The sequence below is a fragment of the Abrus precatorius genome, unplaced genomic scaffold, assembly GCF_003935025.1.
Source record: "Abrus precatorius isolate BTA unplaced genomic scaffold, Abrus_2018 Scaffold3, whole genome shotgun sequence".
Classification (NCBI taxonomy): Eukaryota; Viridiplantae; Streptophyta; class Magnoliopsida; order Fabales; family Fabaceae; genus Abrus; species Abrus precatorius.
The window spans coordinates 13901719-13972948 of record NW_020874373.1 but is presented as its reverse complement, the minus strand read 5'-3'; the positions used below and the strand labels follow the sequence as shown (position 1 = coordinate 13972948).

The window sequence follows — 71230 nt, the reverse complement described above, 5'->3', positions numbered from 1 at the left end:
GCTCCACCTACAGGAGGGAATTACCATTCATGGTCAAGAGCTATGATAATGTCTTTGAAATCAAAGAACAAATATCAATTTGTCGATGAAACTCTACCGAAACCTCATTCTAGTGATCCCATATATGGAGCGTGGGATAGATGTAACACAACGGCACTATCTTGGATAAATCAATCTCTTGATCCTTCCATTATTCAGAGTGTTCTTTGGAGGGAAACTGCACTGGATGTTTGGAGTGATCTAAAAGAAAGGTATTATGAAGGAGATATTTTTTGAAGCTTTAAGTTACAAGAATAAATATATTCATATAAGCAAGGCAATCTCTCAATTACTGCGTATTTCACTCACTTGAAAATTTCAGGCCCATACCAATTTGTAAGTGTCAGACACCTTGCACGTGCAGTCTTCTAGAAACTAAAAAGGGATATAGAGAAAATGATTATGTCATTAGATTCTTGAAGAGACTAAACAAATGTTACTTTGATGTAAGATCTCAAATCATGCTCATGCAACCTCTTCCCACCATAAACAAAGTATTTTCATTGTTAGTTCAGAAGAAAGACAATTAGGGATACATATGGAAGAGCCAAAGATTCTGTACAACGCCTTTTCTAGATAGTTATACTAAGTTTTCTTGTATTTTTTATCTACAACACATGGATATAATGGGGTCATTTAGTTTACCATCGATACAAGGCCATCAAAAGTTTTTTACGGTAGTTGATGATAAGTCTAAACACATGGTTATTTCTTATGAAACAGAAATCAGAAATTAGAAATTTAGTGCAGTCCTTTATTGCTATGGTTGGAACTCAATTTGATGTAAAAATAAAGTGCATTAGAATTGATAACGATCCAAAGTTTAATCAAGAAGAATTGTATTGTAAAAAAATAATCATTCACCAAATGACATGTGTAGAAACACTCCCACAGAACAGGATTGTACAGAGAAAACATCAATACATGTTATTAGTTACCAGGGCACTTATTTTCCAATCTAATCTACCTAAAACATTTTGAAATTTTGTTGTAAGGCATGCATTTTATTTGATGAATAGATTGCCTACTCATTTCCTTAATAACAAAATACCTTGTAAAATTTTATTTGGTGATCTACTGAATTAAAAAAAATCTAAGTGCTAAGTTGTTTATGTTAAATTATTTTAATAATACATTTACTGGTTTATGTAACTTATAGTCCAACTCTAATTAAATACAATGAATGCTAATTATAAAATATAGAATTGGTGGGAGTATAATTGTAAATACAATTACAAGAAAACTCTCCCTTCTCTTTGGCATAATTAAAAGAGTAGTCACCAAAATAAGGATTGTAGTCACTCTCTCAATTTTAATATCTTATGGTAGTTAAAAAAGACTAAAGAGAAATTTTCTCTCAACTATTAGAAGGAAACTAAAAAAGGAAAGAAGAGTTGGAAAAGATCTTAAGAGATCAAGAACAACAAAAGGGAGATCATACTAATAGATCCAGGTTAGTACTCTCTAATGTTTTTATTGCATGAGAACTGTAATAGATGTGAAAACCGTGGAATTCAAGTCAGAATGGTGAATAACAAGTAATAGAAATTACATCAAAGAAATCTTAACAGTTTAACCTTTGCATCCACTTTGAGCAATCATAGAAAGAAGCTTATGTAAGAGCTCAAAAAAGAGTTTTACTTGGAGTACAAGGTTGGTGTTAAGGGTTATATATCGTTATCAACTTACAAACAAGAAATATGTATATTTCAAGGAATGTGTCATTTTATGAACACATATTTCCTTTTTTTGAAACTTCCAAGGATGCAGAAACAAAATCTAACATATGTAGAATTTTGCCTACAACTTTTGATGATCTTTATGAAGAACCTCTTTAAGGAGAAGTTGAAGTAAAAATTCAAAATATTGATGATGCAGTTTCTATTCAACCCACATCAACAAAGATCACCATAATCAAAATGTTTCTCAAGTCAAGAGATCCAGTAGACTAAGGAATCCTCAATCCTATTTAAAGGATTATCACTGCTTGTTATCTATGGCAAATGACAATGAACTTTCAAAGAAAGTCAAGCATCCTTTATCACCTAATTTGACATATAAAGTTTTCAAACTCTCACAAAACTTATTCTATAGCCTTGTCAACAATTATAGAACCAAAATCTTATAAGGAAGGCATGACAAATGAATGCCCAGAAAGCTATACAAGCTGAGTTGGAAGCACTTCAAAAAAACCAGAACATAGATATTAACATCTTTATAGCAAGTTGGTGTTCAAAATCAAACACAAACCTGTAGCAAAAAGTTTTGCTCAAACTGAAGAAATTGGTTACATGGAAACCTTCAGCCAGTTGTTAAAATGATGACAATAAGAATTCTTTTATCTCTTGTAGCAAAAGAATGATATTTACATCACTTAGACGTGAACACAACCTTTCTACACAATGATCTACATGAAAAAGTATACTTGGATCCTCCACCCTAACCTACACTTTTTGACAAAATTTTGGTATGCAAATTATTATATGGATTAAAGCAGGCCAACAGATAATGGAATGAAAAGCTCACTAGCACCCTAATTTCGTATGATTACCTACAATCTTAAGTAGACTATTCTTTGTTCACAAAGTCAACTATAATTGGTTTTACTACGATTCTAATCTACGTAGATGATCTTGTGTTAGCAAGAAATGACTTAAATGAAATAAGCTTTGTCAAACAATGCTGAGAATATGCATCAGCATCTACCATAAAAGTTTATCAGTTATAATTGTTGATTTTCTATAATTAAGAGTTGTTACTAATAAGGAAATTATGAGTTTTCATTGTTCTGTTTCAGTTTTATTTCAGAAATAATTTTTAGCAATTTTCAGTTATGATTTCTTTTGTATTTAAAGAATGTTAGAATCAATAAAGTTGTGTGCTTCAATCCAATTGAATCATTGTTCTTATTCTTACAATTGGTATCAAAACATGTTTTTTCGAGGGACTATGTGTAAGATTGAGGGCCTGCACCAAAATCAAAAATGCAATCTGAAACCTCTTTTCCAGTTGTTGCACTACCAATTTTCAATGGTGAGAATTATGAGATCTGGTCAATTAGAATGGTGTCCTACCTAGAAGTTGCAAATCTTAGGGAAGCTGTTGAGAAGGATTATGAAGTACCTCCTTTATCAGACAACCCAACAATGGCACAAATTAAAAACTATAAGGAGAAGAAGCAAAGAAAATTGAAGGCAAAGGCATACCTATTTAACGTTGTATCACCAGAAATTTTTACCAAAATCATGACGTTTAAATCAGTAAAGGAAATTTGAGATTTTCTCAAGCAAGAATATGAAAACAATAAGAAGATCAAAGGGATGAAAGTGTTGAATCTAATTAAGGAGTTTGAGATGCAAAAGATGAAGGAATCAGAAACAATGAAAGAGTATTATGATAGACTTCTCTGCATAGTGAATCGAGTTAAATTACTTGGTCAAGAATTTAAAGACTCCATAATTGTTCAAAAGATTCTGGTCACTTCCGAAAAGGTTTGAGTCCACAATTTCTTCTTTGGAGAACACTAGAGACATGACAACTATTACCTTGGCAGAGCTATTAGGTGCTTTACGAGCTTAAGAGCAGAGAAGACTCATAAGACAAGAAGGCACAATTGAAGGGGCTTTGCAAGCAAAATTGCAACTCAACCAGAGAGAAAAGGAGAAGAAGAAATAGAAGAAAGATAATAAAAGTAGTAAGGCAGATTCAGGAGGCAGACCAAGCTATCCACAATGCCAGCACTGTGGAAAGAAAAGTCATGCTTCTTTCAAGTGCTGGAGGAGGCCAAATGTGAAGTGTAACAAATGCAACCAACTCGGTCATATTGCAAAATTTTTTGCAAATTTCAATAGCAGAAAAAGGAAGTTGAAGCTCAGGTTATAGATCAAGAGGATGATCAGTTGTTTGTGGCAACATATGCAACAACTTCTAATGCAAGTGAAAGTTGGTTAATTGATAGTGGTTGTACTAATCATATGACGTATGATATTGAGCTTTTTAGTGAAATCAACAAGGATAATGTCTCAAAAGTTAGAATTGGAAACGGTGAGTTTATTGATGTTAAAGGAAAATGTTCTGTTGCAATTGAAACTAATCTAGGAACAAAAATTATTCATGATATTTTGTATGTTCCTAAGATTAATCAAAATCTATTGAGTGTTGGACAATTGCTCGAGAAAGGTATAGGTTGATCTTTAAAGACAAGATGTGTTCGATTCAAACTGCTGATGGAAAAGATTTGTTTAAGATACAAATGAAAGGCAAAAGCTTTTCATTAGACTTAATGCAAATTCAAGAAGCTGCTACTATGAGCTCAATTTCTCTTACTAAAATTTGGCACAAAAGGTTGGATCATTTTAACCGTAAAACTATGCGTTTGTTGGAGAAAAATAATATGGTAGAAGGTGTACCATCATTGGAGGAAAATATGACAAGTTGTGCAGCTTGTCAATTTGGAAACCAAATTAGATTGCCATTCCCACAATCTACTTGGAGAGTAACAAGTAAATTGCAGCTGATTTATAGTGATATTGGAGGACCCTTGAGTGAATCATCATCGAATGAAAGTAAGTATTATATACTTTTCATTGATGATTTCTTTAGAATGTGCTGGATTTACTTTATGAAGTTCAAGTCAGAAGTTGCTGGAATATTCTGGAAGTTTAAGAGCTGGTTAAAGAATCAAAATGGGCTGAAGATTCAAATTCTAATAACAAATAATGGGACTGAATATACATCAGAAAAGTTCAATCTATTCTGTAAGGAGGCAGAAATTGAACACCAGCTTACTATTCCACAGCAAAATGGGGTTAGTGAGAGAAAAAATAGAATCATGATGAAGATGACTCACTGTTTATTGTATGAGAAAAATCTTCCCAAAAAATTCTAGGCTGAAGCTGCAAGTACTGTAGTATTTTTGCTAAATAGATTACCTACAAAGGCTGTGAAAGGAAAAACTTCATTCAAAGGCTGGTATGGATTTAAACCTTTATTGTCTAACTTAAAAGTTTTTGGATGTGTATGCTTTACTCACATACCACAAATGAAACGTGATAAGCTTGATAAAAAGGCTGAGCCTGGTATATTTGTTGGCTATAGAAATACTGCAAAGGCTTACAAGATTTTTTAACCAAAGTATGGAAAAACACTTATAAGTAGGGATGTGCACTTTGAGGAGGAGCATGAATGAAATTGGGAAGAAGAAAAATTAAGTCTTCAAAAGGGTAAAAAATCTAAAATTTTTTCTGAAATACAATTTCAGAGAAAAGATATTTCATTATCAAACAATGACATCATTGATGCTGAACCTGTTAGAGGTACACAACTACTTTCTGATATTTATAATAAATGCAATGTTGTTATGTTAAAGCCTAGCAGTTTCAAAGAAGCTCAAGAAAACTCAAAATGGGTGGATGCAAAGAAGAAGGAGCTTAGTATTATTAAAAAATATCAAACATGGTTGTTAGTTCCAAGGCCTCAACACAAGAATGTCATTGGAGTGAAGTGGGTATTTAGGACCAAATTGAATGCAAATGGTTCTATCAACAAGCATAAGGCCAGGTTGGTGGTAAAAGGCTATGCTCGAGTGTACGGAGTTGATTTTTCAGAAACATTTGCTCCTATAGCTCGGCTTGACACTATTCAAATGCTTTTGGCCCTTGTTGCACAAAAGGCTTGGAAAGTGTTTCAATTAGATGTCAAATCAACATTTCTCAATGATTTTTTGCAGGAGAAAATCTATGTTGAGCAACCAGAAGGATTTGTTGTAAGAGGCCATGAAGACAACTTTATTTGTTGAAAAAAGCTTTATATGGCCTAAAGCAGGCTCCTAGGGCCTGATATAGTAGAATAGATCAATATTTGCTGAGTCTTGGTTTCACTAAGAGTCTTACTAAATCAACACTTTATCTTAAGCAAATAGGAACTGATATTTTGATTTTATCGTTATATGTTGATGACCTTTTGGTAACAGGTAATAATATTGATTTCATCAATCAGTTCAAAAATAAAATGTTGAATAATTTTGAGATGACTGATCTTGGTCAGATGTCATATTTTTTAGGGATTGAAATTAAGCAAATAGGTTCAAGAATTTTTATTTCTCAAAGAAAATTTGCTGAAGAAATCTTGAAGTTCAATATGAGTAGATGCAAGTCTATAAGCACTCCTATGAATCAGAAAGAGAAGCTTAGCAAAGAAGATGGGTATGGAAAAGTTGAAGAGACTGTTTATAGGAGTTTGATTGGATGTTTGATGTGTCTCACATCTACTGAGCCTGACATTTTGCAAGCTGTTAATGTTCTTTCTAGATTCTTACATTGTGCTAGTGAATAGCATTTTAGATCAAAAAAGGTGCTAAGATATGTAAGGGGAAGTGTTAACTATGGCGTCATGTTCTAGAAAAATCAAGATTTTAATTTTCATGGTTTTTCATATAGTGATTGGGCTGACTCTATTGATGACATTAAGAGCATCTCGGGTTATTATTTTTCACTTGGTTCAGGAATTTTTTGCTAGAGTTCAAAGAAGCAGGAAATTATAGCTCAATCCACTGTAGAAATTGAGTTTATTGGAGCAATTGCAGCAGTTAATCAAGCTTTATGGATTAGAAAGTTTTTAATTGATTTACAGCTTGAACAAAAAGGAAACATAAAGATTTATGTGGACAATCAAGCAGCAATTTCGATTTTCACCAACCCAGTTTTTCATGGAAAGACTAAGCACTTTAATGTCAAGTTTTATTTTCTCAGAGAAGTTCAACAAAAAGGCGAAGTTTTACTGCAACACTGTGCCACGGAAGATCAATTGGAAGACATCTTTACAAAGCCATTACCAAGAGCAAGGTTTGAAAGCTTAAGGGAGAAACTTGGAGTTTGTAGTTATTGATGCAAGGAGGAGTGCTAAGAATATGCATCAGCATCTACCATTAAAGTTTATCAGTTACAATTGTTGATTTTCTATAATTAGGGGCTGTTACTAATAAGGGAATTATGAGTTGTTATTGTTTTGTTTCAGTTTTATTTCAAAAATAATTTTTAGCAAGTTATGACTTCTTTTGTATTTAAAGAATGTTAGAATTAATGAAGTTGTGTGCTTCAGTCCAATTGAATCATTGTTCTTATTCTTACAAACAGTCCCTTTATAAACATTTTAGCATTAAAGACCTAAGCAAATTGAAAGAAAAAAAAATTTGGAGCTGGAAGTAGCTAAATCATTTGGAGGCATAAATCTATATATCAGAGGAAATTCACCTTGGACCTATTTTAAGACTCTGGATCTTAGCTACAAAACCATGTAATTCTCTAATGGATTCAACCTTGAAACTTCACAAACATTCAGGCTCTCCATTTCTTGACATTTCATTATGTAAAAGATTGATAGGGAGATTGCTATATCTGACACACACCAAACTAGATATCTCTTATGTTGTAAATCATCTATGTCAATTCTTAGATTCTCCAACTACAGTTCATTGTGAAGTTGCTCTGTGTATTTTAAAATATCTGAAAGGTTGTCCAATAACTAGTCTTTTCTTTCCTATTAAATCAGAACTTAAGCTCAAGGGGACTCAGTAATTCTAACTAGGCATCTTATTTAGATACAATAAATTATGTTACAGGTTATTTATTTTTTTATTATAAACTCATTAATATCTTAAAAAAGTAAGAAACAAACCACTACATTCAAATCCTCATCAGAGGCTGAGTATAGAGTTCATGCTCAAGTAACTTATGAAGCTTAATGGATCATATATATTCTTTTAGATTTCTACATCACAACTGCACATCCAATAGTTTTTTTTATTATGATAATCAAGCAGCAATTCACATTGTATCTAATACAGTATTTCATGAAAGGACAAAGTACGTTGAATTGGACTACCATATTTTTCGTAACAAAGTGCAAGATAGAACCATTCACCTTCTTCCTGTTTCCTTAAAATATCAAATTGTAGACATCTTGACAAAACTCTTAACTACTGTTCCTTTTAGACATCTTAAATTCAAGCTTTGGAACGTTAGATATCCACATTCTAACTTGAGGGGGTATCATTGTATAATCAATCTTATTATTAAATAATAGCTAGTTAGTTTCTAAATTTAGAAAAGTTTGTTCCTTAATTATACAACACTCAAATTTATTAAAAGTTCTTCATCAAAGAATGTTGCTACTATTTAATAAAATATGTCTTGAAGTCCTTATATTATTAATAGTTTTTTTAATGTGTCTAAGGTTCTTAATAAAAAAATTAATAAATAGTAAAATTTTATTAAAAATTATATTTAAAATTATTAGTATATTAAACAGTGAAAATTATTAATTTTTGTTGTGTGCTGATAACACACTAAAAAAACTGCCTTGTTGTCTTTTGTTTATAGGCGATAACCAATTATAAATAAAGAACACTCCATGTTTTTCAATAACAATTACAATTGTACAACATGAACCTAAAACATATAATATGTCGTTAAGGTACAAAAGTTCTGTAAGAAAGCTGATAGTTGTCATTATAGAAAGCAGGACATGAGACAATTATGTGTTGGAAGAGAAGGATAATGTTCGGATTGAATATAAGTAATTAATAATAATATGTTTTTATTATATATCTTTGAGTATATGTTAAAAAAAATATTAAAATACATATTATAAATATATTTTAATATAAAATTATTTCTAATTCCTTACTTAATGTTTTGATTTCTATATAAAAGAAGCCTGTTGAAATATAAAATTTACAAATAAGAGCCCTTTTGCATTTGATAAATGAATTGAAAGCCTCCATGCATGTCAAGACATTATGAAACTTCAAAATAATAATATCAAACTTCAATAGAAATTATATGAATCCCTACTTATATTTTAATGAATTATTGTATATTTTCATGTAAGTTTAATTATTATATTTGAAATGATTAATAAATATGTATTGACTCATAATATTTTTAAGAGTATTTCATTACGATGACGAAATGAATGAAGCTAACTATATGATTTTACAAAATATAAGTAATGTTTTTAGTTGCACAACGTCTTTATTTTTGTTCATTGTAAATATAAAAAAACTACATACACACATGTCAAACATTATTTAAAAATAAAATGAGTTTAGCTTTGTAATAAATTAATTTCAAGTAATTTTATTAATTTCATATAAAATTTTTGCACTCACACAAATTTATATTATTTTTATTTTTAAATAATAAACATATTAGATAAAATTATTATTTGACCAATTATTGAATCATCATAGCAATCTAAAAAATTTATATCAAAATTTATTAATGGTAAAGTAAGAATATATGAACTTTTATTTGAATCTAATTTTTGTTGATCTAGAGAAATTGAAGAATCGACATATGTATGTGTACAATCTTATTTGGATATAAGCCTGATTTTTTTTTGGCAACATTACTCTGGTTATCAACCATAAAAAGAATTAACAGTATTCTCATTAATCATGTTTTATAGCATTTGATCATTCTCCTTAGAGTCCAATAATATGTATTTTACAATGCATCTCTCAATTGTCATAATTTAGGTTGATACAAATATGAAAAATTAATTTCTATCAAGTTGTTTTCAAATTAATATAAATATAGTGTGCACTTAAATTTTAAAATAAACTTTCAAATTCACCTGCAATACAACTATACCAATATAATTTTTACTATTTAAATATCATAATGTGAAATCACTAAAAATATAAATATATCTTGCTTTTCACTCATACTTATTGGTTCTTACTACTTATTATTAATTGGCTTTGATGAGATGCAAGTGGGAGAACAACCAAAACAAAGTTCCTAATATTAGATATATTAAAATTTGAATTAAAATTACCATTCGAATCAGTATAAGAATTTATTAATTTTTTTTCCATTTATGTTGTTCCTTTCCAGTATCATATAGTAGTGGGAAAGGAAAAAATTTCATCGTGATCATCAAATTCAAATTCTTCGTTGCAATAAATTCCTAATATTAAGTTGTCATAACGTAAACATATACTTTATAAAAGTTTATTAGCATTTAAAATGTAACAATTGGAACTACAAATATGACTTTATTAACTCCTGCATGTGGTTAAATGCACAATCATTGTCTTCATTAACGTTACCATTTTAATTACAATGACAAATTTAAGTTCAATAATTACGATGAAACTGAAAAACTTTCACTGACAACATCAACATATACTTTTATTAATTATTGTTAATACTCGTTAATCATGCAATCAATATTATCACATATATCTAAAGCAATATATTGTTATTACTTAAATCTATCAAGAATTGTAATATCAACTTATAAATAACATGATTATTAGACAATTTAAACTTTTGCACGAATTTTTTTTTTAATAGCTCCAAATATATCCTTGATGAATGATATTTTTAATAGCACCCCCACTTGTTTAGCTTCATTTGCTTTGCTCATTATTACTTGTCGAATTTTATTAATTAGATGTAATATACTCACAATGCTTTTAACAGATTTTGATGAAATAAAAATAATTGAAAGTGCAAACAAAATTGTTTGCAAATATTATAAAGACAAATTTAGTACTAATTAAAAAAGGTGCATTAGCCATTTAAGAATACAGCCCCGATTGTGACTTATGAAAGAAGCACATAGCTACACAAAGAAGCAAAATGTTACTCCATTCTAATCTAATTTTGAGATTAGATATTGTAATGAGAAAAGAAGAGGAATAAATGCAACTTCTATTACTATTATGGTACATGAGCACCAATTTAGTATTATTGAAGATGAGGTTTGGATATAGTTTATTCAATATGAAAATTTAAATTTTCAAAAAATGTAATCATATAAAATAGATAAAACTTATCTTATTTTTTAAGTGTTTGAAAGTATGAGAAATTAATATATATATTTTATTTATTTATTTAAAGTGTCGTTGGAGGGTTTGATGCATGCAGCTCACACAACCACAACTGAATGCGGGTTTAGCAAAACCATTTGCGTCACAAACTACTAAGTGGATTTAGTTAGAAGCCAAAACAACGTGCGCCTCAATACTTTAATACTCTATTTTTTTAATAAAAACAATAATTAATTTATCAATATCAATAAAAAATCTATTTATATATTTATTAAAAATTATATTTCATCTTTTAAAATAATTAATTTATCGATGTCAATTATGAAACCACGTGCGCCTCAACCAGTTTATGACACATTATACTTTCGATAAATCTTTGTTTATGAAAAAGTTATTCATACTGAAAGATGTGTAAATTTAATTTTAAAAGCTAAATAAATAGGCTGAAAATTTTTATTATATATCTTAAATTTATATTGTATTTTAAAAAATATTTATAAAATTAAATAAGTAAACCAATAAGTTATATCTTAAATGAAAAATAAAAATATTTAATAATTATTTTAAAGCATGTCCAAAACTATATAATAAAAATTTAAAGACAATAAATTTTATTAAAAATAAATAATATTAACTAATATAATTTTCATAAAAATTATTTTAAATTTTTATAACATATGTCTTTAAACGCATAACAAGAATTATTATTTTCATTGAAGTATAAATGATTAAAATTTGAAGGAGTAAAATTAGAGCAACGATTTAGTTGGGCTCAAAGAGTCACGTCAAATTGCTTGATTTCATTGGCCCCCACTACCGTACATTTTCTGGAAAAATTGATTTATTTAAATATTTTTATAGGAATATTATATTTTTATATACAATTTAAGTGTATTATTGTATTTTAAATTTCATTCTTACTTCTATTAATGTAAAATAATTTTTTTAAGATTTTTCTATTTCACTTCATCTATTTTTTTTTATATAAAATACAAAAACAAATTTCACACTATATAAACTATTTAAAATTAAAGTTTTAATTTGTACCTGAATGATTATCTAAAAATTTATTTCATCAATTTAAAAAAATGTATAAGAGTACTAATTAAATAATTAAAATAAAAAAATCTAACATAATCTTTACTAAAAGGTTTTTACTTTTAATTCTTTAATTAAGACGCAATATACTTATTTAAAATATTAATAAAACGTGTATAGTTTATCTCTACAAAAGCTTTCCAATATCTGTGAACCCATTCTGACGACATTGTTACTCTTTTTTCAAACGAGGAATTCATTTATTTCAACTTTACAAACGTACTAACTCAGTTCAAAGGTCAAACATGGAAAACCGATAAAAAAATGACAAATAAAAAAAATTATGAAGAAAGTTAAATCATTAATAATAGTAATTTTTTTTTAAAATTTGAGATTAATAAAATTTATAAAAAAATTAATAACATATATTTTTATAATTTTATTATTAATTAAAACTACTAAAAATAAAATTTATTTTTAATTTAATACTCTTTTTAATTTTTTTATAAAAAATAAAATAAAATATTTTCTTAATCTTTAATATAAGAAACAAATGATAAATTAAAGATGTATTAATTATTAAATTTTTTTATATTTTTTTATTAATATTATTAAATATATAAATTATTAACTATACCATTTAATATCATAGATATTTTTAAAATAAAATTTATATTTATAAAAAATATAATAAAATTATTATTTTTTAATTATAATAATTTAGTTTTTTATTTCTTATAAAAAAAGATTAGAATGAGTAATTTTTATTTTTAATTAATTTATTGAATAATTAAAATTGTCTTTAAAGAAGTGTGTTTGCTAGCTGATAAGAAAGATGTACTAAAATTTATGACATTGAATTGGTATACACTTCTCCATTGGAAATAAGTGTGTGTGAGAGAGAGGTTGGTAGTTGCACCAGATCCCTCAGCACTACCCACAATTCCTTCAAAACCCTTTCCACCTACCAACACCCTTTCCCTTATATTTTCCCATTTCCCTTTTTCCTTCCTCACTCACAAACCCATTGTCCATTATTCAAATCATGGATTTTTTACAAACACCAGAAAACCAGATACTTGTGGGTGTGGCTGTGGCTGTTGTAGCCATTGGGGTTGGTGCTATCTATCTCTATTCGTCTAAGAAGACCAAAGGTTTGATTTTTTCAATTTCATATGTTTCCCATTTGCAATTTCATGCTTCTGCTTTGATTTATGCATTTGGGGCGATGCTGCCAATGACTTTTCATTTTCTAGGGATTTTGAATTTTGGGTCTTCTTTGTCTTGGTTCTGCTAGTAAGAGAAGACCCAACAATATAGTTTTTAAATTATTTTTTTCAAATATTGTTTTTAATCAGTTTTGTTCACGTATTTAACATTGCTAATGATATGGAGGTAGGTCCTTGTATGTTAGGAAAGATCAATAGTGTGTGTTCCTACCAGCATTAATTTGGCGTGAGTTACTGCATGGAAAATGCTCATTGTATTTGTGTAGCATCTTTAATTTGAATTTTATTGGAATGGCTCGTGATATGAGCTATCCTGGGCTTCAGTTCTGTTTGTTTGATGTTGCATGTTTATCTCCACTATTGACTTTTTCTGTTTCTGATGAGTGATTGATTAGTAACACATCCTTTTAATTTGGTGGGGATTCGTGTTAAGAAATATTGGTCAAATGATTCAGGCTGAATTTTTTTGTCAAAGGCATGTTTGATGACTTTCGGATTTTAGGTTTTTCTTTTATTATTATGCTCCCCCACACTAGAAATTCTCGAATATTAACATTATGGAACTAGCTGGATACTTTTCCGGTTCCTTATTCTAGACAACTTGCTCTGCCTTGTTGCCTAGGTTTGTTACATGGTGGTTGATCTTAATTAGAGTTTCCACTGTCAGATTTCATGTTTTGAGTGTCTTAAGGATTGTTCAGAAGAAAGTATGATGCGACTTCTTCTTTTTATGTTTTTAAGATAATAAACCCATGACCTTTTCATTTAATTCATGCTTTGTAAAGTAGTAGGAAGATTTGAAGGGGGATATAGCAAAGCTTTATCACTATAGATGGGTGACCGTCTTATGTGTTGTAAAGTTGCCAGTGGCATTTTCTGACTGATTATTACTAGATACTTTCTGTTGTAATACTATAAACACATTTTATTATAAATATTCTTCTTATCAAAGTGCATTAGTTCTTAACACTAGGTTTTTTCATCATATGGAGTCTTGTTTAGTCTGGAGAGAGTGAAAGACCTTAATTACAACTTTGATTATGAAACTATAGTAAAGTGAACCTTGATGGCAGCCTGAGATTGTTAAATTCAATGCACTCAATGTTTGGTGTTTATTCATGTAAAGTTGGCTCTTATTGTATCTACTATCTAGTTAGAATAATCATTCACATCCTCCATGTGCTTATAGGTTGCTTGGACCCAGAGAATTTCAAGCAGTTCAAACTTGTTAAGCGGACACAGCTTAGCCACAATGTGGCAAAGTTCAAATTTGAGCTCCCAACACCTACTTCTGTTTTGGGCCTTCCAATTGGACAACACATAAGTTGCAGGTTCTGTTGACTGATTGTTTTTCTTGTGCCTATTTTCCTTGTCATTGTAATCAGTTCAGTACTTCAGTGTATATTTGTGTTTGATTTGCTGTCTGCTCACTTTGTTCTCTCAATCATTGTGATGATTAATAAGTATAATAGAAGCCATTCCATTTTTTTCGTTATTTGTCAATGTTTTGTCGTCATATTGTGAGCTGGAAACTTTTCAAACAGGGGTAAGGATGCTCAAGGTGAAGAGGTTATAAAACCGTATACCCCTACTACTTTGGATTCTGATGTTGGACATTTTGAGCTAGTTATTAAGGTATGCTCAAAATTCATTTTACTTTATCATTATGCTTGTTCTATATTGTGTGCACTATTTTTTTGTTTTGTCTCTTGATTATTTGGATGTCTTTCTAAAATATGCATTTATTAGATGTACCCACAAGGAAGGATGTCACACCATTTCCGAGAGATGCGTGTCGGTGACTATCTTGCTGTGAAAGGACCCAAGGTATAGGTTTCTTCCACACACTTGAATACAATTTTCTTTCAGTATTTCCATTTTCTTAATTTTTCATTGTAATTTGTAACATTGATGCTTCGTTCTTGTTCACATATAATTGTTGTACCCAGAGCCCCAGATGCTTGTCTTAGACATTTCTACTATTTTTTCCAGTATATTTGAATTGATTTTAAATTTTGATAAAATGGCAGAGGAGATTTGCACCAACAAGTCAAGATCATGTTAAATTTGTTAGCCCAAGGAGCAGATCTGTTTCAGTAACTTAGGACATTTTTTTTTAATTTCCCATTTTAACTAATAATTCAAAAATGCTACCTTGTTTCCAATTTCTTTCATGCTTTTTAATATTTGATTTCACCATTGTCTTAATAAATATTTACAAATGGAAAACAAATTGAAAACAAGGTAACAATTTTGTAATTATTTGTGAAAATAGGAAATGAAAACATCTTGTCAAACCAAACAAGCCCTTATTTTGTTAGTTTTTCAAAACATTTTTATTCTAGTTAATTAAACAGTGTTTTGGGACTTTCCATTTTAGAAGCCATTTCTCTCTACTCTATATATCTTTGATTCTATGTAGTTATGTTTATGTGTAAAGTCAAGGCAATTGTCACCTTATTGTTACTAAAAAAAGTTGTCCGCCTAGTTAAGTAGTGACCTTTGGACTAAATTTAGGATATCACTACAGCAGTAATGTAAACTTGCAATGAATATTTGCTAGTGACATGATTCATATTTTTTTTTTTTTCAAACAAATAAAAATCATATGTAAGTTTTTTTCTTTATATTGATATTTTTTCATTAAATTTTTAGTATGAATCATACATAAGTTTTATTTTGTTGCAGCACACAATTCTAAATATCGCCCTTGTTTTTGTATATAAATACTACAGTGCTCTTCCTTCACTGATTTGACATATTCTAAGTTCTCTAAATCTTATTAAATAGCTTAGTGTGCCAGCAAGATTATTGTTTTCCTATATATTTCCAAACTTCAATAGGGATGCTATCGAAGTTGATAGCTTGCTTTACTAGAAAAATGGTGGATTTTGGATCGTGGGCCATGGCGGAAAATGTTGGATTTTGAGGAAAAAAGTGAACTGGCCCTCTGACCCAACCTGGTCCAGAGTGACCCACAAAAAGAAAAACCCTAAAACCTAGGTTCCTGTTGCATTTCATTGTCGTGGCAGTTGCAGCGATTGTAGCAGTGGAAATTGCTTTTTCGTTGACCCAAAAATGTCGTTAATGTTGCAGAACCATTTATGGGGGGTACTTTGGGTCAAAATTAAAAAGGTTTCAAATGGGTTTAAAAAAACTAATTGGGCCTTCTTGCATTTTTGCACCTTTTTTTCTCTAACGTTTTTAGTCTTTTGCAACTCATTAAAACTTCTTTCTGGTGGCTTTGGGGTGAGCTACTGGTGTTTTCTGGTGTTTTAAGGAAACTACTGTTCTTTGACCCTTGTCCTGTATTTTCTGCTAAATGCTCTGTTTTTCTTTGTGTTGCTATTTTTTGGCAAGCTATTGTCCTTTTCTTTTTTTCTCATGTTTTACTGTGTTTTATTGGTTTTAGTTTCCAGCTATTTTGTTTTTTATTTATTTATTTTGTCTAGGCATTGAGTTAGACTTATGTATTTATATTTATTGTTTAAACCTCTTATTTCAGCTTTCCTTGACATTCCTTCTCTCTTTTTTTTCTTTCTTGATTTTATTCTCTCTCTCTCTCTCTCTCTCTCTCTCTCTCTATATATATATATATATATATATATATATATTTCTAATAATCGCCATGCTACCCCATAAACTGCAATAGCATCCACCATAATTTTATGGCAGTTTTTTGGCTATCCATCATTAATAACATTACTCAACAAAACTTCTACATTTTAATGCTAAAAATCAATTCTAGAGGTTGATGTTAATATTTTCCCCCTTTTTTTTTATCCTTCTTTCCTTGTGAAAGGAATTTGTTTTCATTTCCCTCTTTCTTTCATTGTGTAATGTAGTTATATGCATTTCTGAATTCATAATGTCTTATGCCAAATGAACGACTTGTTATTTAGATAAATGGGCTAAAACATTATTGCTTCCAGGGACGTTTCAGGTACCAACCTGGTGATGTTAGAGCATTTGGGATGCTTGCTGGAGGGTCTGGAATTACCCCAATGTTCCAAGTATATCATTAAGGACATGCTGTTCATTAAGAGGAAATTTCTTTCATGAATTTCTGTTGCCTAATTTGCTTGCTTGTTGCTGAAGGTTGCTAGAGCTATATTGGAAAACCCAAATGACAGGACCAAGGTGCATCTTATCTATGCCAATGTTACATATGAGGACATTCTTTTGAAGGTAATTAAAATTTATCGTTTAACTTAATAGAAGATATTCTTCACTTAATTTAATAATTTATGCACTTGACTCTTGATTCAGGTTAATCCATTGCTTCATGCCAGCTATAAGTTCTATGTTCTTGTGGTTACTGTTTGACAAACTTAGTGAGTGAATGCCGATGCATTAAGATGCATTTTTGTTTGTTAAATGGCAAACCCAACATTTTACTCAGTTGATTATCTGTTTGTATTGCCTTGAAGTATTGAACTGTACAGTTGATGATCTTTTTGTGACACTAGGATTAATTCTGCAGATTGACAGTATATGATAGCTGTCCCAAAATGCCCACCCAGGTCAATTTGCTGAAGTTTGAAGTTGTTCTTAGGAGTCATAGATAGGATATGTAAATAATTCGGGGGGTGTTTTTTTTTTTGTGGGGGGGGTGGGGGTGTTGAATGCATGTATCCATTTGAGAGCAGTTAGATCATGTCTCCCTCCTACATACTTGTCTCAGTGGGAGACTTTACAAACTGTTTTAGCAACTTATATCTTCCTTCAAGAAAAATATTAGAGCTTGTGTGGTTTGACAAAATGTTTTCTATTTTCACTTTCAGTTTTTAGTTTTAATTACAACAATGCCACATTGGTTTTGTTTTTGTTTTCAAAGATTTATATGGGAAATAAAAACCACATTTTATTTTATTGTCACTGTTTTTATATAAATCTTTGAAAACAGAAAACAAAATAAAAACAAGGTCATGTTTTTGTAATTTAAAACGAAAATAAGAAATGAAATTAGAAAATGTTTTCTCAAAGTAATCATGCCCTTCTTCTTCATACAAATTTTGTCTGTAGTATGGAATAAACATTAAACTCATGAAGGGGGCTGTGTGTGCCTTAAAATTGCCCACCATTATAGAAATCTATTCAGGAATTTTATAGTGTAAAAGAATTGAAGACCTGTTTTCCTGTAGCGGCAATATATACTTTTCTCAACTGTTATCCTTTGTTCGTTTCCTTGTGGCAATGTTATTATAGAATAAGTTTGTGTTCCATTCCTCTTATTGGCCTATGCCTGCATTTTGAAGCATGTCATTAGACTCATTACTCAAAATTCACTTATTTGCATGTGCAGGAAGAACTTGATGGCCTTGCCACCAACTATCCAGCTCGATTCAAAATATACTATGTGCTAAATCAGGTTAGTTGCTATTGCTTTTGCTTTGTTTATTGAGTGGTCATGCAAAGACTTGATCCTGATAGCATCAAATAACAAAGTGCAAACAAGGTTAAAAAATGCTAGTGTCTATTCAATGTTTGGTTGATAATTCATTTATAGTCCTTAACATGGACAACATCATTGAACTTTTTTGGAAGAAATTAGTGGAAGTTGGCCAGTCTTTTGGAGTTTCCTTATCCAATTAACTGCCAAACAGTGGACAATTGTCTTTACAAGTTTGTCAACTGCCGAATGCTCCCCATTTACTTGTATTTTGTCTGGATAATGTGAGTGTAAGTTTATAGTATCTTACTTTTAAGCTTTCACAACGAATAAGATTGCAACAGAACTAGGCCTGTGATATATTGCATTGCAGGTGTGTCCTCTGCATCTGCCCTCTTGAGGCTATCTGCATTTAATCTTATACAGTGTGCCATGGCTGACATGATTATGCTTTCTGAAAATATTTCAACTCTCTGCTTACTGAATGAATTATGCTTTCTGAAAATATTTCAACTCTGCTTACTGAATGATTTTTTGTCACTGTCACGGAATATTTGGATGTCTTGAGAATATATTTTGGAATCAATTGGTTATTGAATTGGGGAAGCAATTTAAATAATTTGTTTTCTTCTTCGTTAACCCTAAACATATGATAATTCTTAACAGCTATGACTAATGATCATTTGTTTTGATGTTGCACCTTTGAATTATGTAATCACTGTAGCCTCCTGAAGTATGGGATGGTGGTGTTGGATTTGTGTCAAAGGAGATGATTCAAACCCATTGCCCTGCTCCAGCACATGATGTGAAGGTAATTGTTTCATCATTTCACCTATTCCTCCAAAATGAGGTTATCAATGTTTTAGTTTTGCTAATCATCGTGTGGAAGGAAGATAAATGATTAGAAATGATACTTGAGGATTTTCAGATATTGAGATGTGGACCACCACCTATGAACAAGGCCATGCAGGATCACCTTAATGCCCTTGGATATGCTCCTGACATGCAGTTCCAGTTCTGATTCTCTTCGATGGAGTGCTTAACATTGCGTTTCATGGCCTTGGTGAAAAACACATCGCGGATTTTTCTTGTTTTTCCTGGCGATTAATCTGTGAAGAAGCATTGGATCAACTGTGCATTTAGTTTCATATCATTCTTCAGAGTTGAACTCTGAAATAATTGCTGCTTGTATGATAATGATACATTGACCATGTGCTAGAATTGCAAAATATGAATTAGACTTTTTAAACTTTGTTGACTAAAATTGTCGTCAATTGAGCCTTATTTTTCAAACATAGATTTTAAACAGACACAAAAGTATTCAGTTAAAATCAACGATTAATTTTCAGGTAAGAGTTTATTCAAGTCTGAAACGAATGCCAGTCAATGCTGGGCACCTTAGTGGTGGTCTTTCTAATTTTTATATAGTCCACTTTTGTTTTGAGGCATTTTTACCAATGAAAGTCATTTCAGAAATTACAAAAGAACTTTCATTTAGAAGTGTTCTTTGCCAAGTTAGATTGGAGTGAACGTGATCCTATTATGGTATTTTGATTGGGTTAATTTTTGACATCGTATTGTGGTATTTTGGTTGGGTCAATTTTTTTAGAACAAAATAGTCATAAAACTAGTTAGGGTATGCTTTTTCTATGACTAGCCGCCAGGCCTTGTGCTGATCCAGAATTAAAGGTAGGGATACGAACATTTTAGTACAATTTACCAAAAACATGAAAACGAACATGGTAGTTTTAGTACCTTAGTCTTTGTCATTGCTAGCGCTAGCAGTGTTCACTGTAGGTCGGTTTAATTCTAAATTGAAAGTAGATCCAGTCCAATCTGATTCAGAGTAATTTAAATTGAATAATTTTATTTTATTTTTGTTTTGTTTCATTAAAAGATTGTAAATAAGTCTTATTTTATTCAATTACATAATTTTTTTGCTGAATCTTGTTAAATATAAAACAAAATATATATAGTAATGAAAAACATAGGCACAAGAACAATGCCAAATTGATTCAGAACTAACAAGACTTATGAATACATTATACTAATAAAATGTAATTTTTTAAAAAAAGAGCACAGATTAATAACTATTATATTTTTTTTAAGTATACACATATAATTATGATTAATACATTAATTTTATAAAATTAAAACAATATATGTGCATATAAATTTGCTTTCGTTAAATAGGTTTTTAAAATTTGATCTACTCTAATAAATAAATCAGATAAAAAGGTTGAAATTCGTTTAGAATTGGGAATTGGTTAAAAGAAACCAATAAGATAAAGAATAATTTGTTACCTTCACGAAATAATGTTATCCTGATATCATGATAGAAGTGGTTGAATACTAAAATCAACGATGCAGAGAGTTTAGATTGATTCGTTTGTATTAGTTAAAGCCGAAAACGTGGAGAACTCTAAGCTGAGTAGAACGCTTCAACAGTTAGACCCTATTCCAACGCTTCCAACTCATATCACAGCACTCACACACACAACACAAACAACAATGCAACCATTTTGTTTGTGATGTGCTTGTTTCAAACAACTAAGTTCAAGGTGCATGGTTTCAAGAATTGATCCCTTGGAATGCTGTTGTTACAATGGGAGATAGAACCGTGTCAACCTCTACCATCAAGGTTGTTTCTAGAAAGTCCTTGTGCTGTTTCTTCGCAATGACAACGTTGTTGTTCGTGTTGTCATGGTTGTTCATTCTGCGTTCCACCAGTTCCACTCATCAAAATCCAACCCTTTTCTCTTCCTTTAGTGACTCAGATTCTGATCAGGTGCGTGACAAAACCGTGGAACCCTCATTTAGCAATAGAGCAATACTCGTGGACAACGAAAAAGAAGATGAGAAACAACTACAAGAACCTAAAGAAGAAAAAGGTGTGAATTGCATGGCACGTGACAAAACTCTTCTGAAAGTTTTCATGCATGATTTGCCTTCTGAGTTCCATTTTGGACTTTTGGATTGGAAACCTGAAGGAAACAGTGTTTGGCCAGATATAAGAACTAAAATACCCAGTTACCCTGGAGGGTTGAATTTGCAGCATAGTATAGAGTATTGGCTTACTTTGGATCTTCTTGCGTCAGAACTACCTGAAGGCTCCAGTGCTAGGAGTGTAATTAGAGTTAGAAACTCAAGTGAATCTGATGTTATTTTTGTGCCATTCTTTTCTTCTTTGAGTTATAACCGGTGCTCAAGAACTAGTCCACATGAAAAGAAGAGCAAGAACAAGGTGTTGCAAGATAAGTTGGTGAAGTATTTGACAGCTCAAGGGGAATGGAAGAGATCAGGGGGAAGGGACCATGTGATCTTGGCTCATCATCCAAATAGTATGTCGGATGCGAGAATGAAGTTGTGGCCTGCTACCTTCATACTCTCAGATTTTGGGAGGTACCCTCCCAACATAGCCAATGTTGAGAAAGATGTGATTGCACCTTATAAACATGTAGTTGCACCCTATGTCAATGATCAATCCACCTTTGATAGCCGTCCATTATTGCTCTACTTTCAAGGAGCAATACATAGAAAAGATGTATGTTCCTCTTTCTCTTTAATATCTTGGTTTTGTTGCTTCTTTCTTTTTCGCTTTTGAGAGAAGTCTTCAATTACTTCCTGAAGCTATGAGTTAGATAACAGTTCTTAATTTTTCCTTTACGGTACTTCTGTGTTTTAAAGTTAAGTTTATTTTGATAAAATTAATTTTAAATTGTTGAATAATGTAATTAAAGTAAGTGTCTAAAATAATTTGAATCATATATTTTGTGTTGGAACATGTGCATGTGGTGGCATGAAATGATTTTGGAAGTTAAACAATGGAGAGGAGGAAAAATATTATAGATGATTTGGGCCTATGGTCTCGGCTAACTATCATGTGACATATGAGATTATGTTTACTAATTAATAAAAACTAACTAAAACTTCATGTCATGTTGCATGATGATAGTTTAGGATCATAAACACATGGTGATCTTGAGATAGTCGTTAGGAATTTATGTTCTCAAATGCTTGCTTAGATTGCGTCACATACACAAGGGCTAAAGTGGGTCCTAGTCTTATTTGTGTTTCCATAAAATTTAATATCTCATAGCTGTAGGAGGAAAGTGATGGAACAGTCTCATGTTTTGGTAATGGCTTAATCGTGGGTGCCTCAGGATTATGTGGTTGACTGTAATAATTCATAAATCTTTATTTTTTATTCACAATAAAAAGGTGTAGTTTGCTTAACTAGAAGCATCTTCTTTGAATTCCTATACTTGTCTTTCATTAATTTCTTATATCTCTTTACACTTGTCACGTGAAGTCAATTGCCATTTTATTATCCTCAGCATTTTTCAGCTAATGCTGAAGATTGTGTAGGTACTCTTTTGAAATTTTCAGACCTACATATATGCAGTTATGTCATCATATGCCTAATAATTTTCAGACCTATATACTCAGGGAGGTCATGTACGGCAAGAACTATTTAATCTTTTAAAACATGAAAAAGATGTGCATTTTTCATTTGGGAGTGTTAAAAAAGGTGGAGTAAAAAAGGCCACTGAAGGCATGCGATCTTCCAAGTTCTGCCTCAACATAGCTGGTGACACCCCTTCATCAAACCGCTTGTTTGATGCAATTACTAGCCACTGTGTTCCTGTTATCATCAGTGATGAAATTGAGTTGCCATATGAGGATGTGCTTGACTACTCTCAATTTTGCATATTTGTTCGTACAAAGGATGCTCTCAAAAAGAAGTTTCTGATAAACTTCATTAGGAGTATTGACAAGGATGAGTGGACTAGAATGTGGAACATGTTGAAAGAGGTTCAAAGTTTCTTTGAGTTTCAGTTCCCATCTAGGGAAGGTGATGCTGTCCAAATGATTTGGCAAGCTGTTGCACGTAAGGTTCCTTTCATGAAATTGAAAACAAACAGGTCTAGAAGGTTTTTCAGGTCTCTCTATGGTACTAAATTTTTGTGAGAAATAAATAATTTTTGTTTAGAGTTGTGCACCTCATAACCATTGGTTATGGCATATGACCCTAGACATGTAAGAATATTTCATAGATATATTATGTAAAAATGCTGACTATGATAGGAAAGAGGGTTTAGGCAAATTGGTTATATACTTGTGGTTGGACTTGAGGGTACGTATGCAATGAAAATTGAGAACTTTGTTCTTGATTTGATCAACCCTTTCAAGAAGTGATATGACACCACACTAATTGGCCACATGTCATCATGAATTTGTTAGTTCCCATTTATTTGGAGATTCCATGTTGCTTTCAGCTTCAACAATATTTCAGATGTTTCACTAACTATTGTAATTAATTGTGTTTTCCACAAGAATTCTGTGTGTATTAATTGGATGTGAAGAAGACCATTTAGCCTTTTGTTCTCACAGCATTTCATGGAATAATTGATCAGCCCAGAGTATAATGAACCCAAAAAAGAAAATGTATAAGAATCTATAATGAAAACATTCTTAAGGCTTCTTTCGTTTTAAGTTAGAAAACCAGTTCATGTAAAGAAAAAAGAATCCTCTAAAACTGACTGCATAATGTAACAAAAGAATCTTGAGGGTCAAAAAAATGTAAATTTTCAGTCAATACTCATGAAACTAAAATGTGCCAGTCAATAAGTGAGATGAAGAAAAAGGAAAGTAAAAAAATATGTGAATATTATTCAAAGTAATTAAAAATTTCAGATTTTAGAGGCGGTGTAATGTAAATTTAACATAAAAATTAGTAAGTTGTTATAGTATTGGGCAAATTATACTACTTCTTGAAGTTCAATAAAATTTAACTCAATATCTTTATTTTTTAAAATTTATATAATAATTTAACATTATATACATTTTCTGATTGCATAAATGATCATATGAATCAGAAAACAAATATAATAAAAAATAGAAAATTATTAAAAATCTGGTTATTTTGTAGGCCTATGATTCTTTATCAATAAACAAGCCCAAGATTAGAGCCCAACCTGGAACTGGTAAATTATAAAACCCATCTTAAATCTTAAAAGATGTGAGAGTTGAAGGATGACGATGGTGCTATCATCAATATCATGTTCAACTGCGTGTTTTCCTTTTACTACTCAGCTCCAACCCCACCCTCTTGTTAGCCTCAAACCCTATACCCTTCCCACCCTTAGAGCTTCTACACCGTTACTCTACTCTACCAGACAAGCCTTTGACGCCGTCAACATTGCCGAAGATGTCACCCAGGTTCTTCCATTTCTCCCATTAATTACTTTTTGTTTTTTCTACTTTTAATAAGAATCATAATTATAGTGTTTTTTTTTTTAATTTAAACGTTGAAATGTTGTAGCTGATTGGAAATACGCCAATGATATACCTCAACAAAGTTACAGTAGGGTGTGTGGCAAATATTGCTGCAAAACTCGAGTCTATGCAGCCTTGCCGAAGTGTCAAGGACAGGTATTACTCACAACATCAACATGCTGTTGACATGCTTTTTACTTTTGGCTCAATTTTATTACCATTCTCGAAATTATGAGTGAAACTCGGTAATACCAAGTGAGATTTGTATAGTTTTGTGAGTTGCAGGAGAGGGGAGGTAAAAAATTTTATTTTAAATAAATATATTTTAATTTTTTTTTTCAAAATGAAAGATATAAATTGATATATTAACATAAATTTAATGTATTAATCATTTAAAAATATGCCCTCCCCTCTTTTCCCCTCCAAAGACCCTCTCGGAAACATACCTGTAGTAAATTTCGGTCAATAATAATGAGTGTGTAAGAATGAATATGAAGATGGTGTGAAGTAAAAATGTATGAATGAATATGAGACATTGTCAGAAGTGGGGATTATTATTATTATTACTATTATGAAAATGCTGAAGGGTACATAACAGTTTTTGTGAAGTGTGAACACTCTAGAGTAAAATTTTATCTTTCTTGAAAAGCATTTTTTCTCTTCACTCATGCTATCACTTTCTTGATTTGTTTAAAAGTACACTTTTCATGAAAAGGTATTTGTACCAAATGACATTATCTTGTTATCTTCTTTATATTCTTTATTTATGTTAGAGTTGGTTTTGTGATATGTTAGATAAGCCTGGTCATTAGTACAACTTTTTTTGTCAGAAATTTTTCCACATTCCATGATTTGCACTTCGAAATGTGCTTTTTGAGTTTGATGCTCAGCTCGGAGATAGATCACGTGTTAACATCTGTTATTGTTTAAAATGTCAGAATTGGCTATAGTATGTTATCTGATGCTGAAGAGATTGGGGCAATTTCTCCGGGGAAGGTACATTGTGAATATTTTTTGTGTATAGATCAATGCAGTCTTTTCTGTTGCAGCTATCTTTAAACTTATAGTGCTATGATGTAATGTTTGTTCAAAGCCAAGGTATTGAATCTTGGATTTCCTTAAATTCCCAATGCTTGTAATTTTGCAGACTACTTTGGTTGAACCAACAACTGGAAATACTGGACTTGGCATTGCTTTTGTTGCAGCAACAAAGGGGTACAAACTTATAGTCACAATGCCTGCTTCCGTTAATATTGAGAGGAGAGTCCTTTTACGTGCATTTGGTGCCAAGGTTGTTTTGACTGATGCTGAGAAGGGGCTAAAAGGGGCTGTTGACAAAGCTGAAGAAATTGTTCGCAGCACACCCAATGCTTACATGTTTCGACAGTTTGATAACATGACTAATACAAAGGTTAGGTCTTAATGGATCTCCTATAAGACCTTGACTTTATCAATCACTGTTTCGAATTATTTAGTGCATCAGTGAAAATAGAAATTACAACATAAATTAAGTTACATGTTATTAAGATTTAAATGCACAAATTACAGATTCACTACGAAACTACAGGGCCGGAGATATGGGAGGATACCATGGGTAATGTTGATGTATTGGTTGCTGGGATTGGAACTGGTGGCACTATTACTGGCACTGGCCGTTATCTGAAAATGATGAACAAAAAAATACAGGTTTGATTATTCATTTGATATGCATTTAGTTGTTATTTCAAATTGAATAAGGTATGTAGTGGTCCTGTGGCACTTACTTCCATTATTAAGTATATCAGCTCCTGACTTCAAATTTCCATGATATGCACTTCATTGGTATTAAAAGCAATTACATGTAATTGTTGAATCAGTATGATGACAGCTTGTGGCTTGTGCATTATATTTCTCATATTATAAACCCTTAGGGACTTGACTCTATTTTTCTGTGTTCCTGTGATGGAGAGAGGGAGAGGGGAGGAGATAGAATAATTAAGGCAAAAGAATCCAGAAGGCACAGAACATTAGTTTGTCTATTCTAGCATGTTTGACTAAACCATAAACAGTAAGCAACATTTGCCAGTAAGACATAAATTGTGCATCATAAGTGTCGGTATTAGGCATCTGATAGACAATTATTGCTGTATACTTTGCGTGCTTCTTATATTTAAAGTGCAAGTGATGCTTTAGCTGTTCTAATTTCTTTAACCTAGCATTTATGTGTGGCATATTATGTCTTGCTTAGGTGGTTGGGGTGGAACCTGCAGATAGAAGTGTAATTTCAGGAGACAATCCTGGTATGAATCTTTTATGAAGTTGATGAATGATCTTTTTCCCCCTCTTTATGTCGTTAGTTTCAAGGACCATATCCACTTGAATCATATTTTTCTTCTCAGCTGTTGACTGTATTAGAGTATGTTGTAGGTTTCATGCCAAGCATTTTGGATATCAAACTGCTTGACGAGGTTATCAAGGTAAACAAAAAAAAAAAAAAGTTATTCCTCCTCTGTTGTATACTTACCACTTTATTTCTGGTCAGAATAACCTGCTTGAGGTTTTTGGTTTTGGTATTTCTGTACTAAACAACAAGGTTTATACTTAACATTAATTTGGGTGAAAGGGTACAATTTTGGAATCATCTACATATGATTTGACTGTTTTCTGTGGAGTTTCGTCCACTAAACACTTTGCAGTTATTACTTTGGTGGTTTTCTGTGTCTAATAATGCAGTGTCATTAACTTCATATTTGTGTATGACTATATGTATATTTTCCATTATTAATTAACTTGATATGCGAAAGCACAGATTACCAATGTTGAAGCTGTTGAAATGGCAAGGAGATTAGCTCTGAAAGAAGGCTTGCTGGTAAGTTATATATTTGAATATATAATATGTTTTATGCTTCATATTTTAATGTCAATTATCTGCCGAAATTTTGCAATATTTTGGCATTATGAATTTTACTGTTTTACATATGCACTGAAGTGTGTAATCTGCATTTAGTTTTCAATCGTATTTTTAGTGTGTATATTCTAGATGAAATTTTCAATTTATTTATTGGCTTGACATTATTCATCTTTAGCTTTGTGTGTTGCTGAATGTTACAATATCACCTTAAACAACAGAGTAGTTTGATTATGGTTTTTAGAATAGGTTCTATCATAATTAGTTCAATTTCTGTCAAGGTTGGGATTTCTTCAGGAGCTGCAGCAGCTGCTGCCATAAATTTAGCCAGACGGCCAGAGAATTCCGGGAAACTTATTGTGGTGAGTTTAATTATTCTACAAATATTTCTAACATTGATGTTGATATAATAAAATTAAGCTGAGTTTTTCTCACAACTAATAGGTGTTGCTCCTAGAGATATATTTCTTTTTACTCAAGTCTTATGATTAGCAATGGTTGAATGTTGAACTCAATAGTTCATTTTTTTTCTACATCATCTTTGCACCCAATTTATGTTGCACGCTTATTTTGGGTACTCCATTTTAATTAGATTATTATAACTCTTTGCAAAATTAACCTCTTATAATTAAGATTTCTCTTCATTCAGTTTATAGAACTACAAGTGGCTAGAAGCAAATTATATTCTTTTGGGTTTAGATGACGTTGGGTTTCTGTGCTTCCCTTCACAGAAGTGGCAACATGACAAATAAAGGCCTAGGAAAACTTAACAATGATGTTGCCCAATAATTAGCAAGAGTGGAAATTTGGAGGGCTGAAGTGTATACATATTGCATTAATTTAGATGTTGTATTTTACTACTTTCCATGATAAATTACGCATTTTAATAATGCTTATTGATTTTTCCTATGCCTTTTATTTTTCATCTTTGAAGGTTATTTTTCCCAGTTTTGGTGAGAGGTATATTTCTACTGCCCTCTTCCATTCTATCTATGAAGAGGTTTTGAAAATGTAAACCTCCTTCATGAGGACAATTGACTTTCGGAGATTGCAGCTGCTCTCATGGAACCGCCATTCAAGAAAGTCCTTATGCTTGTATAGGTACACACACAGTTCTTGGATAGAATCAGTATCAGAAGACAAATTGGGCTTCCGGATATTTTTCTAATCTTTTGAATTTATGCATCAGAAGCACTATTTATTTGTACAAGGCACAGTTCTTGAAGCTGAGGTGGACATGAAGCAAAAAGGGGACTAACTTGATGTACAATGTTTTTTTCTTTTTGCTTTTTTTTTTTTACTTTTGTTATGGGTGATCTAGTGTGGCCTTCCATTCTATTCTTTTCATATTATTCTTCACCTTTCCTTCCCCACCTATCAATGATGAACAATATTCCTATGTTTTATCAGATTATTGACATGTTTTCTATATACTGTTATCCGACAATGTATCATATATATACAATACATATATGGAAAGCATTAGACTGCCAATACCATTATTTATTCAGCAGAATTAGTGTTTGTACAGATTAAATATTCCTTCTTAAAATAACATAGAACTATGTTTCAAAGTATTGAGTGTAAGGAGGAAACTCTTGCGGTAGTTACTTATATCTCCTAATTTGCTATAGTGGTTAATGTTATAAATTTTAATTCAATAAATTGTTACAGAATCAGTTTCAGAAAGGCTTGTAAGTTATACTAATTTTCAGCAAGAAAAGTTATAGATTTCATGGTTGGCCCATTCTTGGTTGACTTAACTCGGGTCGGAACGCTACAGCTTGTGTTTGAATTGTCCATTGTATCAATTTAGGGTTATATTTGTATCTTTACTGGTTTTTTTTTTTTTTTTTCATCTTATCCGATATTAAGTTTTCGATTATTTTTTATCATAGTCATACACAGCTATATTTTCAAAACATCAACGAAATAGTTTCCTCTGAACAAGACAAGTAGCATTTTTTCCTCAGACTTCAGAATATTAGCACTTCACCCCCTAAATCAAGCAAAAATATTATTACAATTTTTCTAGGTCTCGAAATGGAGGAACCACCTATGTACAGTCATTACTTTTTATTTCAAATGAACGAAAATTTAATTCAAATTTAAATATTCCTTCCATTCGAGTGGCCTTTTTTTTATTTCTTCCTTTTGGTCATACTGCAAGTACAGTACAAGGTTAACTTACAAAATCTTTATTATCGCTGAAACTTACGTTTGTTTCTCCTAGGTTGGTTCCATTTCATATTATGATCCCTATCACCTATCACAATTTGAAGAAATTGGCACTCCTTTTCTTTCGTCACTGGTCCATATGCTTAGCCTAATTTGAAGGCCAATTAAATGCTGTGGACTTGTTGAAGTAAGCAAACCACTTCATTTTCCACATAATAGCATAGATGTTGATTTACAATAGAAAGAGAGAGAAAAGAAAGAGAAGGGTGGGGGAAGAGAGAGAGAGACTAATGGTTTATATTAGGAACAGGACAAAACTTAAATTGCATTGAAGGCAGTGGGATCACATAGTAATTGGGCAATAACAATGATTTAGTAGGTTGTCCCTTTTAGTCTTTCCATGCAATTGGCTAAGATTCCTGTGTAGCTGACTTGTTTCAATCTAGACTCAACTAAAGAGAAAATCAGTATTATGTTTTTCATATGGCCTTATTGAAAAAATGCCAAGCACCTTCAAACATGTGCAGTATGGGGCGATGAAGCTTCACATAGGATCTTGTTGTGGTCCCCATGTGTGGACTTGTTTTATGTTTCGCACAAAAGGGAAGCCCTATTCATGAGGATCATAACAAATGGAGGCTCTTATCTCTCATGACAGCCATGCAATGTTAGGTACAATTTATAATAGCATTATTGTTGCAAATGGATTTAACGGTGTCAAATTTTACACGATTAGCATCAACCTTTGCTTAATTATTAGGCTAATTCAAAGATCCATTTGTGTTTTAATTTTGTTTATTCCTGGATTTTTCTGTTAAATATGTGTGCAAATGTCTATACATCGGAAAATGAGTAACCTAACTTATTGAATTGTCATTAAAGTATGTGTATCATAAATCAATTGTACTGCTGTAATTTTTTTTAATAAATACTTTTTTAATTAAAAAACCCATAATTTTAATTTACATTTTAGAGGATACTTTGTTAGACAATGGAAGCAATTTACAGGCAGTTATGTTTGATCCAGCATCAAAAGAGCAAGGAAATTTTCAAATTACAAAATAAAGTCTAATACAACTGATAAATAATTATATTACTTAAGCATGCTGCTAATAGGGGATTTTATTTGATGCGAATAAGAATTTGATTCTTAATTGTATAATATATACACGAGAAAAGAAAAATTTTAAATTTGTATTTAACAACTCTTTCTTTTTTATTCATTTTTTTAGGGAGGAGATGAATGAAAGATTAGGAAGCATCAATGAATAGTCTCGTTCACCAGCGAAGTGTGACTGTGAAAATTTTATATATATATATATATTATTTTACTTCTTCCTACTAAACACAACAAAGAGCGAAAAACAGGAGTGACTCCGGAGAAGGGAAATCATTTACATGCAGTTAATAAAGAAAAACTTAGATTATTTATTTATTTATTATTATACCTTTTGAACATAAAACATTCACATATGATGTTTTCGTGTGAGGTTGAACCTTTAACATTGAGGAAAGGGACTCTTTTGTTAAAGTTACAAGTACTTTTTCACTTAACCCATCCTCTACGAGTTTTAATAAAGTTTTTATTTAAATAAACCGTGCTCTTATCTTTTGAGAGATGTTTAAATTATATTATACTTTTTCATTAATTTAAAACTATATCCCCTTTCCCCTCAAAATTTGATATGTGCAATATAATCTATTTTAACATAAATGAACTAAAAGTCAACTCTCTCTTTTTTCTTCGATTCTTAATATATTAATTTTGAATATCTTTAGGACTTCAAAAGATGAAGTCAAGATTAGGTTTCAAAGATGATATTATAAATGTTTAAAAATATTATTTCATCCACTAAAATCCAAATAATAATACCATGTTCAAAATTAATAATTTGTTTGAAAAAAATAAATATAGAGACCAAATATAAAAATTGTAAATTTTTTAAGAACTAAAGATTTATATAAACCTTTATTTTTCATAATTTCCTATTTTCATTTTAAACTTTAACTTCAATAACCTTAAAATATTTGTATGATTTATAAAAAAAAAAAAAACCTTTTTAAGCCCACCCTAACCCATTGTTTATTTGCAGAGGAAAAATAAAGAAAAATTAAGAAAACAAGGAAAAAGTTTGTTAAATTATGGGCAAAACAACTCAAAAATTTATCAAAACATTTTTTTGTAAAGCTTTCCTTCCTTCCTTGTTTATTCTTCAATCAAATGAGACAACTTCTTAAATTTAAATATTTTTCCTTTCTCTTCTCTTTTCTCCATCTTAACGATTCTTAAGTGTGTTCCCTAATTTTTAAATTTTTTTAAAGTCCTTTTATTTAATTTAAATTATTTTATTATTATACACTTAATTTTGCTATGGACCCTACCTAGCACAAAGATGACTTTTGTTGTTACTTATATCACTATTTTAATTGACCAAAAAAATCATTATTTTAATTAAAAAAAGTTCATTTTTAACTTGAGATTGGAATTGGGAAATCCCATACGGATAGGGTTATACGACATCATGACCTTATATTAAAGCTCACAACTAGTATTATTGATACATACTTACAAAAATGGTGGAAGAAGTTGCATAATTGCACGGACACTAGACATATTTTACAAATCTTTTGTTTTTTTTGGTTTTTTTTAATTCTTAATTGTCATGTGAAACTAAATGCTGTCTTCATCTTCATTAATTAAAATGGGTGTCTTCCCCAGCATATCCTAAAGGATTTTCCACAACCTCAAAAAGAGGGAAGAAAATTGTATATTTATAATTTATGTCTTGAAGAGAATCCAACGAGGAAACAGAAATGGTTAGGGTAATCGTAGGAATATGTTTTGTGACAGTGTATAAATGGTACAAAGAGGAAGATCTGTGACTGGGATCTCCTCCTGAAATGATAGACAGTTAAACCGTACAGTGTCACTCTAGTTTTCATATATATTGAGACTTTTTTATATAAGATTATTGGTCATACCTTATTATTTGAAGGTTAAATCAAGAGCAAATGCATAAATTGGTTTTTGAAAGTGATGTTTTATTACTTTTAATTGTTAAAACTTTTGCTTTTTATAATTTGGTCTTTTGAGTCTCTGAATTTTTTGTATTTTAATCTTTTTAAGGAATTATTTGGTCCTCAAAAGTGTTACTTATATTTTTGTGAAAGAATGATAAAAAAGTGAGCAAATTCATATTTTGAAGATTAAACTGTACTAAACAAAACTTTCGTTTGATAACTTTTAAGGCTCAACAAAGTGTCACTTTTAAGGATCAAATTGTACATTTAGGGGCTAAAAATAAATCGAATGTCACTTTCAAGGAATAATATGTATATTTACCTTGAATTAACTTATAGGTCCTTAAATTATTTGAGAATTATATTAAATACATGGACCTAATTAAAAAATTAGATAGTTTAGAGATTAGGCAATTAATTTAATTCTTTAGTAAATTCCTGAATTATTCAAAAGAAAACAACTAAATATAGGTACTTAACGGAATTCTGACAAAAATTAATAAGAGACTTAATGAAAAAAATTTAAAATTTAAGTACCTACTTACTAAATCTTAAAACATGGAGACTTGTTTAAAAATTTTTAAATAATTAAGAAACCAAACATACTTTGAAGGTAATTCTAGTAATTATGTAGGTAGCATTACTTTCACACCCTAAATTCATGAGATAAAAAAAGTGTTAGTAATTAATAAGCATTTGTTTATTTGACAGATAAAAGTATTGCAATATTGTAAAAGCAATAAAAGTGTATATATAGGGTAAAAGAGGCAAAGTGAGAGGCTGAATGTCTTGAATGTGAGGAGCAGTTAGTGAATTGGCTATGTTATAATATTAATGGTTACAACGGAATAAGTCAGAATGAATAAATATAGTACCATATAAGAGATAGAGGAAATTTAGCATCAACAGAAGAAAAACAACATTTCATTAGGGCAGAAAAATTGAGAACCCCACTTTTGATTACCCAAAAAAGTAGGCAATGAAGAAAAGGTGTGGCCTACGGGGCATATTCATCACAACAGCATAAATGATCCAACACTCCTCCATCACACCCCCTACACATTCATTTATTTGCCGTTACTACTTGAGTTTCACTTTTTTACTTTTGAGTTCAATCACATGCTTTCTCTGTCCTTCATTTAGATTCACAAGATGCTGCAATTTTCTTTCCTATATGCTACATTTTTTGCTATAAGAAGACCCTAATTATGTAACCATCCCTACTATTACTTAGGGAGAGATTAAAAAAATTTAAAAGGCAATGAATTGTGTCAATTCTGTAACTTTGGTTTGTCATGGAGTGTCTTGTCTTGTTATTTCTATTGGGAAAATGTGATTTCATGTGAAAATAAAGATAGGTTACTACTTACTACTGGTTTTACTCCATTGGAAATAATTGTTTTCACGTTTACTTTTCACTCTCATACTTATAATAAATTTCTCTCATTACATTATTTTGCTTGCAAAATAAATTATTAGAATTATTAAATGATGCACCTCATCTCTAGTTGTCCACTGCCAATCACAACATGCCGCATTTAGTCTTAAAGCTGCTGCATTAAATATAGTCTTAAAGTCAAGGTGGGCTATCCACAAATTTAACATCAAATTATTGCTGTTATTATTACCCAATAAAAAAATTATTGCCCTTAGAGGCTTTTACTATTGTTCTTATTAATCACTATTTATTCATTCTTTATCAGCATTAGTATGAGATGTTTTGTTTTTTTTAACTTCACTCCTCTAAAAGTAAATACTCTAGTCATTAAATAGAAAGTATTAAAAATTTAAATAATTATGCATTTATTATATATACATTTTGAATCAAAATGTTAGCAGTTAATTTATAATTAATGATTATATCTTTTTAACTGAAATAAAATTTTCATTTACGATTTCAATTTTTTAATATTTTTTATTGAAAAAAGTTGACATTATTTATTACACTTTGGATCTATGGATGTAAGAATTTCTTTCAATAAAATTTTATCATATTTAGTTGCTTAAAATCAATTTGAAAGTATGATGTCAACATTTTATAATAATTAAATATGCTTTTCTATAATTGAAACTATTGAATATTTCTTCTTAAATGATAGGATACTTGAAAATAGAAAAAGGTATTTAACAATGACACGATATGATTGGTGAAGCTAATTGGTATGAGAATTGATGGTTCAAATGCACCAGCAGCAGAGGATTGAAGCCCTATTTGTTGCATCCTGTGAAAGTTATAAGCATATACGGTAGCCATGATCCATGATATTAGCAATGGTAGCCAGCTTCTCACACCGAAAGGTAAAAAGAAGATCACATGCTTCCCATACGAATTTTTTCCAAAAGGAAAGGAGTTTTAGGCACCCATTTGCCTTATTTGCTAGCAAGACTTTCGTGACAACATCATGTTTCACTCATATATGGCTATTCTTCCTCTTTTCTAGACCTCATTTCATGCTTGATAGTTAATAAAATATAATTCGTGTTCACATAAGAAAAATATATAATACAATATGATGCTTCAAGCTACGATCTTATGCATATTGTTTGGTATAAGTGAACTGAAACCAGGCATAAAGAGTTTGGAGAGAAATAAAAGGATAATAAAATAGAACCATTCTTACTTCGCATGAGAGAGAAAATAGGAAGATAGACAGAAAAAAAAGAGTGTGAGACCCAAGTTTATTTTCAGACAAAATTTATATCATATGTTAAATGTTTTCAGTATTCTTTGTCTCTCTTGATTCAAAATTAAAGTTGTAGTTTAATCATTTGCATGATAATATTTCAATTTAATTAGAAATATATCAGAAACACTTTAAAAAATTATGACGAAATTTTGTGATTTTTTATTCTTTTCACAAATTAGAAAAAGGGAAAAGAAAATAAAAATGTTTTACATTTATTTTTCACTTTTCTTACTTTTTAACTCAACCAAATAAATAAAGAAAAATATTTGGTTATTTATTTTCTCTATTTATTTATTCATTTTTTTATTTTTCTGCCAGAGTTGCCGAAATATCCCTCATATAATCTGAAATTCAAATGTCCTCTCTCTAAACTATTAATCGAAAAAATGGCAATGATAATTAAAAAGGTGCAACGGTTTGTTTCCATGTATTTGATTGGTTTTGTAATAATTAATAATTCAACTGTGATTTAGCCTAACGAAACAAAGCGTTAGCAGATGATAAAGTTTACTGGCCACAACATCGAAAGATTTTTGTGTCCATTACCTTGTACACTTGGACACTGGTCACATCAAATTTTCCTCTCGGCACATCAATTATTGACAACTGAGCTGATATATGCTCATTATCACTAAGATGAATAATCGTTCTCCAATAAATTATCCTTCATTTTTTTTCATTTCCATTTTTCTCTTCTAGTATGTATATATATATCGTTACACACTACTGCCGATCAGAAATGGAAGAGAAACAATATAAATTAAGCTTGAAAAATTAAAAGTATTTCTTAATGCACATATTTTAGAATTGAGGGTATTAATGATTTGAGCCAGCAAAATAAAATTTTGTCAAATCTCTAGATATAATTGTTATTGTATTATTATTATTTGGACTCAAGTTAACATTTGTAGTTTTCTACAAGACAAAGAGCAACATGCACTAAGCATAGTACTTGAAATAATTAAACCATATTCATAAACTTCCAAGTTACAAGTTGAAAGAGATTAGAGATCCCAGCTTCACAGAACCTCAACCCATGTAAAGGATTAAACCCTAGTCAAATGAAAAGAGAGTTTCATTTCTCTTCTTTCCCTCTGGCTTTTCATATGATATGAATGTCACATCCCAAATTTATAGGGATTGGCGATTTCCATGTTAGAAGATAGGAGATAACTCCATCATCTCCTCAACTTGACCAACGTTTTCATCCAAGAGCCACTTCTCAAGAAATGACAATGGAGGAGCACTATTGTTCTCAGATTTTTGCCTATTCCTCTCAGCAGCTATATCATGATCATGAGCAGGTTCAGAACTCTTTTCAGGCATAGAATCACAAGTGGACTTATCCCAAGCAGCATTGTTTAGGTTCTCAAATGAAAGAATAGAATCAAACTCGTCATGAGACACTATATCTCCTCCACCCTCTTGCTCATCTTTGGTTCTTTTGTGCTGACGCTGAAGGTTCAAAGCAGGCACTGATGTTGACTTCACTACCTTATTACTGTTTCCAAAGTTATCATCATTGCTTTGAAGCTCTTCATCTTGGGTTCTCTTCAGTGGCTTTGGAGAAGATCTCATCCAACCTTCTAAGAGCCTTGAAATGTTTTCAGTGCTTGAGGCATATGTGGAGGACTGAGACTGACTAAGCCTAACGGATGAGGCATGATTAATGTTGTTGCTGATATCTAAATTTCTTCTGTCATTAAAGCTCTTTGGTAAATATTGACCACTGGTTGTTGAGTCTGATACTGAGTGGGGCTCCATGGCTGCTTGAAATTTCTTCAGCTTCTTCTTTAGATGTGTGTTCCAATAATTCTTTATATCATTGTCTGTTCTTTGTGGAAGGTAGGAAGCTATGGCTGCCCATCTGCACAAGAATTAACAACTTCACAAATTCAGACATATCATAGGAATATGCTAAAATAGGAAATTAAAAAAAAAGTCGTTTTAATTTTGTATCAAATTTAATTAATTGATGAAAGTACACATCATGTGGCTGAATTTTGCTGTTCAAAATTTTCATGGTATTTGATGGACTGGGAAGTAACAGCAAGATTGATTTCATTCTTCATTTCATTTTTTGTTGAGCAAAGAGAGGGTTATGACATGTGATGCGAGGATTACTTGTTACCCAGTAGAGCCTGCAAATGAATTATCATTCCTTCCTCATGGGGAGTGAAGTTTCCTCTCTTGATTCCTGGCCTGAGGTAATTTGTCCATCTAAGCCTGCAACTTTTGCTGCACCTTGACAACCCTTCGAGAAGAAAGGTTTGAACTATATATGATCAGTTTGATTCAAATTGTAGTAACTGATTTCAAAGACAAAACTATATTTATACATATAGATCAAGAAGAAGGCATTGTTATAACAATATATCACATCTTACGAAAAAAACAGAAGAAGAAAAGAACTTAAACATGTTAGGAAATAAACAGTTGAAAATTTACCAGTATTAGTAGGCACTGATCTCCAATTTCCTGGACCATGTTCTTGGATGTAAGAGACAAGGATGATATCCTCTTCAGGTGTCCATGGACCCTTCTTGATGCCAACTTTGTCACAGCAAGGAGGCCTCCCCATGGGTTATTTTCACTCCACCTTCTGCCTCAAAACTCTCTACTCACTCCCTTTTTCTAGCTAAGCTAAACTTCCCAAGAGAGCTTGCAAATAGTACCAATGCATGTGAGTGCTTTATATACTCGATGACTTTGAACAAAGGAAACTAAAGCTTTTTACTATCCTTCATCTACCTTCCTAAGTCACCTAACTCTTTTACTGCCTTTATAATTTTGCAGTCAATGTAGAAACCAAAGTCAGCCAGGAGTTTGAGCCTTTTTCTCTTTTCCCTTTTTCAGTCACGTGCCACCTTGTCACCAAAAGTTAATAGAATTTAATTTTTTTCTTACCTTTTTGTTTAATCTGATTCTTTTTTTGTATTATTAATTAAATAATATAATGTAATTACACTAAAAACTATTTTTTTATTAAATTAAAATTTACAATGATTAGTTATTATCAAAAATAATATTTTGAGTGTAATTATATCATATCACTTAATAATGTAAAAGAAGTTAAATATTTTGTATTAGAAAAATATTTATTATATTTTAATAAAAAAATAAAATAATTAATGTTAATATTTGTATTTTTTATTGAAGTGTTTGCTTGAGAGTGCCTCTATATTGTTAGCACACTAATCACCATGTTATTTTTACTTAAATTTGGTCGACACCTAATAAATTGAGGTTCAAAGAGTACCCAGTGTATAGTTTTCTTCGAATCTATTCTTCTGATTTATGAAAATTGAAGTCCCTAACCAAACATAAAAATTCAAAGGAAACTTAATTACGACATTAATTACTTTCCAACGAATGATTTTTTATTTTCATGTCAATTTTTTTTTAATTTCCCTCAGCAAACAGGAAAATTGAATGTGGGGTACTGCCAAAATTTAGTGGACGGCTAACAATAAATGAAATTTTGGCAGAGAAGAGCAGAAAATACTGTAAGGATACCCAGAGAGGTTTGAGATTTGGGTAAAGGTTGTTGCTAGCTTTTGGGGAATGTTTAGAGAATCTGGAACAAATGAACAATGATTTGTGGTTACTTGTCTTTTATCATGCAGGATAAATATTTAATTTGTACTTTTAGTTTGCAAAGATCAATTCAACCCCTGAATCGATTATTGTATTCATATGAAACAGTTTAAGCTCGATCGTCTGAAAAGAACTACTCATCCTTCACCTTCCATTAGCAGTAACGTTTTGCTTTTTAGTAGTCTCCAATTTCAGCCTCTTGTGTTATCTTTTTTGGGTTGATCTGATTAGCTTCAGCAAAACCCAAAAATAATCAAAGATTGCTTCAAAAGTGGTTATATTAGTACTCAAAAAGTTCTATTTTCTTTCAATATACACCTTATTCGTTGTTTCATGAGAATTTCATTCCTTTTTTCGTTGCCTAAGATGCCAAGAGAGAGAGAGAGAGAGAGTATTAAAATTTGTGGGTGCCATTTTGTGGTCCTGTCTACAATCACAAGAAAGTAAGACAATAAATTTTTAGCTTAAATAACTTCTTTATCCAAAAATGCTTAACACTTTAAATATCTTACATTCTATTTGGATCAGGGATAAAATATAAAAAAATAAAAAGAGAAAATTTGAGTAAAAATAAAGTAAAAAATATATGTTATTTAAATGGGTAGAAATATAAAATAAAGAAATAGAAAAAAAGTTTACTACTTTTGTTTTGATGAGTAAAAATAAAAATAAAAAATTATTTAATTATTAAAAGTTATAATTATACTAATAAGTTTAATTAATAAAAAAATTAAAATTTTTATTATAGTTATTTTCTTAATAAATTATTTTTATGGTTTTTGTATTAAATAAAATATTAAAAACATAAAAAAAAATGAAAACACATAAACCCACACCCTCCCCTCTCTCCATTTTTTAGGGAAAGATTACAAAGGGGGGACTCACCTTCTTTTTGTTTTATCTTTTCACATAATTTTACTCAAACAAACAACTCAAATTTCTTTAGGTAGCCAACTTCATGTATGTCATTTGGATAAGAAAGGGGCGCAACAATCCCTTCAAAAGCTGGTTTATGATAAGCTCTAGTTGACTTATATGTTCCTCTTGTAGCATATATTTGGGCATCTAAGAATTTTTATTTTTATTTCCTTTCTCTCTCTTCTTTCATATGTAAATAAACATCTCAGAACATTCTTTTCTTTCTTTCTCCCCACCTCCCCCCTCTCCTTTTTCTTTTTCCCCTACACAAAGTGTTGGGATCAAGCATTAATTTAGTAACTCTTATAATTTTTTGAAGTTAATCATTTCAGTAAGTTTCTCATTTCAACTTATTAAAATAAATCTTTTAGTTTATTACAATAAGTTTCATACTCAAAATATTGGTGTTTAGGCGCATCTACTCATAAAATTTTGGGTTCAACCTTCTGCTTAAGGATGAGTTTTACGTGACCACAGAGGCAGGTTTTGTAGCAGGTTTATAGTATAAGCCCTCATGCAAATAACAAGAACTTATTAAGTGAATAATTAAATTATTTATCAAACCTCTTACATAATTAACCCTTTGAAACGCCAGTGACACACTTTATAATTAGTCAAATTTTAAAAAAGTTAAAATACTTATATCTTATAAATTGATTTTTCTTTAAATTGATTTCACTTTAAAAAAGAATCTGCCAATTACAAAAAAAAATGGATAAAGAGTATATTGCTAAAAAATTTTAATTAATTTATTTGTTTTTAACCCATTAATATATTGAAGAGAGAGAGAGTGCAAGTGTGTGTGTATTTTCTTCTTTATGAGGAGCAGCGAGCAGTTCCTCTTAAGCATGTGTCCAAGCTGTGGCATGTACTGAAATGGTGTGTTAGTACTTAGTTTCTGTCACTTTCTTTGGATCTTAATTACTCCCTCTTCTGTGAAAGGATAACGATCTCATATATATGTAACTACTCTGTGTGTGGGTTTGATTCACATCCAGCAAAACAACACATTACATATACTTTACTACTCATTGCTCCTTTTCATGATTTCCTCCACTATGCATAAATTCTAGTGAAAATCACAAATAAATTATCGAAGAGAAGAAAAGATTAAGTGACTATATCCGAATTTATTGAATAACAAAAAGCATACGCATGCTTCATTAATTCTTAAATGAAACATAAATCAAGTGTTTTTCATATTATTGAAATCCTTTATTTATTTATATTATGCATTCTTAAAATGAATATCACTGGTCGGTGTCCCTTGAGTAATAAGCATTAAAGAGCAAGCTTGAAGCCCTCCATCTTCTTCTAGAGATGAGCTTCAATGTGTGTTGATTAAAATCATTAAACGTGTGTACCCCACATGGAATTGACCTTCATGTAAATATCTACTACGTAAGAAACCCATTCTCCAACACGTATTTCACTTTGTATCCAACTGTCACTGTTTCATGTGCTTTCAAAAGTTTTAATTTTTACCCATCATTTTTTCTTTTGGCTATAAGATAAAATGGTCTGCTAAGTGGTGTAATGAATTCTGATATGCAAATAACGTTAAGAATAATAAGGGTCATTAATTATGAAAGGAAATTTTTCTTGTGATTACATTTCTTTAATCTGGTCATACACGCAAAGCCTGTTTGTGGACCGACTTTGAGGGGACTAATAGCATGGTAGCACACCCTAAAAATATAAAAAGAAACAACAGTTACAGAATCCTCATAATCATAAGTTAGAGAATCAAAAAATGTTATCATTTACCACTTAAAAATTTCTTTAATTTACAACTTTGATTTATAAAACACTTAAACAGTGTTAATGCTTATTTAATTAATATTCCTCATTCCTTATCCTTCTCTTTTATCATATCATCTATCTCATTAGGTGTAGACAATTAAAGAATTGTCTATTAAATACACTTATTTTGTATATGTATAGGTTACATCAACCTTTTCTAGGTCTGAAGAAATGCATGAAGACAATCTCTACCGGATGTTATACTGGCTTCTTTTAATAAGGTTTCTAGTGTTTATGGGTAAAAACCAGGAGTATTGAAACTTGATATAAAATAACCTTCCTTTCTATATAGTAAATAGATATCACTATATTTATAAAGAATGAATATTTGAATCTAAAATATATAAATCTTAATATAAAGAGCAGTTAAAAAAAATTTTAAAAAAAAGTGAAATGATATCGAAACGCATCACAGACTATAATATGAGCTAGAACAATGTTAATCACATATTCTTCTCACATTTTGGATCAGTCGTTATATAGCATTAATTAGATGGCAACTATATTTCACTTTCAATTTTAATTAAAACGTTTTAAAAAAATTAAGCGTCCAAATAGGTCACACCTTACACTACTGGTGTGATATTATCATTATATTAATTTAAAGTCCAAATCGTCATTAAACATTAGTTACACTTAATACGTGGAACGTTTTTTTCTTTTTCTTATACTTTTATTTTGTAAATTGAGCATTGCTTTTGTTAGTAGAAGTTTAGATGAATTTAGTCTTAGAGATTGTCAGGACATGTTTCTAGAAAGATTATTTGATTTTTCATTAAATGAAATTTAATATACCTTTTTATCAATATATTTTATAAAGTGACACAGTTTTTTACTAAAAATCTTAATCTCAGTCTTTATGACTAATTTTAAGCAAAAAAAATTAGTAATTTTTTATAAGAAAAAATATTTTATAAAAAAGTTTATATTTTAAGAACTTAAAATTAAATAGACTATGATGTTAACAAAATCATTTTCTTTTATCAAATCTAGCAAACTAATCTAATTTTGATTTTAATTATCTTCAGCCTATCCTTACCTACCGTTCACCCATTAATTACAATTTATTTTAATACTCATTAAACTTAAAATTAAAAATTATGCAAAGGGGAGGGATATAACAATTAATACTTTATAAAAATAATATTTTAAAAAATATATGAAGTGTTTTATCAAAATATTTGCTACGTTGCATATTGTTCTGAAAGCTACCAATATATAAAGAATTATTATAAGGTCCAACTCATTTGTCCAATTCAATTGAATTTTATTCTTCCATGAAATGATAATTATTGGTATGCAACGTAACATTAGGCTTTCTCTCACGTATAACAAACAAGACGGGTAAATCCAACATTAGATTATTATATTAGGATTTTTTTATTAAAATAAAATTAATTGTTAAGATAAATGTAGTGAAGCTACACTATTAATCCAATATATTTTATAAACTGTATAACATGTCAATTTTTTTATATTAACAAAATTATTTATTAATGTAATATTTTGCACTATATATCTATGTTTTCAGCTAATAATTTGATTCTTATTAAAAGAACAATTTTGTTAACCTTTATTTTAAAGTAATTTTATGCACATAAAAAATAAAGTGTAATTGAATTTAATAAAACTAGTAAGTGCAATGGTGTGGACAAGCGTAGTTAAGTTTAAAAATTAGTTTTTAAGTTTTTCTACTAAAAGTATAATACAAAATTAATTTTTCAATAAATTCTTTAATTTATTAGCGTTTTTTAATACATAATTATGGACTAAAATTCATTAAAAATAATTTAAAAATAAGTAAAATAATTAAATTAAGTAGCAATATTTCTCGAACTTGTTTATAAGAAAAAGCAGATGTTGTCCATCATAAACAAGCTTATGTCCATCATTATGTTACAAGCAGCATACTTAATTAATAAAAGAAAACTGTTGAAGTTCGTATAAAAAAATATTTATTATACTTATAACTTTAATATAATAAATACATTATTTAATTTATTTTAATCAAATTTTACTGTTATTAAGGGGTCAAATTTAATCGTAAAATAAAAATGAATGAAAAGGGGTACAACATCAATATTTGTAAAGTGCATGGATCCATGAAAAAGTAAATCAAAATCTGCAATGTAACGGCTAAACGGTCCTATTTGACTTCAGAACACTCCTCAATTGTTCCAAAATGAGTCGTTAAGGGGAAGAATCATAGCGATGTAATGCAAAGCAAGAAACAACAACAGGGATGATGGGGACAATAAAGCAAAGCTTTAGATACAGACAAAATAAGAACTAAGTCACAATTGATATAAAAGATGCACTAATAATACACTCTGCTACACACTTTACCTGGTTGACTTATTTTTTAAAATATCAAAATACTTATCTTTCAAATCAATCATTTTTTTAAAATTACTTTAACATTTTAAAAACTTGATCAATCATTAAAAATGTTAAAAAAATTTATTAACTCTTTCTCTTTATAAAAAAAACATTAAACAAATTTAACAAAATAAAACTTAAGCATATAAAAATAGTTAACTTTTATAAATTTTGTTAACTTTAACCTTTAAAACTAAGTTTAAAGGTTCAAAAATAATAAAATTATGCAAAGGTGTGATAAATATTTTTTTTCATAAAAATGTATTACTTTAAAATACTTAAACTCAGCTTTAAAAGTTAAATTTGATATCTTTTTAATATTAGTAAAAAAAATATTTATTACACTTTTAATTTAAAAAAATTTCACTGTTTTTGAATACCTAAAATCAAGTCTAACCCAAGGGCAAAGTTAAAACCCAAATATTAAAAGATGACCTACCCTGCTGGTTGGTTATCCCTAATACATCTCATTGGTACCTTATAACATAAGGGGGCGTGCATTGTGGTACAATACTGCTTAAGTGCTTATATTTAAATGTACAAACACCATCTATCATCTGTACTCGTGAGACAATTTGCAGCCTTGGTTGTTGTACCTTAGTAAACATGGAAAACTGACACAATCTAACACTTCCTGCAACAAACCTTAACACCCAGTTTTTTACAAGCTACGTAAAAAGTACATAAATATAATAGTAAAATAAAGGCTCTCAACAATACTAGACGTGTACACTTAAGACACAGTAGATTAGGTCCAATAAAATATACGCAGAATAAAAACACTATCTATGCCAACTAATAACTATTAATGCTTTTTAATGAATTTTTCCTTCAATGGAGGATACGGATGCAGTAAGTAATCATAAATTCTCAATCTGAGAAACCAGAAGAAAACGACAATTGGCAGAACATCAAGGTCTAACAAAATATATTGAGTATACAACTTGCCCCGTCCTATGATGATCATGCTTCCCTCTAGCTCACAAGGTTTCCACCAAGTCCAAAGAGAGTGATCAAGTGGCTATCTGAACTCTTTAAGTAACACATAATGATTCTAAGACCCTTTTCATTAAGTTTCTAGCTCATCAGGTTTTCATTATCCTTATTGCTACTTAATCCTATCCACAATGATCAGAGGATTCACACAGTCAGTCTTCGCGGCAGGAACAACTTTTCAATGGAAGAAAGAACAGCAAATTTCGTCTTCCCATAACTTCAACTCATCATCCGATGCAATGTCTTCCTGCCAAAACATATAATATACTTGTTGAAATGAAAGATAGACAATGCAAGTGCTTTCAACTTACAAGTTCCAAATAAAATGCACAAAATGAAGGAATCAATTTTTGTAATCAACTAGTTACATTATGATATCTATAATCATGGATGAAGAAAAGATTAACCAAAGGCTTTTCCCACTCGTGGAGTTGGTTACATAAATCAAGTGCGGTCATTGTGTTTTATCAAAAACCAATTGCTGAAATTAAAGACAGACAATGCAGGTGTTTAAATCAAGATCCACAAATCACGAAGAGAGTAAAAAGTATAAATTGTGTTGCATCAACATCAAATTTAGACAAGTAAAACGTTCCCCTCTGCTTATGTATATTGTTGGAAAATGATAATGCCAAAGACAGTACACTTGTGATGACCCCTAAGCCTCACAATAAACACATCAATTACTGATACAAGATATACGGTTTTTAATATGTAAAGAATCCTATGAAGGCTACTCTTCTTTACAGAAAGCTAATCAATTTGCAATAGACAGTTGATCAGCACCTCACCGACAAATCCGAACCATAATGTTTGTTTGTAACATGGAAAATGACATAATTATGTACTTATTGCATAATGCATATCCATCTATGCCATTTTTTATTGCTTTTCTTGCACCAAACAATCAAGAGAAAAACATCTCATTACTAGTTTTGCATGCAAACTGAACATTAAGATAAAAAAACCAAAAGGGTGGGCAATTCCAATATCGTAATTGCATATTGACAACAATTGCTATGCTAACAACAACTAAGGAACAAAGGCATTATTTACAAATGAAATTTAACAGACTAAAAGATGCAAGTCAAGAGCCAAAAGCCGGGGGATAAAAAGCATTCTTGAGCAACCAATAGTTTAGATTTTGTATACAGATATTATTGCGGGAATTAAAATGAAAGCCTTACAGCTATTACAAATTTTCAACTTCTTCCGCTTAACATTGTGTTCATTCTCCCCTCCACTCAAAGGGGTGTGCTGCTGGACAGGATGATAATTCATTGATGCCAACTCTTCTTTTGCAATCTTAAGCCTGCGCTTTTCATCTTTCTGGTACAATTTTGTGTAAGTAACAAGCCATCGAACCTTTAAATGTCATATGGAAATATCAACACTTACATAGGACTTCTCCAACCCCACAATCTGTTGCTTACAGAGCATGAGTTCCATCTCAACTGCACGTATCCGAAATTCTGCAGGTACATCACATTGCTCCACCATCTGTCTTTGCCTACCCCGGACAACCTCCGGTTGCCACACATTCAAAGATACAGAGGCTTGTCTGCAAAAACCAATCACAAAACCTTATCAACAGGGCAAAATTCACTCTAAGGATACCAATGCTAATAAATAAAGACTAAGGACCCATAGAAAACACAACAAAAAGAAGCAATAGTACAAATTAAGAATTGATACAATACAATAGTTAATAAATGCAGGGTATAATTCTAACTTAACAAGTGCAACATTAACTAGAAGCTACATAGGAAGTGAAAAATCCAATCCACCCGTTCCCCTTTCTATGATAAAAGCAAAGAAAGATCATACGATTATCATAACTTTAAAGCATACAAAGCACCAAAAAGATAGCATAGCGTTCATTCAACTTGAACTGATAGGGCGAAAAAGAGTGTTTTTTTTTTTTTTTAATTTGTGTGAATGATAAATGATTAAATAGGTGAAGTACCTGACCCTACGCAAATTATATAACTCTTGAGCAGTTTCTTTGGCTTTGATGGTTTCATGAGCCACACGTGTCTCAATATCTCTGAGCCTTCTAGCATGTTCGGAAATCTGGCTCTGCTTTCTGAATAGAACCCTCCTATGAGCCGCTATTCTCCTCTCCTTGTCTCTCTCGAACCTCACCCACCCAAAAATTCAACAAACAAATAAAAATCAGAACTTTACAAGTACCCAGATAACAAAATAGAACAAAAACGCCAGAGAGGGTGTTTGGGAGATCGAAAAAGATGAAAACCTTAATTTATAAAGGGATTTAGAAGAAGGGGGAGAAAGGAGGAGTGGTTTGGTTTGAGGAAAGTGGGAAGAGATAAGGCGGTTCCAGAGAGAATCTTCGGAGGAGAGGCGATGGAAGCGGCGGCATGAGATGGAGACGCAGCAGAGTTCCTTGTAACTCAAATCCCCACTTTCCACTCCCATTTCCAGAATTCGCCGCCACAGTTCGTCTGGAAGCGAAGACATCCTCGGAAATCCAACAACTTCTTCTGCCACACCTTTCTCTTCACCTTTCCGATCAAGCTCTCGTCTCGTCTCTGTTCTTGTAATCTAGTTTAGTGCTGTGTTCATTCCGTGCATAATTGTAATTGTAAATAGGATTCATTTCAATTAGATAGGGTAAATCTCTTTTATATAATTAAAATAGATTGTTAAACTCAATTAGAATAATTATAATCTTAACTATATACAAAAATAAATTTATATGTCTCTTATACATAAACTATTAAACATAATAATTAATCAAAGTAAAATTTAAAGGTGAAACTCTTTAGAATACTGTGAAAATCAAAATTACCCACAATTTCAAATGAATTGTTTGCATTTTCTTTAAGAAATATTATATTAATAAAGTGATTAAAAATGGGTTATTTATTTTAAACAATTTATAAATATAACAAATGATTTTGATGTAATGTGAATAGTCAAAATATATTACACAATTGTGGGGGTTCTTTTAGCTAGTTAGGGTAAAATTAAAAACACCTTACTAAAATGAGACTTTTATAAATAAAAAAAATGTATATATATATATATATGAGAATTTTTTTATTTTTAAAAAATTAATATCAACCCCATAAATGCCGACATTTATGTTGGCTGACACATGTATTACACAAAAAATGACAAAAATATTTAGAAAACAAAAAATTACGTCAACGATTAGGAATATGGCAACATCTTGAATATGTCTACTGTGTCAAAGACGATAACAATACTTATACTTGCAGCGATTGGTCCACATGGCAACTCCCTGAAGGGTCACGTTGCAGCTCCAACCTTTCACTCCCCTTTCATCTTCATTCTTCCTCTTCATCTTTGATTTTGGGCTCAAGTTTGCTGAAAAAAATAAAATCCATATGCTTTTCCCTCTTTCAGTTGCTTTGTCTTAGCCAAGTTGTTGATGGCATTGCATAAGTAGGAAGAATTTTTATTTTTTTTATTTTTACTTTAAATGTAATTTTGTATTAATTCAGTTTTGTAATAGTATAAAATTTTAAGAGAAGGTGGTTGTTGAACGAAATTTGTGAAGAAGAATAAAGAGGAAGTGGTTGTGCCTTGTGCGTTGATTTACCTTAAACAATGTTAAAAGTAACTAAAAAGTGAATAATGTAGAATTGAAATTATTGAAATGTTAAATAAATTTGATAATTGAGAAAAATTTGTATAATTTTCAGTATGTTTCAGTAATTAAATTTTTTATTTCAATGAAATTAGGTTACGTTAATTTTTTAATGAAAATAATTATTTTTAATGTGAAAATAAATTTGTTTTTGATAAATGGTTGTCAGGGAGAATGATTAATGATAAATAATCCAATAGATGATATTTAGTATAATATATTTTTAAATTTATTATATTTGAAGTTAGGACTTAAAGTTTAATTTATCATATGAAATCATCTTTATCACATATTAGATTTTATAATTTGATCCTAATTAATACAAACAGTTATATAACAACATAAGAAATTACAACATCTACATATAACTTAATTATATTTTTTTACTGTGGTTGTTTACATGCATTTACTAAAAAATTAATGTCTTTTATCATTATATATATCCAAATTTTTGTGTTGTTCATCACTTACATCAATTAAAATTGGTAAAATCAATTTAGAAATTATGTAACTAGTAAAAAGTTTTAATTTTGTATAGATCATTCTTTTAAACAACTTAGGAGTAATCTTACGTTTTATCTTAATAATTTTTTTATTCTTTTCAAAAGTTATACTATCATTTTTTTCATATATTTTATTATTCTAGTATAAAATAACCATACTTTTATTCTTCTTGCATACGTGGAACTTAATTATGATAAAAATTACTAATAATAATGAGACAATGAATTTATTCATTGATTTAATATTATTCAAAAATTAAAAATTTTCAATTATATAATTTAAACATATTATAACTCAACTACAAATTTTAGATTTTTTCAATTTTTTTATAAAATCAACTATTAACATTTTTTATTAACCTACTAACTTTTACATTACTTATATTATTACTATTGTAAAATTTAGTATAATTGTGATTAAAATACAATCAAAAAATATTATTAAATATATTTTAATCATAAATAATAAAAAATAATATACGTATTCGGAATTGTATAATAATAGTTAATGAAATAATAATAAACATTTTTAAAAAATATTATACTATCTAAATTACAAATGAAGTTTTATAAATGCTCAAATATTTTGTTATTACTCAAGTCTTTTTTAGGTAAAAATTGAGACAAGACAATCACTGATGGTTGGCTACACAAAAAAAACTGAGAGAAGACCATAAAAGACTATATGGTGCCCAAATTTCTGGTACAATAAGCTCAATCTATGAACATAAACTCAAGTTAAGAAAAAGTTAACTCATTGCTATATAATAACATGCAAGTAATTGCTTTTTGCACCATATATTATTGTTATTCGCATACTTTTTAATTTAAATTTTAAAAAGTATGTTTAATATAAATTATTTGAAAATTTAATAATTTGTAAGTGACTTATAAATGAATTTTGAAAATTAATTTTTAAAACATATTGAATATATTTTTAGAAATTAAATTTCCAAAATAAAAAAACAAAGTGGTTTGAATAAGAAAATATGCTTTGCAAATTGTTTTTTTTTTTGTGGTTAACACGTAGTAGTTATATGGCCCAAGCCCATAAAATAGATGTGAATTGTTCTAGGGTTGCACTTCACTACTTGGCATGGGCAAGTATGTGTAAGTGTAATGAATGTAACTTAATTTCCCTCTCACTACTAAATACTCTATTAACATCAAACTTTGTGTTTCTCACTTCTTTCTCTAAAAACACTTTGAAAACATGTTGTTGTCGTCAATATCCAACATTAAATAGCATTATTGTCATCCTTGTGCATGTTGTGCCCTATCTTGTCATTCTACTCGTTCAGTTGATTATCAACTAATTACGATCATTAAACCACTAATTCTTATTGATTTGACCAATTTTTAACCGCTTCAATTGATTATTGACTAATTTTGTATGCATCCGATTTTGAGTTTCATTTATAATGGTCATATGGCCAGTTCTCGATTCAACTAATTTGACTAACCAGTTCGTAAGAATAAAATGCCAAAACAAAAGATAACTCAAATGTTTTTTTTTTAGGTGTGATTTAGAGTAAAAATTTCGTGAAACAAGATCAAAAATAAAAAATAAAATATTTTAACATATATGCATAATGATATTAAGTATTGGATGTAATTTTAAATACATAAAAATCCAAAAATGAAAAAGAAAAATAACTCTAATATAATTAAACTATTAGCTTGAAGTCAACATAGAAAACAACCTAATAGAAAATTTAGTACAAGAAAAGGAAAGAAACAGTACAATGATAATGAAGAAAAAATAAAACACGCATAGTTAATGCATTGAAAAGTTTGAAATCGATAAAAATTGAATATACTCATGGCTTGTTTGGATTTGGGTTTAAAATATATGAAAAATTTGTTTTCATATAACTCCATTAAAGTGTCTCAAAAATCGTGCTTTACATTCATTATCACTTGCAAAAACACAAGCATGGCATGCCACGTTTTATACAAGTGTGCAATTAGATTTGCAATAGACTTTGATCCTTCCGGTCCTTTTTATATCTTATAAAAAGAATAAATCACCAGATTAAAAAAAAATTAGTTATATTTTCAATAAATATATATATATATATATATATATATTTATTTTTTTGTTTTTTACATTCCATTTACCATACTAATAAATATAACTATTTTCTGCTGTCTTTATTACTGTAAATCATTATTGACAAAATGTCATATTTAGTAGCGTTTGGTTATTTGATGAAACAACTATATTTTTGGGTTGCCCCTACCAAAGAACAAATTAGAATCACCTTGAAACCATCTATCATTAGGGTAGGTAGAGTTTTCAAACAATCATATTTTTTTTATTCAGTTTTTTTAAAATATGACTAAAGACACATAATAAAAATAATTTTTTTTAAAAATATTCTTTTAGCCAAAAAAAAATAATAGTCATTTTATAATTTTAAAGTAAAATTTTTTTTAGAAATTTTATAATATTTTTAATAAAAACGAAGATAATTTATTGTCTCACAACCTTAACTTCAAAGACTATTTCTCAGAAATGAAATAGTAAGACATTACAAAATTCAATGCATTAATAACTTAAATGTTACAACTTTTAATAAAATTTAATATTTAGTTTTTTATTGTATCCTTAAACACATGTTAAAAAAAATATTTTTTTCATTATCTCACTAGCTGACCATTTCGTTTCTACAGTATTTTCTAAAAGCAGATTTATTACAACTGTAGTTTCTAAATTATCCACCAAAACATCATATAGTATGATATCAACATATGAATATTTTATAGATGCAGTGGCGTCTAATCAAATCTAAATCTATATATATATACTTTGTAGTCAATATATTTATCCACATGTATAACCAACAAAGATACGTTTTAAAAACCAGCACCCAACCAAAAATCAGAGATCCAAGAATCAAGATATTCTGCCAACAAAACGGATTCACCCCCATTGAAAGTTTGGATTCTCTACACCTTTAGGTAGCTAGTGACTTTGGCTGAATTTAAGCCATTAATTTTAAATTTAATGGCCAAATTTTCATTTCATGTATTTAGGAGTTTCATTTTTCAAGAAAATCAGTGTAATAAAACTGTGTCGTTAAATTTGAAATCAAAGACTTAAATTCCTAAAAGTTAACACACTAAGTTTGAAGAGAAGAAAAGTTTTCAAAATATTGAAAGACAGGACCCAACATATAAACAGCCATGGCATCATAAATGGTCATACCCGGCCAAAACTCGCACGCTCTTCTCCAAGTTCGATTCCAAGGACAATACGATAGGACAGTTCCACCAAGAAGCAATATCAACATCGACTTTTCTTCTTCTACAGGGCAAGCAATATAAAAGGGAAGGGCCCAATTTGCCCAACCCCAACGTAACTCTGGAAATTCAACTCTCATGGGATTAACATCAACATGGTGTTTCAATAACCAAGCCGAGTAATCTTGCTTTCCCTCGTAAACATGGAACTCCAAAGGTTGATTAATGATACTAATTATCAAATGCAAACGCCCCCCACATTGTCCAAAATAGTCAACTCGTCGATTACACCATTCATAATCAGACAGAGGCATAGGCCAATATCTGAGGGACATGTCATCGATGTTAAAGTAAAGAGAACTATCAGCATCGTTGCACCAATGAATGGCACCCTTGCAATAAACCCCAGAAGCAGTAATGATTTCGGATGGGGCAGTGAAAGAAGCTTGGGGGTGGGTCCAGGAACGGGTCTTGGAGGAGTACACGTGGAAGACGCAAGGGACTTGGTGGGAATTTTGGCTATGGAGTGTTTGAAGTGAAAGGAGTTGATAGTGTGGCGATGTGGAAGGGTCGAAAGCGAGATAAAGAGCGCGCGGTTGGTGCGGGGAAGGGAGAGTGAGAGTGTGGAACTTTCTGGTAGTTGGGTTGCAGACGAAGTAGGTGGAGTTGGAGTGGCAGAGGAGAAGGCCGTTGCAGGAGCGAACAACGGAAAGGTGAGGGCGGTTGAGGAAATCAAGGCTGAGAAGGCGTGTGGGGGAGGTTGGGGTCAAAGGGAGGACGTAGAGGTTGTGGGAGTAAGAGAGAAGAAGGGCGCAAGGGGTAGAGTTGTGGAGGGAGTGAGAGTGGCAGAAGTTTGGGTCGGAGATGAGGGTTAGCCACTGCTTGCACACGCACTTTAATTGGAGAAGGGATTTCGCCGGTAGTCGGAGAAGAATCTCCGACAGAGTGTCTATGCTTCCGGCAACCTCCTCGGCTGAGGAGCTTGATCTTAACTTCTGCATTTGGAAACAAAATCAAAGCCAGTGATAGAATTATAGGGAAATTAAGGTGGCGTATGACCTAGGTCTTGACGATCTTGATCTTGAGCTTCATCTTGACTTTTGCATTTGCCCAAATGAATCCCTCCCATTAGATGTGTTAATATTTTAATGAATGGATGAAATGGACAAAGCTCCCTTCATGTTCTTTTGTATACGTACACTTGTCAGTCTGGTGGACTCTTACGTGGCATAATCCATGTGCATCTTCTTGACGCATGTAGAATTAAGGTCGCGTTTGGGTATTCAAATAATGTGTTCACAGTTGACCAAAAAAAATGTTAATTGTTAACAGAAAATAAGCTAATAGTTTTGGTGGATGATCGTCGATTGGAACCCTCCTTCTCAATTTTAAAATAACCGAGCTATAAGAATTGGTATTGTGCAAATGACGTTAATTTTTGGGATTTGAATTTCAAATGGGTTCAAAGAGGAAAAAATGGTAACAGAGTAATGTAAAATCACCTCATTATTTTAAGCAACAAATGTATGTTCACGACATAAAACACGGTTAAAAAATGTAAGTATAACGAGGGAAGCTATAACTAATAACGGTCAAAATAAACAATAAAAAACTTGCAAATGTAAATTTAATGAGAAAACTATAACTAATAATGTTAAAAATAAGCCCGAAATCAAGCATGCTATCACATTAATCTAAGAAATGTTTAACATGATCATATTCTTACTAAAGTAACGCACATGGCTGAAACGTTGCCAGTAAAAACTTTTACATCTATTACTCTATTGCATTGCGTGAACCAGGCGCTAGTAGTTCTATTTCATGTCCTGATCATATATTTATAACCTATCCATCCTCCATCATCCCTGGCGACTCTCTATTGTGATGTTCAGGGGCTGAACATTTGATGAGTTAGGAATATCATATTAAATACAAGAATCGCCATACATCCCATTTATTCCCTGTGTCACTATAATCAAACATACTGTTTCGCAATTTCGCATGTAGCAAGCTTCAACAGAACTCAAACATGTGAAGCTTCAGAATAATCAATATAAGGTGTATAAAAATAAAATCAATATGAGCATGAATATTTTCTCCATGAAATATTTTCATAAATGGAATTTTTCGAAATTCAAAGTTTCAAATTACTTTTGGAAGCAACCGTAGTTGTCAATCTAAAATAGCCAATCCCAAAGTCAATACGTAGGTTGGCTACTATACTGAAGATGGTGGATACAAGATAAACGATTTACTCTACACAAAAATGCTATAAAAATTTTTACAAAAAGATACATTTGTAAAACAAAATTCATTGTCCAGACACACAATAAACATCAATCTATGGCATAATTAACAAGCTAATGACAAAAGTCAAGAAGCAAAATATGTGAAAAAGAAAGTGCACAGTATCACTTAAAAGAGGTGGTCAGAATGTGTCAGAAGAAAACAGGTGCGCATAGACGGAGAAGTACCAATGTTCAAGTTTTGATCAGAAAAACCATGTTCCAAGAAATTGAAGATAATATGCTGAACAAAGCATCACAACGAATCATGAGCTCCTGGCTTCCACTCAAAGGGGAACAGAAATTGATGAAGGTCAGTCAGTCATACCGACACAAGACCAGTCAGACTACCCAGGTTTTGAACACCAGATGTTGTCAGTAACAAATATCTTTTCAATTCTATTTTTTATATTGACATTCCTAGAGATATAAGAAAAAGAGGAATGTTAGTAACACACTCTGTAATTCACTTTCTTTAACACATTCCTTCACTGTTGACTAAAATTTATTGAATGTAAATCACACTCTTTGTCACTCTCAAATTATTGTTTTCCTCTCATACTTTTGTAATTTTTAATAAATTTTAACCAATAGTAAAGAGTGTTAGTGTGTTGCTAGCATTTCTTGTCAAGAAATAGAGTAAGAACATGTTCTCTTCATCCCATTTCAAAACATAGGTCCTACAAAAATCGGTCAAGTAACCATAAGCAAATCCTAGAATTTTTAATATGTTTTGAGGCCAAGAGTCAAGAAGACACATCCCAGATTCACTGGATGATCGAATTGAAAAATGATAGTAATGCAATGAAAGCTCTTAGAAAAAAGGACTTGGGAAATAGTTGAGTTACCATTGTTTATTAGATGGAAGTGTAGAACAGCACAAGGCATGGCAGGTAGCAAAGGGTTTTACACAGACCAATGGTATTCATGTAACTATTGCCTTTTTTCGTTTTTGGCAAAAATTAACTCAATTCTGAGTTCTGCTATTCCTAGGAATAAACATTAACTGGGCTTTAAGTTAACTAGATGTGAAGAATGCATTTCTAATTGGTCACTTGGAAGAAGAGGTGCTTATGAGCCCTCCACCTAAATTTAAAGATAAATTTAGCGAAGGCACAATCTGCAGGTTAGAGAAGGCCATTATACATCATGCAATAAAGGAGTCGCCTAAAGCATGGTTTGAAAGGGTGGGGCAGTGGTAAAGAGACACAGATACGCCCAAAGTCAGGATGATCATACTTTATTCTATAGACACTGAGCCAAGAGGAAAACTGCAGCACTAATTGTCTATGCACATGGCATTAAATTGATGAGTGGTGATGAAGCTGAACTCATAAGTTTGAAAAAGCTAGGAACTGTGTTCAGGGGTGGCCGAAGGCCCAGGCAGGTAAGCAAGTATCGCAAGGGCTTTAGACACCCCAAATTTTTTTTTTAGTTTTAATATACTTTTAAAAATTAAAAAAAATAAATTTAAAAATAGTTTTTAATTCAAATATTTAATTTAATTATTAAATTTTTATTGGTATTACAAATAATATTTAATGAACTGTAATTTTCAACTAATAATAACAATTTATTTTTAAATTTGTTTTAGGCTCTACAAACTCTTGAGCCGCTACTGACTGTACTAGATTTGCTAAAGTAGAACGTGTTATTAATGGTAAAGCAGCAGAAACTCCTAGTGATACTTATACAAAGATGCAACATGCAGATACTGGGGAAGTGGTAAATAACGAAGGATACCAGATTGTTAAGGAGACTTCAGACAGATTTATCTACCTCATAACTATCTAGATTTATTTTTCGCACAAAGCTTGGTTAGCCAATTCATGCACACACAAGGACCGAAACACTTTGATGTTCCTTAAAGAATTTTTAAACTATCTAATAGGATCACCAGGAAGAGGATTGCTTTACAAGAAGCATGGATACTTGCAAATAGATTATGCGGATTGAAAGACTACTAAGAAAATTACAGGTAGATCATTAAATAGAAGAAAGAAAATGGACAGATCTGCATGCCATATGTCCTTACAACAAAGGAAGTTGCAAATATTCTAACCAAAGGACAAAAACAAGGGAGGACATGACATAGTACACTCAAAATTATTCTCCACAAAGTAAACCATTTTGCAATATAAAAGAGGCAAAACAAACATTCAATGGCATAAGAAGACAGCCTGTTACAGCAGCCAGATTTCAATCAATCATATCTTAGTAAACAGAGTTCTTGTCTATATCTGCATAGGACTAACAAATAGCAATGCATAAATACATGCATAGTTGTGAACACTTACAATTTATTTGTTACAGAAGTGTGGTTGTCTGCATTATAGTACAAGCATACGATGCAGATCACTCAGTTCATGCACATCTAAACGTAAATGACACATAAACCCCATCAACCATCGGCACTACCCTCCTAGTTCAAATTAACAGTTTTAACATACACGGGACAGTCTTCTGAATTGTTTTTTTGGCTTGTCAGATATATTTGATAATTTGAACCATAAAAATGAATAATTCCATTATTATGTGCATAAACAAGGACAGAATTCAACATAGAAAAAACACAAAAGGGAAGCAGGTTGAAGATTACAATTATATGGAGAATCCAAAAATATACTCAGGTAGAAGTGATATTCTCAACAATCGCTTAGCTACCAATAATTTCCTCTACGCACCTCATGTATGTCAAAAAGCCAAGGAAGACATTTGGATCAACACAACTATTTCTGTTAATTTTTAAATTTACAGGATCTGAAGAAAAGGGCAAGAAAGAGGGGGGTTGCATTTTTCAAAATGATTGATGACTATTAGTTGCAACACTATCTGTTAGAAAAATAAGATGACAAGATCAAGTCTGTTACTACTAACTACTAAGGTGACAAGAAGCATGGAGTACTACCTCTTCGCTCCACACACAAACTCCTCATCTAGGAAAGCATTAGAACACATCTAAAGCCTAGCCTGTGTCTCTCAAAAATCAACGCCGGTTCAAAACATCATCAAATTTGTGGCTGTCCCAACAATGAAGGGTTCCATGAGCAACCGAGTCAAAAAATAGAAAAGAACACCCAATGCAATTGAAATAGGAAGCGCAGGCAGAGCTTGGCGGCACACTGACAACAACATAAGAGTACAACCTAGTCCCGATATAATGGCGATGTAACAAGCATACACTGTCATCAGATCATACATTGCAGCTCTACCAACAAGCACACTGTAGAAAACGAAGTCCCCAAGACCAAGCTTAATTCCCCTATCAGCAATCTCCAACCCACCCCTCCTCATTCCTTCCCCTTCTTCATTCCCAACCCCAATCATCTCCACAAGTGGAGACATCTCGTCATTAACAACAACCTCACTCTCCCTTCCACCAAATTGAATCATCGAATCCGATAACCGATTCGCTACCAACGGCGATCTTTCTCCTTCATCATCCCTCCCACCCTCACTCTCCTCATTCCTAAAACCCGCAACAGAATCTCCATGGCCAAAATTCCCATGAAATTCACCCTCATTCTCATTTCTCCGACCCACATTCTCCCTAGACACCACCTGAAGCTCAATTCTCGAATTCTCCGACTCCGAAACCCCAGCAACCAAAAACCCCAACGTCGAAGCCCCGCCACGGCCGTTCACCGGCATGGTGGGACGAGCCTCGTAAACCAACGCCGGAAGCTCCTCATTCCTGCTCGAAGCCAAATCAACAAGCAGCTTGAGGGGACCACCGGGGGCCAAAACCGCCACCAAATCATAAACCGCAAGCGCAACGAGCAATGTCCACGTGGTCCACTCCGGCAATTTGGTGAACCACGCCGCAACAATTATCCCAAGACAAACCATATAACCCTGACGAAGCAAAATAGGGATTCCAACGGCGAACACAGAGAGAACGCCAACGACGGTGAAATTGAAGAGGATGAGAAAGCACGTGAGGGAATCGAGAGGGATGGAGAAGCGTTGAATGAGGGAGAGAAGAATGGATCCACCCAAGGAAGCAAGAACGAAGAAAGCAGAGAAGCGCATGTAGTGGCGGAGGAAGGAGGTGCAGTTGTAGTAGTAGAGAAGGACGAGCAGGAAGGTGACTATAGCGATGAGGATGACGAAAACGACGGCGTTTAGGAGCGCGCCTTCGAACTTCTGTGCGGCCGAATCGGAGGGGTTTTCGGCGTAGACGAGGTTTGCAGCGGTGCGGATGGTGGCGTCGGGGGTGGTTGACGGCGAGGAGAGAGAGTAAACGAGGAGAACGACGAGGAACATGCAGACTGAAACCGGAGACATTACTCCGATTATTTCGACGCCGATGCATTCCAAAACGCTCGACTCCATTTTTAAAAATTTTTAGGGTTAATTGATTGGGTTTTGTTTTGTGTCAGCGATTTAACACCATTTTCTGAACCCGTTGAAACTTTCTTCTTTCTGAAGGTTGGTGTTGGGGAGTGCTGCTTCTACCTTCTACTCACGCTTCTCTTTTCTCTTTCTGATTGTAGCCGGCCATGCCAAATTTCTATTTTCAGTTTTTATTTTTTTTATTATCATAAATAAATAAAAAATGGTGGCATTTACCCAAGTGTCTAATTCTGACATTAAGTTTTATGCCTGGTTTATTCTAAAACACAATTTAATTACTCTAAATGTCATTGTCAATAGAATAAAAATAAATATTTATATTTCTATAAAAATATAAATTGCACAACTCTCTCTTGGCACTTGATCTTGCATGTTGATTTTGGGTTTAGGTTTTTTAGTCTCTTTGTCCACTCCTTGCTTTATTATTATTATTAGACTTTGTTATTTTGTTTGAGTTTGCATTACACCCAAATGGATGTATAATTATTGATTTTTATTTTTGTATATGGAACGTTGTAATGATAGCAAGGAGAAAAACATTTATGTATTAAATACACTACCCAATATTTTCTTTCTATTATGTTTTTATTTTCTTTAGCTTAAAAAGATAGAAAGGAGAAAAAAGCGCATTTAACACTAAAAATGTTCTACTCGATGAGTGAATATAATACAAATTAATACATTAGGATAAAGTATTTTAAATATATTAGGATAAAGTATTATGATTCTCAAATACTAGTGCTTTAAATTGGTCTACACTTAATTTCATTTTTTAATGTATACAAAAATGAAAAGGTATTGAAATCTTGCTAGGGTGAATGACTAGAAATATAAAAAGAGGAACATAAGCTCACAAGTCACAACTATAGCTCAAGTATTTCAGTAAGAAAGAAATGAAACATCTTCAATCAGAGAAGATTACAAGTGAACTCACCCCTCAACACCATGCATGACTCAAATCCTCTCTGTTCTTGATTTTATTCCTCCAATAGAATCCTATCAACTAAGAGAGACTTCTCTCAATTAATAGAGAGGTGTAACTTTTTTTTACCTAAGAGTATTTTCTGTGGAAGACAAAATTATTGGGGGTAGAAAGGACAAAGGTTTAGCATCCTTTCATTCAAATATGCTTATGACAAGCCAAGTTCAAAGGAATAGGTGGATCAGAAAATGAACCATCTACGATTTTATCGAATACCCATTTGTTTGCAGCCTGAGTGTAATGAACACCATCCCAATTAATTTTAACTGATGGGTCTTTGCATGATTTTCCCACAAGGATCTCTGTGCCATTTATCTTAATCTTAGTTCCACATCCAATGTGTACATTGTAGTTGTACTTCCCACCGTGCCCACAACAAGCTCTTAGAGGTTCCTTAAAACCTGCACTTATCAAACAAAATTCTTAATTTCGCACAAAAAATTATGGCTTGAATATGAAAATAGTTTCTATTTTTGAGCAGTTTTTTGCTTTTGGTCCCTTTGAGCTTTTCTTTGTTGTTTTAGTTCTTAAAGAATTCACAATTTTTTTTTATTAGATCACCCTAGTGACAAGAACCAAAATAAAAACATTTGCAAATATATATGACCAAACCAAAGAAAAAAGTTTGGAGGGACCTAAAGGAAAAAAATGCTCAAAAATTGAAAACAAATTCATATTTTAACCATGCAATTATTCTCACGAACAAAACAAGCCCCAACAAAGGGTTTACCATGCTTCCCTGCTTGGCTAATGAGAGAGTACTTGGCTGAATAAACATCAACATATGTTATGGCAGCCAAGGGAAGTTGTTTTCTAAGTTGAAACACAGCAACTTTTAATTCACGATTGAAGAACTGAGCCACTTCATTATATTGGGTTACACATCCTGCTTTGTCCAGTGAAGATGCTTTTACTGGGTGAAGATCCATGATGTATGGCAAACACCCAACAGGACCCGTATTGTGAACCCAAAATGATCTTCCTCCATGATCATACGCATACTAACAATACAAAACAGAATACATGCATGCATGTCATGACATACTAGAAATTTGTGTACTTCGAATGCTTGTGTAAGCAACTTGAGTATTTTCAATGAAAGTTTATCAAATCAAACTTACGAGAAAAAATGATTTAAAAACTTATTGGAATAGTTTGTAAAAAGTTTATACTAGAGAATTTATTGAAATAAGTTAACAATTTATTTTGATTTCTGTGGCATCGATTTTTTTTAATTTTCGAGAATCGATTCTTACAATTTCAACCATTAACCAATACAATAGCAAAAAATTTTATCTCATCTGAGGTCGACTTTCAACTATAAACCAGTCAGAGTCTAAATATGATTTATAGCAGTTATAGTATATTTTAAAAACACTTCCAAACACTCATTTTATTAGCAAATAAAAAATATCACTAACACTAAAATGGATTACCTTGACTACGGTCTTGAATTGAGCCAAAACATCAGGAACATATGCTTTAACTTGATCCGTGGACATGTTGTGGAAATAACCAGATGTCAAGTCATTCTGACCAATATCAAATGTGTACAATGCGCGAGAAAAATCTTCTGCTTTTGGTAACAATTTTTTATACACTCCACCTAAGAGGAAAAATAGTTGATAACCCATTGAGGTGAATTAACTGAAACTACTAATATGAAATATTGAAAATATAATCCATGCTTTGTCATTACCTTTATTGCGAAAAATTTGTGTTCTGCGCTGGAAATCACTAAATTGATTGAATTGAACATCCAAAGAGAAAGGGCTGAAACCCCCAGTTTGATGAAGAGTTGTATTCTGGGGTCTAATGGTGGATCCAGCAGTTGCAAAGTTGGCTCCATGTCTAAAATTTGACCCAACCGAATCAAGAAATGCATTCAAATAAGGCAGGCCCAGCTTCTTAGCTTTTGATCCACAATTTGAGAAAATCAAGGTTCAAATTAGTCAGCATTTGTCAAGATAAAAAGTTAACCAATTGCTCCAGTTGCAACACATTTTTAATTGACATGAGATGGAAATTTCAACAATAGACTAGTGCCATCAATCAAATTAAAAGATACAAGAGTTAATAATATATTAAATTGTGTTTTTAATGTAATTATTGTATGACAAAATGTCATCCACTCCTATGGTTATAAATATGTCAAGGGCTTTTTAACTTTAACCTAAGGCTTAAGTTTAAGCATTTATAAATATAATTTTTTTAATAAAAAATAATATATTTATTACATTAAAGTTATAAAAATATACATATTTCTATTTTTTATAAAAAAAAATTATTATTTACTTATCTTCAGTTGTATATTTTAAGTCAATTCTTTTCATTTCGAATTTTAGTTAGCTTCAATTTTTAGAATTGAATTTAATATTTAAAAATAATATTTTTATTAAAAATATTTATTATATTAAATTTATAAAAGTATAATAAATATTTTTTAATATTTTATTATTATTAATTGTTTAAACTTAACCTTAAAAATTAAAGTAATTATTTTTCTTTGCAAATAAATAGTCAGTATCGAGTTTCAGTACCCGTGTATATATACAAAAATGTAAAAATTAAATTTAAAATATCATACAATGATACAAAATTAAATTAATCGATATATAATTATTTTAATGGTTATTATATATTAAAAGTTATAAACTTTTAAAATATCAAATTTTATTCAAATAAATAAAATTTAATAAATATTATATTTAATGTTAAATAAAGAAATTTAGATATTGATTATTGAAATTATTAAAATTATCTTATAGTTAATGACTAATATTAATATTTAATTTGATTTAATCTTCATTAAATTTACAATATTCTATTATATTTAATTTAGTTAAAAATTCTAATTATTGATTAATAAAGCTATGAACAGAAAAAATCTTTTTAGAAGAAAATAAAAAAGAGAAAATGATATGATTTTATGATAATTAAGAATGAGGTCTCAAATTTAATATGTAAGTTTGAATTTACGATTGTTGAGGATGTATTTAGAAACAAAATTAGAGATTACGTATAAAATATTAAGTACTATTGCGATATGATGTTTGGCAAGGATAGTTGAAAATGAACAAATAATGAGTGGATTAAAACAACAAATAATCTCTATCAATCAAATAGGTTAAATTAGTAAATTCTAAGATTTGTTACTACAACGTGATACATGAAAATGAATACTTTAAATTTTAATGAACAAATCCCTAAGCAAAACAAAACCTAAACAATAAATAATGTTCCATGATTTGGTGGGATTGAAGTGCGTGTAGCAGCAGACATAGTTGAGCTTACCAATTTTGTTTGTCATCAGTAATGACAAAACCCATTCAATCTGTCGGTGGACATTTCAAAACACATAAAAACCATAACAAAATAAATAAATAATAAAGATTCCATTCCTTGTGAGACCCTTTAGTAAAACACTATATTTGGAGAACAACATATAAACAATAATATTCTTTACCAAAGTTAAAAAAAGTAAATTAACACAAATGGGATCTCATACTTTGGTTAGAAAATTTTAATCATTAAGACCAAGCGCATCAAAAACCATGAAGCATGTTTGTTAGCATTAATTGATGCAATTACAAAACCAACACTACACATTCACCCAAGACACACCAAACCAAAACTATAGCCAATGAAATAAACTTAAATCCGCAAAAATTTAAAAGACAAAACTGAACAAGAAAGAAGGAAAGAGAAGTGAAAGTACCTATAAAATCAATAATGAGACGGCCATCACAGTAGCGGCCAGAAGGGTGATGGAAGAAGGACTCTCCATGAGGAGGGCCAGCTTGTCCAAAGGCAGCAGAGAGGCCTCCAGTGTCAGAATTTGAGTCACCAAAGTTGAAAATGGCAGGGAATTGGCACTGTTTTGAAACATCCACTGACTTTGTAAATGCTAAGGAAGAGAGTCCAACAACAACCCAAAGGGTGATGCAACAACCTTGTATCAGAGGATTCATGTTGATACCAATTGTTGTAGAAGCTGTGCTCAAAACTCAAAAGGGTGTGGAAAAGGGGTGGTGAAGGAGTGAGATATATAGAGAAGAGTGATGTTACCCAAAAAGTGGTTCTTTTCACTCTTTTAAGACTCATTAAGGCTTTACATATTTTCCAAACGGTTTATTAGGTAATCTCATAAAGCCATTGCATGTTTATTCACACCCATCCTTAGGTAACAGTGTGTGGTTCTTTTCACTCTTTCTTTTTCTTATATCACTTTGGATTTTTACTACCCGTATTTTAATATACGTGTGAATTTAATTTTTTATTATAATAATTCTTTTTTAAAAAAAATTAAATATTTAAATTAAGTTTTATTAGTAAAAATAATAATATATTTATTATATTCTCTTCTTAATTATTAAATAAAATTTTAGGATAGAAAGTTTAAATTGAGTATTTAGAAAATGCAATTTTATTTTTATTTAAAATAATTTTTAATCGTTGACCGAACTAATAGTAAAGCTATTTTAAAAAATCATTTACATAAAAGTGATAAATAATAACATCTGCCTAATACGTCCAACTTTTACCCTTTTCATTTGAATAATCTTGAAGGATCCATTCTATACATATATAATGTGAGATATATAGTTAAGGTTTGCATTCAATGTTAACAAATATTGGCCAAATATCATATGAAAATGTTAATGAAAGAGTTGTATACAGTATTATGACTAATAAAATATTTTATAAATTGTTTTAATTTAATATAAATTTATTTTTTATATTTCCTTAATTTAATCATTCATATTTTAAAAAAAATTAAATATTTAAATTAAGTCTCCTATTAAAATTTTAATTTTTTTATTATATTTTGTTTAGATATTTTTATTATTTATTTATTTATATTAATTAAAAATATCATACTTTTATTATAATTTTTTATTATTAACTAAAATTTTAGAGTAGAAAACTTTAATAGAATATTTAAAAAACTAAATATAGCAATTAAAATTAAAGAACCAAAATCACTTGTTAAAGTATATAGAAAAAAATACAATAAACATTTTTACTTTTATTTAAAATATTTTTAAATTATTGACCAAATTAATAATAAAATAAATTTTAAAAAATTATTTGTATAAAAGTGATAAATAACAACCGCTTGCCTAATACGTCCAACTTTTACCATTTTCATTGGAATAATCATGAAGAATCCATTATATATACGGTAAAATTTGTCTTTCTAGTTAAGGCTTGCAATCAATATTAATAAATCACGTAAAAATGTTAGAAAGAGTTGTATAACAATAATATTTTTAGTAATATAATATTTCATAAATTTTCTTAATTTAATTTAAATTTATTTATTTAATTTTCTTAATTTTAAAAAAATTTCTTATAATTTATTTCTTGATTTAGAAAACCATCTTTATAATTTATTCAAATTTAATATAATACAAGATTTATCACTAATAAAATATATAAAATATCAAAATTTAATTTAATTTAATAAAACTATAAAAACACAAAGAATAATAATAAATAAAATATGTGCAATATACATGCCATTAACTAGCAATAATATAAAATAATAATTAAACTTTTAGTTCTCATATTTATGTGTAATTTTGATTTTCTAAATTTTCATTATTTGAATTTAATATTTCTAGTTTTATAGTTATAAAAACTAATTTTTTCACTCTAAAGTTTTATCAAATATGTAATACATTATCAATTTATTAAGATTTTCAAAAAGAAAATTTATTTTATTTTATAAATTTTTGGTAATTTTATTTATATTTTAATATTTTAAATTTATTAATATATATAAATCAAGAATATCACACGTTCATTTTATTTTAATCAACACTTTGAAAACTGAGAGTATGGGTATATTTGTTAAAATTAGTGAATAAGTTGGCTAAAAATATAGCCAAAAGTTAAAAATTTAAATCTGGAAAGTTAAGTAATTGAATTGCAAATATTTGATAAAATTAATTATTGAAAAGGCTGGTAAATATACAACAATAAATAAGAACATTATTAAATTTTAGTTTAAAATTTAAAACTTGGCAATTATATATTTTAAATAAATTGCAAATTTTTAACTTTAATTTTATTTTAAAATATTTATATTACTGTTTTGATGATTTTATCTTATAAAAAAATATGATGTAATATTCTTGTTATATTTTAGTAAGATTTAATGATGAAAGTGGTGTAGAAAAACTAAGCAGGAACGAATAAATGTAATAAGATTTTAAAAATTGAAGGGGTAAAAGAAAAAATTATTAAAAAATAGTATGAATAAAGATTAAAAAATCACTTCCAAATAAAGTAACATTTTAAAAAGTTAAATTAATCTTAAAAAACAGCAATAAAAATTTATTTCAACTACCTTATTAAATAAAGTTATTTTTATTAAATAATTTTTTCCTAATATATTAACCGTCAATTAGCTTAAATAACTTCCTTAATCCTCTGTTTCTATTACAAATTAGTGTTTTTTTTAAGCACATTAGTTATTTTGCATTAAAATATATATCTCTCTTAACCACTTCTTAATGTACTACTCATTATTTAAGTATTTTTATACATGAAATTCCACCGTTGGAAAAAAAAAAAACAACCTTTCATATTATCCAAAATAATTTCATATAGATAAATTATTGAATTACTACATATCAAAACAAAATTTAATTTAATTATTTTGCTATACAAAAATTTAATTTCAATTTTAGCTCAATTGCATATGAAATATTTATATAATTAATTTTTCTTTATCTTTTATTCTTTATATTCCTCTGAACCAAATCCTTATTAGGAAAATAATCTAAAAAAATCTTATTAGATAATTTTTTTTCAAATTACTGTAACTAATATCGCATAAATAAATGATCAAAATTATTAATTATAAAATAGTTTATATATTAAATTTGAGATTTTTTTTGTTTTATCATGAAATTGCATAATATTCTCTCTTCTTCAAATCAAATTAATATTAATTTATTTCTTAATCATTTATTAAAATAAAAGATATTTTAACTTTTCAAAATTTCATCAATCAATATTTAATTTTATTTTATCAACATTACGTATAATAAATTATTCAGATTTTTTTATTGATTATTAAATGTTAATGCTTGTAAATATAATTAAATTAATATTTAATTATTTCTTAAATACTTTTAATTAACTAATATGATTTACTTTAAATTTAAAAATATATTTAAAATATTATTATGTTTAGTTATTACTTCTATAAAACATAAGTGATAAAAAAAATTTGTTATAACATAAGTAAAAAAATTTAAATCCATATTAATATATTTTAAACATATATTAATAAAATTTTAATTTATTAGTAACCTCTCAATTATAAATGAGACTACTCTCTAAGAAATGAAACAAGTTACTATTTTTTATAGTTTACCACATGCACTTTATACGATTAAAATCATATGAGAATAATTTGTGAACACTATCTTTTTCCTGTAATTGTTTTCTTTTTAACCTAATTTTTTTTAATAATTTAATTTTAAATTTTAAATATCAAAATTAGTACTTAACTTTCTTTTACTATCTTATATATATTTTCAATTTTTTTTTGTGAATCTTTATATTTATATTTATAAAATTTATCTTTTTACTTTATACAAATTTTCAAATTTTAAAAATATTTTTGTTTATATAAAATTTATAATATTTAATATATTATTTCTATTATTTTAAATATATTACATTTTAAAATTATCATAATTTTATTACATATTTTTTATTTTGATATATACTATCGTGGTTATATAATTAAATTAATTTTAAAAAAAGTCAATATTTTGAATAGTTATTTATTATATATATATATATATATATATATGTTAAAATAAAATACTTACGCATTGAATGAATTACTAACTAGTTTAATTAAAATGATATTTAAATATGTACAGTAGGAAAAAGAAGTAGAACTAAAATAAAATTTAACTAAGATTAATGCTCGTAAGCACATTTAAGATTAAAAAAACATCAAAATAAATTAGTTATCTTACGTTTGTAGGTACATTTTTAGTTGTCAAGTATTATAAATTTTTATTGGGTAGATATAATTTAGGGAAAATCTAAAAATAATGAAAATGCACTTTAAAAAGACTCGAGATAGTCACTTTATATGTATCATTTTTATAAAAATATATACATGAAAATAGATAATACTTATTTTTACATTATTTAATTTAATACTTATTATTAGATTTTAAAATTAACAATTAGATTAAAAGTTCTAATCACATAGTTCATATTTATACAAATTTATATTAATTTAAAATTATTTAATATATTATTTGTACATATTAAAATTAATAAAATATATATTTTTAAAATATAAAAATAAAAATTCATTAATAATATTTTATAATTATTTAATTTTAAAAAAATTAATAAAAATAATTAAAATAATATATAATTATAATTTAATCGATCAGATTAATAAAAAGGGTATTAGATCAATAGCATGAATTAAATGGATTACGATCCTCTGTAATAACTATATTTAAATGCACTTTTGCTTAAGCAAAAGTGAAAAAAATAAATGCAAGGAATGTTGATTTGAGTTAAACAGGTAAAAAATAGCAAATAAGTTCACAAGCAACGTAGAATCACCTCTAAGTGATTTATTAAAGTTGATAATTTTAAAATCCTAAATCACACTTTATAACTTTACTAAGAAAATTACAATTCAATCAAAGATAAATTCAATTTATAATTTATTGTTATCAATCATTAACATATGTCTCGTTATACTTTAGTGATTAAATTATTTATCATAAATATTTTTATTAAATTTTGTAATATAATTAAATACAATATCCACAATATTTTTTTAAAAAGTAAATTTGACTGAACTTTTGACATTAAATACTATATATATTTATTAAATATAATATATATTTACATTAAATAATATAATTAAAGATAATATCTACTTAAGAATAAAAGTCAATATCTATTTAAGAAAATAATTAATTTTCTTGAATAAATTATTTATAACACATATTTAGAGCATGTTTGTTCACTATTTTTGAAAGATTTTTTTCTTTTTAAAAACTAAAATAAACTCTTTTACAAATAATAAACAAACATAACCTTAATTTTTAACAATAATTATGAGAGAGAAAAATATTTAAGAAAAAGTACTTAATACTTACTATTTATAAACTACATTATTTATAAAATCAATAATTACATTTTTCTTTTCAAAATTAAAAGATCAAGAATAATATAGAATGTGAAACAATGACTCAATTATATTTTATCATACTCAATTAGTTATACATTGTATCGTGAATGACTCAAGAGGTAAACCATCAAGGTGAGTTTATTTATTTATTTTTATGAATAGGATGAGAAATACACATACTATAAGCAAAATATAGTTTATAATAAAATATTTAATGGGTTAATTCAATATTTTTTCATAACCTAACTAAAAAAATTGATACTTCATATTATTAACATTTATAAAAAAAATACACATCTTATATTAAAATTATTATCTACAATAAATCAGTTATAAGAAATAAATTTAATTTTTTATATTTTGAACCATTTTTTTATATTTATATAAATTTCGTGTAATGCATGACTATTTTATTTAGCGGCGATATATTAAGTTGTTAACATCATAATATGTTCCTTTTTTTCCCTTGAAAACTCAAAGGCATTATATACTTTTCAACTGAGTTAATATATTATAATTCTAACAACTTTTTATTTATCACTCATATGTAATTTTAATTAGGTTTTTATTTTCTATTTGTATACTTTTAAAAAATAATTTTAATAAATTATAAAAAAAGATTTTGTTACAATATAATGTTAAATAGGAAAATAATAATAGGTAAAATTAATACGTTAATTCTATATTTTTTATTTATTTTAATTTGTTTGTTATCGTGTGTGTGTGAAATAAAATTAGAGAACGAAAGAATGCGTTTGCCAAAATAATATAATAGATCTTATTCTACAAATTGTAATATATAATTTTCTCTAAATTAACTTATTATATCATAATTTGCACTAAATTTTTATAAGCGATTGAATTATTTTATCAGATTGAATGATAAATGGTTTTATAAAATATTAAAGAAAAATAATGATACACAACACACTCGCATGATATTTTGAGATCTGTCTAATAACATCTTAATTATTGAATTATCCTAATTAAAAAATATCGATTGATTGATAAAATTAATTTAACATTGTATGCAAATAATTGAGAAAATTTTATATTTATTTGTGTTGACAATCCGTGTTGACAACTAAGTTAATGAATATTTTCATGATGAGACCTCTAATGTAACTTCTTTTCATACAGTGATAATTTAGTTAATTCATCTCTAATTCTTACCTAGTTATCAAATTTATCATTGTTAGAACGTGTATAAAACACTTTATGCACAATTAAAAAAATATATTGAATTTTTTTTATATTTTTCTATAAAATGTTAATCTTTTCTTCACATGAAGATAAAAGCTACATATAAAATATTATAATTATTAAATAACGATAATATATTTATAACAAAATCTTAATTTTATTTTTATTGCATATTAGAATGTGTTATATTTTTACATATAATATCATAACATAGTAAACAATGTTAAAAAAATTGAATAAAATTAAATTTTGTTCACAATTCATGTGACTATAAAGAATTTCTCACCAAAGCAGCAAATTTCGTAAGTTTGCTGAATTAGGATGCGTGAATGGATGGGCTAGTAATTCAACTCTTTATTCACAATCAGGCCTAAATGTTAGCAACATTATATTGGTTAATGAAACCCATTATATTAATGCACGTCGTTGATAAAGGAGGTAGTATCTACATCGAAGCAATTCGAAACAATTAACAAGCTTTGGATTACATAGAATAGCAATTACAATAACAAGGTCGAATACCATCAACAGTCTATCTTGAT

At 29.8% G+C, this 71230-nt stretch overlaps 9 protein-coding genes across 13 annotated transcripts in view; 3 read left to right on the top strand and 6 right to left on the bottom strand.

Annotated features, from left to right (window-relative positions):
- The first annotated feature begins 12775 nt into the window (after positions 1–12775).
- On the top strand, positions 12776–19826 carry LOC113862853 (NADH--cytochrome b5 reductase 1). The gene is made up of 9 exons (XM_027496107.1): positions 12776–13071; positions 14336–14477; positions 14691–14781; positions 14896–14973; positions 17079–17159; positions 17245–17334; positions 18452–18517; positions 19263–19349; positions 19467–19826. The coding sequence occupies exons 1-9, from the start codon at positions 12963–12965 to the stop codon at positions 19557–19559; spliced, it is 837 nt and encodes a 278-aa protein (XP_027351908.1). The 5' UTR covers positions 12776–12962; the 3' UTR covers positions 19560–19826.
- A 1317-nt stretch (positions 19827–21143) lies between these two features.
- On the top strand, positions 21144–23509 carry LOC113862220 (probable arabinosyltransferase ARAD1). The gene is made up of 2 exons (XM_027495323.1): positions 21144–22082; positions 22988–23509. The coding sequence occupies exons 1-2, from the start codon at positions 21144–21146 to the stop codon at positions 23507–23509; spliced, it is 1461 nt and encodes a 486-aa protein (XP_027351124.1).
- Positions 23510–24572: 1063 nt separating this feature from the next.
- On the top strand, positions 24573–29190 carry LOC113860942 (probable S-sulfocysteine synthase, chloroplastic). Its single transcript, XM_027493524.1, has 10 exons — positions 24573–24760; positions 24864–24973; positions 25756–25813; positions 25965–26228; positions 26366–26503; positions 27045–27096; positions 27224–27273; positions 27606–27665; positions 27986–28066; positions 28639–29190. The coding sequence occupies exons 1-10, from the start codon at positions 24575–24577 to the stop codon at positions 28717–28719; spliced, it is 1080 nt and encodes a 359-aa protein (XP_027349325.1). The 5' UTR covers positions 24573–24574; the 3' UTR covers positions 28720–29190.
- A 7259-nt stretch (positions 29191–36449) lies between these two features.
- Positions 36450–38254, bottom strand: LOC113861851 (myb-related protein 306). The gene is made up of 3 exons (XM_027494923.1): positions 38039–38254; positions 37715–37844; positions 36450–37457 (listed from the first exon to the last, which is right to left on the bottom strand). The coding sequence occupies exons 1-3, from the start codon at positions 38169–38171 to the stop codon at positions 36746–36748; spliced, it is 975 nt and encodes a 324-aa protein (XP_027350724.1). The 5' UTR covers positions 38172–38254; the 3' UTR covers positions 36450–36745.
- A 7129-nt stretch (positions 38255–45383) lies between these two features.
- Positions 45384–47862, bottom strand: LOC113863090 (F-box protein SKIP24). 2 transcript variants are annotated; one of them, XM_027496508.1, is made up of 5 exons: positions 47541–47862; positions 47250–47423; positions 46682–46844; positions 46471–46612; positions 45384–45530 (listed from the first exon to the last, which is right to left on the bottom strand). In XM_027496508.1, coding segments are annotated over exons 1-5 (705 nt in total). In that variant the 5' UTR covers positions 47765–47862; the 3' UTR covers positions 45384–45528. The 2 variants fall into 2 exon arrangements, 1 of the variants encoding a protein (XP_027352309.1); XR_003504516.1 differs by having other exon boundaries at positions 45384–45526; positions 46471–46844.
- Positions 47863–51755: 3893 nt separating this feature from the next.
- On the bottom strand, positions 51756–53775 carry LOC113863337 (F-box protein At5g07610-like). The gene has a single exon (XM_027496889.1). The coding sequence runs from the start codon at positions 53668–53670 to the stop codon at positions 52549–52551; it is 1122 nt and encodes a 373-aa protein (XP_027352690.1). The 5' UTR covers positions 53671–53775; the 3' UTR covers positions 51756–52548.
- A 3692-nt stretch (positions 53776–57467) lies between these two features.
- LOC113863170 (presenilin-like protein At1g08700) lies at positions 57468–59434 on the bottom strand. The gene has a single exon (XM_027496636.1). It carries the CDS (start codon positions 59287–59289, stop codon positions 57952–57954), a length of 1338 nt encoding a protein of 445 aa, XP_027352437.1. The 5' UTR covers positions 59290–59434; the 3' UTR covers positions 57468–57951.
- A 760-nt stretch (positions 59435–60194) lies between these two features.
- LOC113863159 (GDSL esterase/lipase At3g26430-like) lies at positions 60195–64263 on the bottom strand. The gene is made up of 5 exons (XM_027496619.1): positions 64011–64263; positions 61992–62204; positions 61729–61898; positions 61023–61293; positions 60195–60693 (listed from the first exon to the last, which is right to left on the bottom strand). The coding sequence occupies exons 1-5, from the start codon at positions 64261–64263 to the stop codon at positions 60431–60433; spliced, it is 1170 nt and encodes a 389-aa protein (XP_027352420.1). The 3' UTR covers positions 60195–60430.
- Positions 64264–71141: 6878 nt separating this feature from the next.
- Positions 71142–71230, bottom strand: part of LOC113861340 (probable ADP-ribosylation factor GTPase-activating protein AGD14) — an 8402-nt gene continuing 8313 nt past the window's right edge. For 2 of the 4 annotated variants that reach the window (XM_027494099.1, XM_027494100.1), the window contains one exon: positions 71151–71230. This exon is cut by the window's right edge and continues 345 nt beyond it. The gene's annotated coding sequence lies outside the window, so the exon portion shown is untranslated. The other 2 variants (XR_003504200.1, XR_003504198.1) reach the window with 2 other exon arrangements.

What these genes read in the sequence shown, in the direction of transcription:
- LOC113862853 (XM_027496107.1), top strand. Translation starts at nt 12,963, where the DNA reads ATGGATTTTTTACAAACACCAGAAAACCAGATACTTGTGGGTGTGGCT. An exon ending in TTCGTCTAAGAAGACCAAAG is followed by an intron (nt 13,072 to 14,335) that starts GTTTGATTTTTT and finishes ATGTGCTTATAG; the next exon opens with GTTGCTTGGACCCAGAGAAT. An exon ending in TTGCTGTGAAAGGACCCAAG is followed by an intron (nt 14,974 to 17,078) that starts GTATAGGTTTCT and finishes TATTGCTTCCAG; the next exon opens with GGACGTTTCAGGTACCAACC.
- LOC113862220 (XM_027495323.1), top strand. Translation starts at nt 21,144, where the DNA reads ATGGGAGATAGAACCGTGTCAACCTCTACCATCAAGGTTGTTTCTAGA. An exon ending in GAGCAATACATAGAAAAGAT is followed by an intron (nt 22,083 to 22,987) that starts GTATGTTCCTCT and finishes CTATATACTCAG; the next exon opens with GGAGGTCATGTACGGCAAGA.
- LOC113860942 (XM_027493524.1), top strand. Translation starts at nt 24,575, where the DNA reads ATGACGATGGTGCTATCATCAATATCATGTTCAACTGCGTGTTTTCCT. An exon ending in TGCCGAAGTGTCAAGGACAG is followed by an intron (nt 24,974 to 25,755) that starts GTATTACTCACA and finishes TTAAAATGTCAG; the next exon opens with AATTGGCTATAGTATGTTAT. An exon ending in CTCTGAAAGAAGGCTTGCTG is followed by an intron (nt 27,666 to 27,985) that starts GTAAGTTATATA and finishes ATTTCTGTCAAG; the next exon opens with GTTGGGATTTCTTCAGGAGC.
- LOC113861851 (XM_027494923.1), bottom strand. Translation starts at nt 38,171, where the DNA reads ATGGGGAGGCCTCCTTGCTGTGACAAAGTTGGCATCAAGAAGGGTCCA. An exon ending in ATCAGTGCCTACTAATACTG is followed by an intron (nt 37,845 to 38,038) that starts GTAAATTTTCAA and finishes TTCTTCTCGAAG; the next exon opens with GGTTGTCAAGGTGCAGCAAA. An exon ending in CAGGCTCTACTGGGTAACAA is followed by an intron (nt 37,458 to 37,714) that starts GTAATCCTCGCA and finishes ATTCTTGTGCAG; the next exon opens with ATGGGCAGCCATAGCTTCCT.
- LOC113863090 (XM_027496508.1), bottom strand. Translation starts at nt 47,764, where the DNA reads ATGTCTTCGCTTCCAGACGAACTGTGGCGGCGAATTCTGGAAATGGGA. An exon ending in AAATCCCTTTATAAATTAAG is followed by an intron (nt 47,424 to 47,540) that starts GTTTTCATCTTT and finishes TGGGTGGGTGAG; the next exon opens with GTTCGAGAGAGACAAGGAGA. An exon ending in TATAATTTGCGTAGGGTCAG is followed by an intron (nt 46,845 to 47,249) that starts GTACTTCACCTA and finishes TGGTTTTTGCAG; the next exon opens with ACAAGCCTCTGTATCTTTGA.
- LOC113863337 (XM_027496889.1), bottom strand. Translation starts at nt 53,670, where the DNA reads ATGCAGAAGTTAAGATCAAGCTCCTCAGCCGAGGAGGTTGCCGGAAGC.
- LOC113863170 (XM_027496636.1), bottom strand. Translation starts at nt 59,289, where the DNA reads ATGGAGTCGAGCGTTTTGGAATGCATCGGCGTCGAAATAATCGGAGTA.
- LOC113863159 (XM_027496619.1), bottom strand. Translation starts at nt 64,263, where the DNA reads ATGAATCCTCTGATACAAGGTTGTTGCATCACCCTTTGGGTTGTTGTT. An exon ending in AATTCAAGACCGTAGTCAAG is followed by an intron (nt 61,294 to 61,728) that starts GTAATCCATTTT and finishes TTGTATTGTTAG; the next exon opens with TATGCGTATGATCATGGAGG. An exon ending in TAGCCAAGCAGGGAAGCATG is followed by an intron (nt 60,694 to 61,022) that starts GTAAACCCTTTG and finishes TGATAAGTGCAG; the next exon opens with GTTTTAAGGAACCTCTAAGA.